Source organism: Spea bombifrons, chromosome 9 (assembly GCF_027358695.1).
Source record: "Spea bombifrons isolate aSpeBom1 chromosome 9, aSpeBom1.2.pri, whole genome shotgun sequence".
NCBI classification, from domain to species: Eukaryota; Metazoa; Chordata; class Amphibia; order Anura; family Pelobatidae; genus Spea; species Spea bombifrons.
Window position 1 is genome coordinate 24,288,742 of NC_071095.1, and position 70,182 is coordinate 24,358,923.

A 70,182-nucleotide genomic window follows, 5' to 3' on the forward strand; every position below is an offset into this window, starting at 1 on the left:
GTGTAAGAGACAGTAGCAGAGTGAAAGAGACAATAACAGAGTGTAAGAGACAGTAGCAGAGTGTAAGATACAGTAACAGAGTGTAAGAGACAGTAGCAGAGTGTAAGAGAGTGTAAGAGACAGTAACAGTGTGTAAGAGGGTGTAACAGCGTGTAAGAGAGTGTAACAGCGTGTAAGAGAGTGTAACAGAGTGTAAGAGAGTGTAAGAGACAGTAACAGAGTGTAAGAGGGTGTAAGAGACAGTAGCAGAGTGTAGGAGAGTGTAAGAGAGTGTAAGAGACAGTAACAGAGTGTAAGAGAGTGTAACAGAGTGTAAGAGACAGTAACAGTGTACGAGAGTGTAGTAGAGTGTAAGAGACAGTAAGAGAGCGTAAGAGACAGAAGCAGAGTGAAACAGAGAGTAGCAGAGTGTAAGAGACAGTAGCAGAGTGTAAGAGAGTGTAAGAGACAGTAACAGAGTGTAAGAGAGTGTAACAGCATGTAAGAGAGTGCAACAGAGTGTAAGAGAGTGTAAGAGACAGTAACAGAGTGTAGGAGAGTGTAAGAGACAGTAACAGAGTGTAAGAGACAGTAACAGAGTGTAAGAGACAGCAGCAGAGTGTAAGAGAGTGTAAGAGACAGCAGCAGAGTGTAAGAGAGTGTAACATAGTGTAAGAGAGTGTAAGAGACAGTAGCAGAGTGTAATAGACAGTAACAGAGTGTAAGAGAGTGTAAGAGACAGTAGCAGAGTGTAATAGACAGTAACAGAGTGTAAGAGAGTGCTATAGACAGTAGCAGAGTTTAAGAGACAGTAACAGAGTGTAAGAGACAGTAACAGAGTGTAAGAGGGTGTAAGAGACAGTAGCAGAGTGTAGGAGAGTGTAAGAGAGTGTAAGAGATTGTAAGAGACAGTAACAGAGTGTAAGAGACAGTAACAGAGTGTAAGAGACAGCAGCAAAGTGTAAGAGAGTGTAAGAGACAGTAACAGAGTGTAAGAGAGTGTAACAGAGTGTAAGAGACAGTAACAGAGTGTACGAGACAGTAACAGAGTGTAAGAGACAGAAACAGAGTGTACGAGAGTGTAGTAGAGTGTAAGAGACAGTAACAGAGCGTAAGAGACAGTAGCAGAGTGTAAGAGACAGAAGCAGAGTGAAACAGAGAGTAGCAGAGTCTATGAGACAGTAGCAGAGTGTAAGAGACAGTAGCAGATTGTAAGAGAGTGTAAGAGACAGTAACAGAGTGTAAGAGAGTGTAACAGCGTGTAAGAGAGTGTAAGAGAGTGTAAGAGACAGTAACAGAGTGTAGGAGAGTGTAAGAGACAGTAACAGAGTGTAAGAGACAGTAACAGAGTGTAAGAGACAGCAGCAGAGTGTAAGAGAGTGTAACATAGTGTAAGAGAGTGTAAGAGACAGTAGCAGAGTGTAATAGACAGTAACAGAGTGTAAGAGAGTGTAAGAGACAGCAGCAGAGTGTAATAGACAGTAACAGAGTTTAAGAGAGTGTTATAGACAGTAGCAGAGTTTAAGAGACAGTAACAGAGTGTAAGAGACAGTAACAGAGTGAAAGAGACAGTAGCAGAGTGAAAGAAACAGTAGTAGAGTGTAGTAGAGTGTAAGAGAGTGTCACATGGCATATACCGTCATCTAGGATCACATAGTCCCGAATGATCTCAGAATACTGTGAACGTCTTTGGGGATCTCTTCGCGTAGACATCGTAAACCTGTGTAAGAGACAGTAGCAGAGAGTAAGAGACGGTAACAGAGTATATGAGACAGTAGCAGAGTGTAAAAGAGTGTAACAGAGTATAGGAGACAGTAACAGAGTATAGGTGTCACGAACTGAGGACACAGGTTGATAAGGAGCCCAGGTGCAGGGGATACGAGGGGCTCTGTCTGTACCCCACGATGCATGATGGCTTGGGGTCGGAAATAAACCACAGACAGAAGATCAGGATCAAGAGTTGTATTGTAGGAAGGAAGCCCACTTGCGGGGCACACGGCTGGAAGCCCACTTGCGGGGCACACGGCTGGAAGCCCAATTGCGGGGCACACGGCAGGAAGCCCAATTGCGGGGCACACGGCAGGAAGCCCAATTGCGGGGCACACGGCAGGAAGCCCAATTGCAGGGCACACGGCAGGAAGCCCAACTGCAGGGCACACGGCAGGAAGCCCAATTGCAGGGCACACGGCAGGAAGCCCAATTGCAGGGCACACGGCAGGAAGCCCAATTGCAGGGCACACGGCACGACTAGAAGCCCTCTTCCAGGGCACACGGCACGGCTAGAAGCCCTCTTCCAGGGCACACGGCAGGTTGCCCACTTGCAGGGCACACGGCAGGTTGCCCACTTGCAGGGCACTCAACCAGGGTAGTCCGCTAGTGGGCAGTCATCCTGGGAGTCGCGATGCAGGGCACTCCTCTTGGGAGTCCACTAGTGGGGCGTTGGCCGCAACTCAGGAATACGGCAGGTTGCCCACTTGCAGGGCACACGGCAGGTTGCCCACTTGCAGGGTACTCTACTTGGGAGTCCACTTAGTGGGACGCAGGCCGCAACTCAGGAACATGGCAGGTTGCCCACTTGCAGGGCACACGGCAGGTTGCCCACTTGCAGGGCACACGGCAGGTTGCCCACTTGCAGGGCACTCAGCTTTGGAGTCCACTTAGTGGGGCGCTGGCCGCAACTCAGGAACACGGCAGGTTTCTGGAACACGGCAGGTTTCTGGAACAAGGCAGGTTCTGGAACCAGGCAGGTTCTGGAACCAGGCAGGAACCAAACAGGTAGTCCTCAAACGTTAATGTCAAGGCCCATGAGATCAACTGCAGCTGGACCTGATAATTAGTCTGAGAGGTTCTGAATGGCAAGGGCGGCCACTAGTGGCTGGAAACATGAAATAAATAAGGCAAAGTATAAACAAGTCCAGCCAGCGCATGGTGAAGCGTTACAATAGGAGACAGTAACAGAGTGTAAGAGAGTGTAAGAGACAGTTACAGAGTGTAAGAGAGTGTAACCGAGTGTAAGAGACAGTAACAGAGTGTAAGAGACAGCAGCAGGGTGTAAGAGAGTGTAAGAGACAGTAGCAGAGTGTAATAGACAGTAACAGAGTGTAAGAGAGTGTTATAGACAGTAGCAGAGTGTAAGAGACAATAGCAGAGTGTAAGAGACAGTAGCAGAGTTTAACATAGTGTAAGAGAGTGTAAGAGACAGTAGCAGAGTGTAATAGACAGTAACAGAGTGTAAGAGAGTGTTATAGACAGTAGCAGAGTTTAAGAGACAGTAACAGAGTGTAAGAGACAGTAAGAGGGTGTAAGAGACAGTAGCAGAGTGTAGGAGAGTGTAAGAGAGTGTAAGAGTGTGTAAGAGACAGTAACAGAGTGTAAGAGACATCAGCAGAGTGTAAGAGAGTGTAAGAGACAGTAGTAGAGTGTAGTGGAGTGTAGTAGAGTGTAAGAGAGTGTCACATGGCATATACGTTCCTCTAGGATCACATAGTCCCGAATGATCTCAGTATACTGTGAAGGCCTTTGGGGATCTCTTCGCGTAGAAATCGTAAACCTGTGTAAGAGACAGTAGCAGAGAGTAAGAGACAGTAACAGAGTATATGAGACAGTAGCAGAGTGTAAGAGAGTGTAACAGAGTATAGGAGACAGTAACAGAGAATAGGAGACAGTAACAGAGTGTAAGAGAGTGTAAGAGACAGTTACAGAGTGTAAGAGAGTGTAACAGAGTGTAAGAGACAGTAACAGAGTGTAAGAGACAGCAGCAGAGTGTAAGAGACAGTAGCAGAGTGTAATAGACAGTAACAGAGTGTAAGAGAGTGTTATAGACAGTAGCAGAGTTTAAGAGACAATAGCAGAGTGTAAGAGACAGTAGCAGAGTGTAAGAGACAGAAGCAGAGTGAAAGAGACAGTAGCAGAGTGTAAGAGAGTGTAAGAGACAGTAACAGAGTGTAAGAGAGTGTAACAGCGTGTAAGAGAGTGTAACAGAGTGTAAGAGAGTGTAAGAGACAATAACAGAGTGTAGCAGAGTTTAAGAGACAGTAACAGAGTGTAAGAGACAGTAACAGAGTGAAAGAAACAGTAGTAGAGTGTAGTAGAGTGTAGTAGAGTGTAAGAGAGTGTCACATGGCATATACCGTCCTCTAGGATCAAATAGTCCCGAATGATCTCAGTATACTGTGAAGGTCGTTGGGGATCTCTTCGCGTAGACTTCGTAAACCTGTGTAAGTGACAGTAGCAGAGTGTAAGAGACAATAGCAGAGTGTAAGAGACAATAGCAGAGTGTAAGAGACAGTAGCAGAGTGTAAGAGACAGAAGCAGAGTGAAAGAGAGAGTAGCAGAGTGTAAGAGACAGTAGCAGAGTGTAAGAGAGAATAGCAGAGTGTAAGAGAGTGTAAGAGACAGTAACAGAGTGTAAGAGAGTGTAACAGCGTGTAAGAGAGTGTAACAGCGTGTAAGAGAGTGTAACAGAGTGTAAGAGAGTGTAAGAGACAGTAAAAGAGTGTAGGAGAGTGTAAGAGACAGTAACAGAGTGTAAGAGACAGCAGCAGAGTGTAAGAGAGTGTAACATAGTGTAAGAGAGTGTAAGAGACAGTAGCAGAGTGTAATAGACAGTAACATAGTGTAAGAGAGTGTTATAGACAGTAGAATAGTGTAAGAGACAGTAGTAGAGTGTAAGAGACAATGGTAGAGTGTAAGATACAGTAGCAGAGTGTAAGAGACAGTAACAGAGTGTAAGAGAGTGTAAGAGACAGTAACAGAGTGTAAGAGACAGCAGCAGAGTGTAAGAGAGTGTAAGAGACAGTAGCGGAGTGTAATAGACATTAACAGAGTGCTACAAGGTGCTGGAAACATTCCTCAGAGATTTGGGTCTGTAAGAGAGTGTTATAGACAGTAGCAGAGTGTAAGAGACAATAGCAGAGTGTAAGAGACAATAGCAGAGTGTAAGATACAGTAGCAGAGTATAAGAGACAGTAACAGAGTGTAAGAGACAGTTACGGAGTGTAAGAGACAGTAGCAGAGTGAAAGAGACAGTAGTAGAGTGTAGTAGAGTGTAAGAGAGTGTCACATGACATATATTGTCCTCTAGGATCACATAGTCCCGAATGATCTCAGTATACTGTGAACGTCTTTGGGGATCTCTTCGCGTAGACATCGTAAACCTGTGTAAGAGACAGTAGCAGAGAGTAAGAGATGGTAACAGAGTATATGAGACAGTAGCAGAGTGTAAGAGAGTGTAACAGAGTATAGGAGACAGTAACAGAGTGTAAGAGAATGTAAGAGACAGTAACAGAGTGTAAGAGAGTGTAACAGAGTGTAAGAGACAGTAACAGAGTGTAAGAGGGTGTAAGAGACAGTAGCAGAGTGTAGGAGAGTGTAAGAGAGTGTAAGAGACAGTAACAGAGTGTACGAGACAGTAACAGAGTATCTGAGACAGCAGCAGAGTGTAAGAGTGTAACAGAGTATAGGAGACAGTAACAGAGTATAGGAGACAGTAACAGAGTGCAAGAGACAGTAACAGAGTGTACGAGACAGTAACAGAGTGCAAGATACAGTAACAGAGTGTGTGACAGTGTAGTAGAGTGTAAGAGACAGTAACAGAGCGTAAGAGATAGTAGCAGAGTGTAAGAGACAGTAGCAGAGTGAAAGAGACAGTAGCAGAGTGAAAGAGACAGTAGCAGAGTGTAAGAGACAGTAACAGAGTGTAAGAGACAGTAGCAGAGTGTAAGAGAGTGTAAGAGACAGTAACAGAGTGTAAGAGGGTGTAAGAGACAGTAGCAGAGTGTAGGAGAGTGTAAGAGAGTGTCAGAGAGTGTAAGAAACAGTAACAGAGTGTAAGAGACAGTAAGAGAGTGTAAGAGACAGTAACAGAGTGTAAGAGAGTGTAACAGAGTGTAAGAGAGTGTAACAGAGTGTAAGAGAGTGTAACAGAGTGTAAGAGACAGTAACAGAGTGTACGAGACAGTAACAGAGTGTACGAGAGTGTAGTAGAGTGTAAGAGACAGTAACAGAGCGTAAGAGACAGTAGCAGAGCGTAAGAGACAGAAGCAGAGTGAAAGAGAGAGTAGCAGAGTGTAAGAGACAGTAGCAGAGTGTAAGAGACAGTAGCATATTGTAAGAGAGTGTAAGAGACAGTAGCAGAGTGTAAGAGAGTGTAACAGCGTGTAACAGAGTGTAAGAGAGTGTAAGAGACAGTAACAGAGTGTAGGAGAGTGTAAGAGACAGTAACAGAGTGTAAGAGACAGTAACAGAGTGTAAGAGACAGCAGCAGAGTGTAAGAGAGTGTAACATAGTGTAAGAGAGTGAAAGAGACAGTAGCAGAGTGTAATAGACAGTAACAGAGTGTAGGAGAGTGTGAGAGACAGTAACAGAGTGTAAGAGACAGCAGGAGAGTGTAAGAGAGTGTAACATCGTGTAAGAGAGTGTAAGAGACAGTAGCAGAGTGTAATAGACAGTAACAGAGTGTAAGAGAGTGTTATAGACAGTAGCAGAGTGTAAGAGACAATAGCAGAGTGTAAGAGACAGTAGCAGAGTGTAATAGACAGTAACAGAGTGTAAGAGAGTGTTATAGACAGTAGCAGAGTTTAAGAGACAGTAACAGAGTGTAAGAGACAGTAACATAGTGTAAGAGGGTGTAAGAGACAGTAGCAGAGTGAAGGAGAGTGTTAGAGAGTGTAAGAGACAGTAACAGAGTGTAAGAGACAGTAACAGAGTGTAAGAGACAGCAGCAGAGTGTAAGAGAGTGTAAGAGACAGTAACAGAGTGTACGAGACAGTAACACAGTGTAAGAGACAGTAACAGAGTGTACGAGAGTGTAGTAGAGTGTAAGAGACAGTAAGAGAGCGTAAGAGACAGAAGCAGAGTGATACAGAAAGTAGCAGAGTGTAAGAGACAGTAGCAGAGTGTAAGAGAGTGTAAGAGACAGTAACAGAGTGTAAGAGAGTGTAACAGCATGTAAGAGAGTGTAACAGAGTGTAAGAGACAGTAACAGAGTGTAGGAGAGTGTAAGAGACAGTAACAGAGTGTAGGAGAGTGTAAGAGACAGTAACAGAGTGTAAGAGAGTGTAAGAGACAGTAGCAGAGTGTAAGAGAGTGTAACAGCGTGTAACAGAGTGTAAGAGAGTGTAAGAGACAGTAACAGAGTGTAGGAGAGTGTAAGAGACAGTAACAGAGTGTAAGAGACAGTAACAGAGTGTAAGAGACAGCAACAGAGTGTAAGAGAGTGTAACATAGTGTAAGAGAGTGAAAGAGACAGTAGCAGAGTGTAATAGACAGTAACAGAGTGTAGGAGAGTGTGAGAGACAGTAACAGAGTGTAAGAGACAGCAGGAGAGTGTAAGAGAGTGTAACATCGTGTAAGAGAGTGTAAGAGACAGTAGCAGAGTGTAATAGACAGTAACAGAGTGTAAGAGAGTGTTATAGACAGTAGCAGAGTGTAAGAGACAATAGCAGAGTGTAAGAGACAGTAGCAGAGTGTAATAGACAGTAACAGAGTGTAAGAGAGTGTTATAGACAGTAGCAGAGTGTAACAGACAGTAGCAGAGTGTAATACACTGTAGCAGAGTGTAAGAGACAGTAGCAGAGTGTAAGAGACAGTAGCAGAGTGTAATAGACAGTAACAGAGTGTAAGAGAGTGTTATAGACAGTAGCAGAGTTTAAGAGACAGTAACAGAGTGTAAGAGACAGTAACATAGTGTAAGAGGGTGTAAGAGACAGTAGCAGAGTGAAGGAGAGTGTTAGAGAGTGTAAGAGACAGTAACAGAGTGTAAGAGACAGTAACAGAGTGTAAGAGACAGCAGCAGAGTGTAAGAGAGTGTAAGAGACAGTAACAGAGTGTACGAGACAGTAACACAGTGTAAGAGACAGTAACAGAGTGTACGAGAGTGTAGTAGAGTGTAAGAGACAGTAAGAGAGCGTAAGAGACAGAAGCAGAGTGATACAGAGAGTAGCAGAGTGTAAGAGACAGTAGCAGAGTGTAAGAGAGTGTAAGAGACAGTAACAGAGTGTAAGAGAGTGTAACAGCATGTTAGAGAGTGTAACAGAGTGTAAGAGACAGTAACAGAGTGTAGGAGAGTGTAAGAGACAGTAACAGAGTGTAAGAGACAGTAACAGAGTGTAAGAGACAGCAACAGAGTGTAAGAGACAGCAGCATAGTGTAAGAGAGTGTAACATAGTGTAAGAGAGTGTAAGAGACAGTAGCAGAGTGTAATAGGCAGTAACAGAGTGTAAGAGAGTGTAAGAGACAGTAGCAGAGTTTAAAAGACAGTAACAGAGTGTAAGAGACAGTAACAGAGTGTAAGAGGGTGTAAGAGACAGTAGCAGAGTGTAGGAGAGTATAAGAGAGTGTAAGAGAGTGTAGAGACAGAAACAGAGTGTAAGAGACAGTAACAGAGTGTAAGAGACAGCAGCAGAGTGTAAGAGAGTGTAAGAGACAGTAACAGAGTGTAAGAGAGTGTAACAGAGTGTAAGAGACAGTAACAGAGTGTACGAGACAGTAACAGAGTGTACGAGAGTGTAGTAGAGTGTAAGATTCAGTAACAGAGCGTAAGAGACAGTAGCAGAGTGTAAGAGACAGAAGCAGAGTGAAACAGAGAGTAGTAGAGTGTAAGAGACAGTAGCAGAGTGTAAGAGACAGTAGCAGAGTGTAAGAGAGTGTAAGAGACAGTAACAGCGTGTAAGAGAGTGTAACAGAGTGTAAGAGTGTAAGAGACAGTAACAGAGTGTAGGAGAGTGTAAGAGACAGTAACAGAGTGTAAGAGACAGTAACAGAGTGTAAGAGACAGTAACAGAGTGTAAGAGACAGCAGCAGAGTGTAAGAGAGTGTAACATAGTGTAAGAGAGTGTAAGAGACAGTAGCAGAGTGTAATAGACAGTAACAGAGTGTAAGAGAGTGTAAGAGACAGTAGCAGAGTGTAATAGACAGTAACAGAGTGTAAGAGAGTGTTATAGACAGTAGCAGAGTTTAAGAGACAGTAACAGAGTGTAAGAGACAGTAACAGAGTGTAAGAGGGTGTAAGAGACAGTAGCAGAGTGTAAGAGAGTGTAAGAGAGTGTAAGAGACAGTAACAGAGTGTAAGAGACAGTATCAGAGTGTAAGAGACAGCAGCAGAGTGTAAGAGAGTGTAAGAGACAGTAACAGAGTGTAAGAGAGTGTAACAGAGTGTAAGAGACAGTAACATAGTGTACGAGAGTGTAGTAGAGTGTAAGAGACAGTAACAGAGCGTAAGAGACAGTAGCAGAGTGTAAGAGACAGAAGCAGAGTGAAACAGAGAGTAGCAGAGTGTAAGAGACAGTAGCAGAGTGTAAGAGACAGTAGCAGAGTGTAAGAGAGTGTAAGAGACAGTAACAGAGTGTAAGAGAGTGTAACAGCGTGTAAGAGACAGTAACAGAGTGTACGAGACAGTAACAGAGTGTAAGAGACAGTAACAGAGTGTACGAGAGTGTAGTAGAGTATAAGAGACAGTAACAGAGCGTAAGAGACAGTAGCAGAGTGTAAGAGACAGAAGCAGAGTGAAACAGAGAGTAGCAGAGTATAAGAGACAGTAGCAGAGTGTAAGAGACAGTAGAAGATTGTAAGAGAGTGTAAGAGACAGTAACAGAGTGTAAGAGAGTGTAACAGCGTGTAAGAGAGTGTAGCAGAGTGTAAGAGAGTGTAAGAGACAGTAACAGTGTAGGAGAGTGTAAGAGACAGTAACAGAGTGTAAGAGACAGTAACAGAGTGTAAGAGACAGCAACAGAGTGTAAGAGAGTGTAAGAGACAGTAGCAGAGTGTAATAGACAGTAACAGAGTGTAAGAGAGTGTTATAGACAGTAGCAGAGTTTAAGAGACAGTAACAGAGTGTAAGAGACAGTAACAGAGTGTAAGAGGGTGTAAGAGACAGTAGCAGAGTGGAGGAGAGTGTAAGAGAGTGTAAGAGACAGTAACAGAGTGTAAGAGACAGTAACAGAGTGTAAGAGACAGCAGCAGAGTGTAAGAGAGTGTAAGAGAGAGTAACAGAGTGTAAGAGTGTAACAGAGTGTAAGAGACAGTAACAGAGTGTACGAGACAGTAACAGAGTGTAAGAGACAGTAACAGAGTGTACGAGAGTGTAGTAGAGTGTAAGAGACAGTAACAGAGCGTAAGAGACAGTAGCAGAGTGTAAGAGACAGTAGCAGAGTGTAAGAGACAGAAGCAGAGTGAAACAGAGAGTAGCAGAGTGTAAGAGACAGTAACAGAGTGTAGGAGAGTGTAAGAGACAGTAACAGAGTGTAAGAGACAGTAACAGAGTGTAAGAGACAGCAGCACAGTGTAAGAGAGTGTAACATAGTGTAAGAGAGTGTAAGAGACAGTAGCAGAGTGTAATAGACAGTAACAGAGTGTAAGAGAGTGTTATAGACAGTAGCAGAGTTTAAGAGACAGTAACAGAGTGTAAGAGACAGTAACAGAGTGTAAGAGGGTGTAAGAGACAGTAGCAGAGTGGAGGAGAGTGTAAGAGAGTGTAAGAGACAGTAACAGAGTGTAAGAGACAGTATCAGAGTGTAAGAGACAGCAGCAGAGTGTAAGAGAGTGTAAGAGACAGTAACAGAGTGTAAGAGAGTGTAACAGAGTGTAAGAGACAGTAACATAGTGTACGAGAGTGTAGTAGAGTGTAAGAGACAGTAACAGAGCGTAAGAGACAGTAGCAGAGTGTAAGAGACAGAAGCAGAGTGAAACAGAGAGTAGCAGAGTGTAAGAGACAGTAGCAGAGTGTAAGAGACAGTAGCAGAGTGTAAGAGAGTGTAAGAGACAGTAACAGAGTGTAAGAGAGTGTAACAGCGTTAAGAGAGTGTAAAAGAGTGTAAGAGAGTGTAAGAGACAGTAACAGAGTGTAAGAGACAGTAACAGAGTGTAAGAGACAGCAGCAGAGTGTAAGAGACAGTAACAGAGTGTAAGAGACAGTAACAGAGTGTAAGAGACAGCAGCAGAGTGTAAGAGAGTGTAAGAGACAGTAACAGAGTGTAAGAGAGTGTAACAGAGTGTAAGAGACAGTAACATAGTGTACGAGAGTGTAGTAGAGTGTAAGAGACAGTAACAGAGCGTAAGAGACAGTAGCAGAGTGTAAGAGACAGAAGCAGAGTGAAACAGAGAGTAGCAGAGTGTAAGAGACAGTAGCAGAGTGTAAGAGACAGTAGCAGATTGTAAGAGAGTGTAAGAGACAGTAACAGAGTGTAAGAGAGTGTAACAGCGTGTAAGAGAGTGTAACAGAGTGTAAGAGAGTGTAAGAGACAGTAACAGAGTGTAGGAGAGTGTAAGAGACAGTAACAGAGTGTAAGAGACAGTAACAGAGTGTAAGAGACAGCAACAGAGTGTAAGAGACAGCAGCAGAGTGTAAGAGAGTGTAACATAGTGTAAGAGAGTGTAAGAGACAGTAGCAGAGTGTAATAGACAGTAACAGAGTGTAAGAGAGTGTTAGAGACAGTAGCAGAGTGTAATAGACAGTAACAGAGTGTAAGAGAGTGTCATAGACAGTAGCAGAGTTTAAGAGACAGTAACAGAGTGTAAGAGACAGTAACAGAGTGTAAGAGACAGTAACAGAGTGAAAGAGACAGTAGCAGAGTGAAAGAAACAGTAGTAGAGTGTAGTAGAGTGTAAGAGAGTGTCACATGGCATATACCGTCCTCTAGGATCACATAGTCCCGAATGATATCAGTATACCGTGAACGTCTTTGGGGATCTCTTCGCGTAGACATCGTAAACCTGTGTAAGAGACAGTAGCAGAGAGTAAGAGACGGTAACAGAGTATATGAGACAGTAGCAGAGTGTAAGAGAGTGTAACAGAGTAGAGGAGACAGTAACAGAGTATAGGAGACAGTAACAGAGTGTAAGAGAATGTAAGAGACAGTAACAGAGTGTAACAGAGTGTAAGAGATAGTAACAGAGTGTAAGAGGGTGTAAGAGACAGTAGCAGAGTGTAGGAGAGTGTAAGAGAGTGTAAGAGACAGTAACAGAGTGTAAGAGACAGTAACAGAGTATATGAGACAGCAGCAGAGTGTAAGAGAGTGTAACAGAGTATAGGAGACAGTAACAGAGTATAGGAGACAGTAACAGAGTGTACGAGACAGTAACAGATTGTAAGATACAGTAACAAAGTGTATGACAGTGTAGTAGAGTGTAAGAGACAGTAACAGAGAGTAAGAGATAGTAGCAGAGTGTAAGAGACAGTAGCAGAGTGAAAGAGACAGTAACAGAGTGTAAGAGACAGTAGCAGAGTGTAAGAGAGTGTAAGAGCCAGTAACAGTGTGTAAGAGGGTGTAACAGCGTGTAAGAGAGTGTAACAGCGTGTAAGAGAGTGTAACAGAGTGTAAGAGAGTGTAAAAGACAGTAACAGAGTGTAAGAGGGTGTAAGAGACAGTAGCAGAGTGTAGGAGAGTGTAAGAGAGTGTAAGAGTGTGTAAGAGACAGTAACAGAGTGTAAGAGACATCAGCAGAGTGTAAGAGAGTGTAAGAGACAGTAGTAGAGTGTAGTGGAGTGTAGTAGAGTGTAAGAGAGTGTCACATGGCATATACGTTCCTCTAGGATCACATAGTCCCGAATGATCTCAGTATACTGGAAGGCCTTTGGGGATCTCTTCGCGTAGAAATCGTAAACCTGTGTAAGAGACAGTAGCAGAGAGTAAGAGACAGTAACAGAGTATATGAGACAGTAGCAGAGTGTAAGAGAGTGTAACAGAGTATAAGAGACAGTAACAGAGAATAGGAGACAGTAACAGAGTGTAAGAGAGTGTAACAGAGTGTAAGAGACAGTAACAGAGTGTAAGAGACAGCAGCAGAGTGTAAGAGACAGTAGCAGAGTGTAATAGACAGTAACAGAGTGGAAGAGAGTGTTATAAACAGTAGCAGAGTTTAAGAGACAATAGCAGAGTGTAAGAGACAGTAGCAGAGTGTAAGAGACAGTAGCAGAGTGTAAGAGAGTGTAAGAGATAGTAACAGAGTGTAAGAGAGTGTAACAGCGTGTAAGAGAGTGTAACAGAGTGTAAGAGAGTGTAAGAGACAGTAGCAGAGTGTAATAGACAGTAACAGAGTGTAAGAGAGTGTAAGAGACAGTAGCAGAGTGTAATAGACAGTAACAGAGTGTAAGAGAGTGTTATAGACAGTAGCAGAGTTTAAGAGACAGTAACAGAGTGTAAGAGACAGTAACAGAGTGTAAGAGACAGTAACAGAGTGAAAGAGACAGTAGCAGAGTGAAAGAAACAGTAGTAGAGTGTAGTAGAGTGTAGTAGAGTGTAAGAGAGTGTCACATGGCACATACCGTCCTCTAGGATCACATAGTCCCGAATGATCTCAGTATACTGTGAACGTCTTTGGGGATCTCTTCGCGTAGACATCGTAAACCTGTGTAAGAGACAGTAGCAGAGAGTAAGAGACGGTAACAGAGTATATGAGACAGTAGCAGAGTGTAAGAGAGTGTAACAGTGTATAGGAGACAGTAACAGAGTATAGGAGACAGTAACAGTGTATAAGACACAATAACAGAGTGTAAGAGAATGTAAGAGACAGTAACAGAGTGTAAGAGAGTGTAACAGAGTGTAAGAGACAGTAACAGAGTGTAAGAGGGTGTAAGAGACAGTAGCAGAGTGTAGGAGAGTGTAAGAGAGTGTAAGAGACAGTAACAGAGTGTAAGAGAGTGTAACAGAGTGTAAGAGACAGTAACAGAGTGTACGAGAGTGTAGTAGAGTGTAAGAGACAGTAAGAGAGCGTAAGAGACGGAAGCAGAGTGAAACATTGAGTAGCAGAGTGTAAGAGACAGTAGCAGAGTGTAAGAGAGTGTAAGAGACAGTAACAGAGTGTAAGAGAGTGTAACAGCATGTAAGAGAGTGTAACAGAGTGTAAGAGAGTGTAAGAGACAGTAACAGAGTGTAGGAGAGTGTAAGAGACAGTAACAGAGTGTAAGAGACAGTAACAGAGTGTAAGAGACAGCAGCAGAGTGTAAGAGAGTGTAACATAGTGTAAGAGAGTGTAAGAGACAGTAGCAGAGTGTAATAGACAGTAACAGAGTGTAAGAGAGTATAAGAGACAGTAGCAGAGTGTAATAGACAGTAACAGAGTGTAAGAGAGTGTTATAGACAGTAGCAGAGTTTAAGAGACAGTAACAGAGTGTAAGAGACAGTAACAGAGTGTAAGAGGGTGTAAGAGACAGTAGCAGAGTGTAGGAGAGTGTAAGAGAGTGTAAGAGACAGTAACAGAGTGTAAGAGACAGTAACAGAGTGTAAGAGACAGCAGCAGAGTGTAAGAGAGTGTAAGAGACAGCAACAGAGTGTAAGAGAGTGTAACAGAGTGTAAGAGACAGTAACAGAGTGTACGAGACAGTAACAGAGTGTAAGAGACAGTAACAGAGTGTACGAGAGTGTAGTAGAGTGTAAGAGACAGTAACAGAGCGTAAGAGACAGTAGCAGAGTGTAAGAGACAGAAGCAGAGTGAAACAGAGAGTAGCAGAGTGTAAGAGACAGTAGCAGAGTGTAAGAGACAGTAGAAGATTGTAAGAGAGTGTAAGAGACAGTAACAGAGTGTAAGAGAGTGTAACAGCGTGTAAGAGAGTGTAACAGCGTGTAAGAGAGTGTAACAGAGTGTAAGAGAGTGTAAGAGACAGTAACAGAGTGTAGGAGAGTGTAAGAGACAGTAACAGAGTGTAAGAGACAGTAACAGAGTGTAAGAGACAGCAGCAGAGTGTAAGAGAGTGTAAGAGACAGTAGCAGAGTGTAATAGACAGTAACAGAGTGTAAGAGAGTGTTATAGACAGTAGCAGAGTTTAAGAGACAGTAACAGAGTGTAAGAGACAGTAACAGAGTGTAAGAGACAGTAACAGAGTGAAAGAGACAGTAGCAGAGTGAAAGAAACAGTAGTAGATTGTAGTAGAGTGTAGTAGAGTGTAAGAGAGTGTCACATGGCATATACCGTCCTCTAGGATCACATAGTCCCGAATGATCTCAGTATACTGTGAACGTCTTTGGGGATCTCTTCGCGTAGACATCGTAAACCTGTGTAAGAGACAGGAGCAGAGAGTAAGAGACGGTAACAGAGTATATGAGACAGTAGCAGAGTGTAAGAGAGTGTAACAGAGTATAGGAGACAGTAACAGAGTATATGAGACAGTAACAGAGTGTAAGAGAATGTAAGAGACAGTAACAGAGTGTAAGAGAGTGTAACGGAGTGTAAGAGACAGTAACAGAGTGTAAGAGGGTGTAAGAGACAGTAGCAGAGTGTAGGAGAGTGTAAGAGAGTGTAAGAGACAGTAACAGAGTGTAAGAGACAGTAACAGAGTGTAAGAGACAGCAGCAGAGTGTAAGAGAGTGTAACAGAGTATAGGAGACAGTAACAGAGTGTAAGAGACAGTAACAGAGTGTACGAGACAGTAACAGAGTGTAAGAGACAGTAACAGAGTGTACGAGAGTGTAGTAGAGTGTAAGAGACAGTAATAGAGCGTAAGAGACAGTAGCAGAGTGTAAGAGACAGAAGCAGAGTGAAAGAGACAGTAACAGAGTGTAAGAGACAGTAGCAGAGTGTAAGATACAGTAACAGAGTGTAAGAGACAGTAGCAGAGTGTAAGAGACAGTAGCAGAGTGTAAGAGACAGAAGCAGAGTGAAACAGAGAGTAGCAGAGTGTAAGAGACAGTAACAGAGTGTAGGAGAGTGTAAGAGACAGTAACAGAGTGTAAGAGACAGTAACAGAGTGTAAGAGACAGCAGCACAGTGTAAGAGAGTGTAACATAGTGTAAGAGAGTGTAAGAGACAGTAGCAGAGTGTAATAGACAGTAACAGAGTGTAAGAGAGTGTAAGAGACAGTAGCAGAGTGTAATAGACATTAACAGAGTGTAAGAGAGTGTTATAGACAGTAGCAGAGTTTAAGAGACAGTAACAGAGTGTAAGAGACAGTAACATAGTGTAAGAGGGTGTAAGAGACAGTAGCAGAGTGTAGGAGAGTGTAAGAGAGTGTAAGAGACAGTAACAGAGTGTAAGAGACAGTAACAGAGTGTAAGAGACAGTAACAGAGTGTAAGAGACAGCAGCAGAGTGTAAGAGAGTGTAAGAGACAGCAACAGAGTGTAAGAGAGTGTAACAGAGTGTAAGAGACAGTAACAGAGTGTACGAGACAGTAACAGAGTGTAAGAGACAGTAACAGAGTGTACGAGAGTGTAGTAGAGTGTAAGAGACAGTAACAGAGCGTAAGAGACAGTAGCAGAGTGTAAGAGACAGAAGCAGAGTGAAACAGAGAGTAGCAGAGTGTAAGAGACAGTAGCAGAGTGTAAGAGACAGTAGAAGATTGTAAGAGAGTGTAAGAGACAGTAACAGAGTGTAAGAGAGTGTAACAGCGTGTAAGAGAGTGTAACAGAGTGTAAGAGAGTGTAAGAGAGTGTAAGAGACAGTAACAGAGTGTAAGAGACAGTAACAGAGTGTAAGAGACAGCAACAGAGTGTAAGAGAGTGTAAGAGACAGTAGCAGAGTGTAATAGACAGTAACAGAGTGTAAGAGAGTGTTATAGACAGTAGCAGAGTTTAAGAGACAGTAACAGAGTGTAAGAGACAGTAACAGAGTGTAAGAGGGTGTAAGAGACAGTAGCAGAGTGGAGGAGAGTGTAAGAGAGTGTAAGAGACAGTAACAGAGTGTAAGAGACAGTAACAGAGTGTAAGAGACAGCAGCAGAGTGTAAGAGAGTGTAAGAGAGAGTAACAGAGTGTAAGAGTGTAACAGAGTGTAAGAGACAGTAACAGAGTGTACGAGACAGTAACAGAGTGTAAGAGACAGTAACAGAGTGTACGAGAGTGTAGTAGAGTGTAAGAGACAGTAACAGAGCGTAAGAGACAGTAGCAGAGTGTAAGAGACAGTAGCAGAGTGTAAGAGACAGAAGCAGAGTGAAACAGAGAGTTGCAGAGTGTAAGAGACAGTAACAGAGTGTAGGAGAGTGTAAGAGACAGTAACAGAGTGTAAGAGACAGTAACAGAGTGTAAGAGACAGCAGCACAGTGTAAGAGAGTGTAACATAGTGTAAGAGAGTGTAAGAGACAGTAGCAGAGTGTAATAGACAGTAACAGAGTGTAAGAGAGTGTAAGAGACAGTAGCAGAGTGTAATAGACAGTAACAGAGTGTAAGAGAGTGTTATAGACAGTAGCAGAGTTTAAGAGACAGTAACAGAGTGTAAGAGACAGTAACAGAGTGTAAGAGGGTGTAAGAGACAGTAGCAGAGTGTAAGAGAGTGTAAGAGAGTGTAAGAGACAGTAACAGAGTGTAAGAGACAGTATCAGAGTGTAAGAGACAGCAGCAGAGTGTAAGAGAGTGTAAGAGACAGTAACAGAGTGTAAGAGAGTGTAACAGAGTGTAAGAGACAGTAACATAGTGTACGAGAGTGTAGTAGAGTGTAAGAGACAGTAACAGAGCGTAAGAGACAGTAGCAGAGTGTAAGAGACAGAAGCAGAGTGAAACAGAGAGTAGCAGAGTGTAAGAGACAGTAGCAGAGTGTAAGAGACAGTAGCAGAGTGTAAGAGAGTGTAAGAGACAGTAACAGAGTGTAAGAGAGTGTAACAGCGTGTAAGAGACAGTAACAGAGTGTACGAGACAGTAACAGAGTGTAAGAGACAGTAACAGAGTGTACGAGAGTGTAGTAGAGTATAAGAGACAGTAACAGAGCGTAAGAGACAGTAGCAGAGTGTAAGAGACAGAAGCAGAGTGAAACAGAGAGTAGCAGAGTGTAAGAGACAGTAGCAGAGTGTAAGAGACAGTAGAAGATTGTAAGAGAGTGTAAGAGACAGTAACAGAGTGTAAGAGAGTGTAACAGCGTGTAAGAGAGTGTAACAGAGTGTAAGAGAGTGTAAGAGACAGTAACAGTGTAGGAGAGTGTAAGAGACAGTAACAGAGTGTAAGAGACAGTAACAGAGTGTAAGAGACAGCAACAGAGTGTAAGAGAGTGTAAGAGACAGTAGCAGAGTGTAATAGACAGTAACAGAGTGTAAGAGAGTGTTATAGACAGTAGCAGAGTTTAAGAGACAGTAACAGAGTGTAAGAGACAGTAACAGAGTGTAAGAGGGTGTAAGAGACAGTAGCAGAGTGGAGGAGAGTGTAAGAGAGTGTAAGAGACAGTAACAGAGTGTAAGAGACAGTAACAGAGTGTAAGAGACAGCAGCAGAGTGTAAGAGAGTGTAAGAGAGAGTAACAGAGTGTAAGAGTGTAACAGAGTGTAAGAGACAGTAACAGAGTGTACGAGACAGTAACAGAGTGTAAGAGACAGTAACAGAGTGTACGAGAGTGTAGTAGAGTGTAAGAGACAGTAACAGAGCGTAAGAGACAGTAGCAGAGTGTAAGAGACAGTAGCAGAGTGTAAGAGACAGAAGCAGAGTGAAACAGAGAGTAGCAGAGTGTAAGAGACAGTAACAGAGTGTAGGAGAGTGTAAGAGACAGTAACAGAGTGTAAGAGACAGTAACAGAGTGTAAGAGACAGCAGCACAGTGTAAGAGAGTGTAACATAGTGTAAGAGAGTGTAAGAGACAGTAGCAGAGTGTAATAGACAGTAACAGAGTGTAAGAGAGTGTTATAGACAGTAGCAGAGTTTAAGAGACAGTAACAGAGTGTAAGAGACAGTAACAGAGTGTAAGAGGGTGTAAGAGACAGTAGCAGAGTGGAGGAGAGTGTAAGAGAGTGTAAGAGACAGTAACAGAGTGTAAGAGACAGTATCAGAGTGTAAGAGACAGCAGCAGAGTGTAAGAGAGTGTAAGAGACAGTAACAGAGTGTAAGAGAGTGTAACAGAGTGTAAGAGACAGTAACATAGTGTACGAGAGTGTAGTAGAGTGTAAGAGACAGTAACAGAGCGTAAGAGACAGTAGCAGAGTGTAAGAGACAGAAGCAGAGTGAAACAGAGAGTAGCAGAGTGTAAGAGACAGTAGCAGAGTGTAAGAGACAGTAGCAGAGTGTAAGAGAGTGTAAGAGACAGTAACAGAGTGTAAGAGAGTGTAACAGCGTTAAGAGAGTGTAAAAGAGTGTAAGAGAGTGTAAGAGACAGTAACAGAGTGTAAGAGACAGTAACAGAGTGTAAGAGACAGCAGCAGAGTGTAAGAGACAGTAACAGAGTGTAAGAGACAGTAACAGAGTGTAAGAGACAGCAGCAGAGTGTAAGAGAGTGTAAGAGACAGTAACAGAGTGTAAGAGAGTGTAACAGAGTGTAAGAGACAGTAACATAGTGTACGAGAGTGTAGTAGAGTGTAAGAGACAGTAACAGAGCGTAAGAGACAGTAGCAGAGTGTAAGAGACAGAAGCAGAGTGAAACAGAGAGTAGCAGAGTGTAAGAGACAGTAGCAGAGTGTAAGAGACAGTAGCAGATTGTAAGAGAGTGTAAGAGACAGTAACAGAGTGTAAGAGAGTGTAACAGCGTGTAAGAGAGTGTAACAGAGTGTAAGAGAGTGTAAGAGACAGTAACAGAGTGTAGGAGAGTGTAAGAGACAGTAACAGAGTGTAAGAGACAGTAACAGAGTGTAAGAGACAGCAACAGAGTGTAAGAGACAGCAGCAGAGTGTAAGAGAGTGTAACATAGTGTAAGAGAGTGTAAGAGACAGTAGCAGAGTGTAATAGACAGTAACAGAGTGTAAGAGAGTGTTAGAGACAGTAGCAGAGTGTAATAGACAGTAACAGAGTGTAAGAGAGTGTCATAGACAGTAGCAGAGTTTAAGAGACAGTAACAGAGTGTAAGAGACAGTAACAGAGTGTAAGAGACAGTAACAGAGTGAAAGAGACAGTAGCAGAGTGAAAGAAACAGTAGTAGAGTGTAGTAGAGTGTAAGAGAGTGTCACATGGCATATACCGTCCTCTAGGATCACATAGTCCCGAATGATATCAGTATACCGTGAACGTCTTTGGGGATCTCTTCGCGTAGACATCGTAAACCTGTGTAAGAGACAGTAGCAGAGAGTAAGAGACGGTAACAGAGTATATGAGACAGTAGCAGAGTGTAAGAGAGTGTAACAGAGTAGAGGAGACAGTAACAGAGTATAGGAGACAGTAACAGAGTGTAAGAGAATGTAAGAGACAGTAACAGAGTGTAACAGAGTGTAAGAGATAGTAACAGAGTGTAAGAGGGTGTAAGAGACAGTAGCAGAGTGTAGGAGAGTGTAAGAGAGTGTAAGAGACAGTAACAGAGTGTAAGAGACAGTAACAGAGTATATGAGACAGCAGCAGAGTGTAAGAGAGTGTAACAGAGTATAGGAGACAGTAACAGAGTATAGGAGACAGTAACAGAGTGTACGAGACAGTAACAGATTGTAAGATACAGTAACAAAGTGTATGACAGTGTAGTAGAGTGTAAGAGACAGTAACAGAGAGTAAGAGATAGTAGCAGAGTGTAAGAGACAGTAGCAGAGTGAAAGAGACAGTAACAGAGTGTAAGAGACAGTAGCAGAGTGTAAGAGAGTGTAAGAGCCAGTAACAGTGTGTAAGAGGGTGTAACAGCGTGTAAGAGAGTGTAACAGCGTGTAAGAGAGTGTAACAGAGTGTAAGAGAGTGTAAAAGACAGTAACAGAGTGTAAGAGGGTGTAAGAGACAGTAGCAGAGTGTAGGAGAGTGTAAGAGAGTGTAAGAGTGTGTAAGAGACAGTAACAGAGTGTAAGAGACATCAGCAGAGTGTAAGAGAGTGTAAGAGACAGTAGTAGAGTGTAGTGGAGTGTAGTAGAGTGTAAGAGAGTGTCACATGGCATATACGTTCCTCTAGGATCACATAGTCCCGAATGATCTCAGTATACTGGAAGGCCTTTGGGGATCTCTTCGCGTAGAAATCGTAAACCTGTGTAAGAGACAGTAGCAGAGAGTAAGAGACAGTAACAGAGTATATGAGACAGTAGCAGAGTGTAAGAGAGTGTAACAGAGTATAAGAGACAGTAACAGAGAATAGGAGACAGTAACAGAGTGTAAGAGAGTGTAACAGAGTGTAAGAGACAGTAACAGAGTGTAAGAGACAGCAGCAGAGTGTAAGAGACAGTAGCAGAGTGTAATAGACAGTAACAGAGTGGAAGAGAGTGTTATAAACAGTAGCAGAGTTTAAGAGACAATAGCAGAGTGTAAGAGACAGTAGCAGAGTGTAAGAGACAGTAGCAGAGTGTAAGAGAGTGTAAGAGATAGTAACAGAGTGTAAGAGAGTGTAACAGCGTGTAAGAGAGTGTAACAGAGTGTAAGAGAGTGTAAGAGACAGTAGCAGAGTGTAATAGACAGTAACAGAGTGTAAGAGAGTGTAAGAGACAGTAGCAGAGTGTAATAGACAGTAACAGAGTGTAAGAGAGTGTTATAGACAGTAGCAGAGTTTAAGAGACAGTAACAGAGTGTAAGAGACAGTAACAGAGTGTAAGAGACAGTAACAGAGTGAAAGAGACAGTAGCAGAGTGAAAGAAACAGTAGTAGAGTGTAGTAGAGTGTAGTAGAGTGTAAGAGAGTGTCACATGGCACATACCGTCCTCTAGGATCACATAGTCCCGAATGATCTCAGTATACTGTGAACGTCTTTGGGGATCTCTTCGCGTAGACATCGTAAACCTGTGTAAGAGACAGTAGCAGAGAGTAAGAGACGGTAACAGAGTATATGAGACAGTAGCAGAGTGTAAGAGAGTGTAACAGTGTATAGGAGACAGTAACAGAGTATAGGAGACAGTAACAGTGTATAAGACACAATAACAGAGTGTAAGAGAATGTAAGAGACAGAAACAGAGTGTAAGAGAGTGTAACAGAGTGTAAGAGACAGTAACAGAGTGTAAGAGGGTGTAAGAGACAGTAGCAGAGTGTAGGAGAGTGTAAGAGAGTGTAAGAGACAGTAACAGAGTGTAAGAGACAGTAACAGAGTATATGAGACAGCAGCAGAGTGTAGGAGAGTGTAACAGAGTATAGGAGACAGTAACACAGTATAGGAGACAGTAACAGAGTGTAAGAGAATGTAAGAGACAGTAACAGAGTGTAAGAGACAGTAACAGAGTGTAAGAGGGTGTAAGAGACAGTAGCAGAGTGTAAGAGAGTGTAAGAGACAGTAACGGAGTGTAAGAGACAGTAACAGAGTATATGAGACAGCAGCAGAGTGTAAGAGAGTGTAACAGAGTATAGGAGACAGTAACAGAGTATAGGAGACAGTAACAGAGTATAGGAGACAGTAACAGAGTGTAAGAGACAGTAACAGAGTGTAAGAGACAGTAACAGAGTGTAAGAGACAGTAACAGAGTGTAAGAGACAGTAACAGAGTGTATGACAGTGTAGTAGAGTGTAAGAGACAGTAACAGAGAGTAAGAGATAGTAGCAGAGTGTAAGAGACAGTAGCAGAGTGAAAGAGACAGTAACAGAGTGTAAGAGACAGTAGCAGAGTGTAAGATACAGTAACAGAGTGTAAGAGACAGTAGCAGAGTGTAAGAGAGTGTAAGAGACAGTAACAGTGTGTAAGAGGGTGTAACAGCGTTAAAGAGAGTGTAACAGCGTGTAAGAGAGTGTAACAGAGTGTAAGAGAGTGTAAGAGACAGTAACAGAGTGTAAGAGGGTGTAAGAGACAGTAGCAGAGTGTAGGAGAGTGTAAGAGAGTGTAAGAGACAGTAACATAGTGTAAGAGAGTGTAACAGAGTGTAAGAGACAGTAACAGAGTGTACGAGAGTGTAGTAGAGTGTAAGAGACAGTAATAGAGCGTAAGAGACAGAAGCAGAGTGAAACAGAGAGTAGCAGAGTGTAAGAGACAGTAGCAGAGTGTAAGAGAGTGTAACAGCATGTAAGAGAGTGTAACAGAGTGTAAGAGAGTGTAAGAGACAGTAACAGAGTGTAGGAGAGTGTAAGAGACAGTAACAGAGTGTAAGAGACAGTAACAGAGTGTAAGAGACAGCAGCAGAGTGCAAGAGAGTGTAACATAGTGTAAGAGAGTGTAAGAGACAGTAGCAGAGTGTAATAGACAGTAACAGCGTGTAAGAGAGTGTAACAGAGTGTAAGAGAGTGTAAGAGACAGTAACAGAGTGTAGGAGAGTGTAAGAGACAGTAACAGAGTGTAAGAGACAGTAACAGAGTGTTAGAGACAGCAGCAGAGTGTAAGCGAGTGTAAGAGACAGTAGCAGAGTGTAATAGACAGTAACAGAGTGTAAGAGAGTGTAAGAGACAGTAGCAGAGTGTAAGAGACAGTAGCAGAGTGTAAGAGACAGTATCAGAGTGTAAGAGAGTGTAAGAGACAGTAACAGAGTGTAAGAGAGTGTAACAGCATGTAAGAGAGTGTAAGAGACAGTAACAGAGTGTAAGAGACAGTGACAGAGTGTAAGAGACAGCAGCAGAGTGTAAGAGAGTGTAACATAGTGTAAGAGAGTGTAAGAGACAGTAGCAGAGTGTAATAGACAGTGACAGAGTGTAAGAGAATGTAAGAGACAGTAGCAGTGTGTAATAGACAGTAACAGAGTGTAAGAGAGTGTTATAGACAGTAGCAGAGTTTAAGAGACAGTAACAGAGTGTAAGAGACAGTAACAGAGTGTAAGAGGGTGTAAGAGACAGTAGCAGAGTGTAGGAGAGTGTAAGAGAGTGTAAGAGAGTGTAAGAGACAGTAACAGAGTGTAAGAGACAGTAACAGAGTGTAAGAGACAGCAGCAGAGTGCAAGAGAGTGTAACATAGTGTAAGAGAGTGTAAGAGACAGTAGCAGAGTGTAATAGACAGTAACAGAGTGTAAGAGAGTGTAAGAGACAGTAGCAGAGTGTAATAGACAGTAACAGAGTGTAAGAGAGTGTTATAGACAGTAGCAGAGTTTAAGAGACAGTAAAAGAGTGTAAGAGACAGTAACAGAGTGTACGAGAGTGTAGTAGAGTGTAAGAGACAGTAGCAGAGTGTAGGAGAGTGTAAGAGAGTGTAAGAGACAGTAACAGAGTGTAAGAGACAGTAACAGAGTGTAAGAGGGTGTAAGAGACAGTAGCAGAGTGTAGGAGAGTGTAAGAGAGTGTAAGAGACAGTAACAGAGTGTAAGAGACAGTAACAGAGTATACGAGACAGCAGCAGAGTGTAAGAGAGTGTAACAGAGTATAGGAGACAGTAACAGAGTATAGGAGACAGTAACAGAGTGTAAGAGACAGTAACAGAGTGTACGAGACAGTAACAGAGTGTAAGATACAGTAACAGAGTGTATGACAGTGTAGTAGAGTGTAAGAGACAGTAACAGAGCGTAAGAGATAGTAGCAGAGTGTAAGAGACAGTAGCAGAGTGAAAGAGACAGTAACAGAGTGTAAGAGACAGTAGTAGAGTGTAAGATACAGTAACAGAGTGTAAGAGACAGTAGCAGAGTGTAAGAGAGTGTAAGAGACAGTAACAGTGTGTAAGAGGGTGTAACAGCGTGTAAGAGAGTGTAACAGCGTGCAAGAGAGTGTAACAGAGTGTAAGAGACAGTAACAGAGTTTAACAGGGTGTAAGAGACAGTAGCAGAGTGTAGGAGAGTGTAAGAGAGTGTAAGAGACAGTAACAGAGTGTAAGAGTGTAACACAGTGTAAGAGACAGTAACAGAGTGTACGAGAGTGTAGTAGAGTGTAAGAGACAGTAAGAGAGCATAAGAGACAGAAGCAGAGTGAAACAGAGAGTAGCAGAGTGTAAGAGACAGTAGCAGAGTGTAAGAGACAGTAGCATAGTGTAAGAGAGTGTAAGAGACAGTAACAGAGTGTAGGAGAGTGTAAGAGACAGTAACAGAGTGTAAGAGACAGTAACAGAGTGTAAGAGACAGCAGCAGAGTGTAAGAGAGTGTAACATAGTGTAAGAGAGTGTAAGAGACAGTAGCAGAGTGTAATAGACAGTAACATAGTGTAAGAGAGTGTAAGAGACAGTAGCAGAGTGTAATAGACAGTAACAGAGTGTAAGAGAGTGTAAGAGACAGTAGCAGAGTGTAATAGACAGTAACAGAGTCTAAGAGAGTGTTATAGACAGTAGCAGAGTTTAAGAGACAGTAACAGAGTGTAAGAGACAGTAACAGAGTGTAAGAGACAGTAACAGAGTGAAAGAGACAGTAGCAGAGTGAAAGAAACAGTAGTAGAGTGTAGTAGAGTGTAAGAGAGTGTCACATGGCATATACCGTCCTCTAGGATCACATAGTCCCGAATGATCTCAGTATACTGTGAACGTCTTTGGGGATCTCTTCGCGTAGACATCGTAAACCTGTGTAAGAGACAGTAGCAGAGAGTAAGAGACGGTAACAGAGTATATGAGACAGTAGCAGAGTGTAAGAGAGTGTAACAGAGTATAGGAGACAGTAACAGAGTGTAGGAGACAGTAACAGAGTGTAAGAGAATGTAAGAGACAGAAACAGAGTGTAAGAGAGTGTAACAGAGTGTAAGAGGAAGTAACAGAGTGTAAGAGGGTGTAAGAGACAGTAGCAGAGTGTAGGAGAGTGTAAGAGAGTGTAAGAGACAGTAACAGAGTGTAAGAGACAGTAACAGAGTATATGAGACAGCAGCAGAGTGTAAGAGAGTGTAACAGAGTATAGGAGGCAGTAACAGAGTATAGGAGACAGTAACAGAGTATAGGAGACAGTAACAGAGTGTAAGAGACAGTAACAGAGTGTACGAGACAGTAACAGAGTGTAAGATACAGTAACAGAGTGTATGACAGTGTAGTGGAGTGTAAGAGACAGTAACAGAGCGTAAGAGATAGTAGCAGAGTGTAAGAGACAGTAACAGAGTGTAAGAGACAGTAGCAGAGTGTAAGATACAGTAACAGAGTGTAAGAGACTGTAAGAGACAGTAACAGTGTGTAAGAGGGTGTAACAGCGTGTAAGAGAGTGTAACAGCGTGTAAGAGAGTGTAAGAGAGTGTAAGAGACAGTAACAGAGTGTAAGAGGGTGTGAGAGACAGTAGCAGAGTGTAGGAGAGTGTAAGAGAGTGTAAGAGACAGTAAGAGTGTAACAGAGTGTAAGAGACAGTAACAGAGTGTACGAGAGTGTAGTAGAGTGTAAGAGACAGTAAGAGAGCGTAAGAGACAGAATCAGAGTGAAACAGAGAGTAGCAGAGTGTAAGAGACAGTAGCATAGTGTAAGAGACAGTAGCAGAGTGTAAGAGACAGTAGCAGAGTGTAAGAGAGTGTAAGATACAGTAACAGAGTGTAAGAGAGTGTAACAGCATGTAAGAGAGTGTAAGAGAGTGTAAGAGACAGTAACAGAGTGTAGGAGAGTGTAAGAGACAATAACAGAGTGTAAGAGACAGTAACAGAGTGTAAGAGACAGCAGCAGAGTGTAAGAGAGTGTAACATAGTGTAAGAGAGTGTAAGAGACAGTAGCAGAGTGTAATAGAAAGTAACAGAGTGTAAGAGAGTGTAAGAGACAGTAGCAGACTGTGATAGACAGTAACAGAGTGTAAGAGAGTGCTATAGACAGTAGCAGAGTTTAAGAGACAGTAACATAGTGTAAGAGACAGTAACAGAGTGTAAGAGGGTGTAAGAGACAGTAGCAGAGTGTAGGAGAGTGTAAGAGAGTGTAAGAGAGTGTAAGAGACAGTAACAGAGTGTAAGAGACAGTAACAGAGTGTAAGAGACAGCAGCAAACTGTAAGAGAGTGTAAGAGACAGTAACAGAGTGTAAGAGAGTGTAACAGAGTGTAAGAGACAGTAACAGAGTGTACGAGACAGTAACAGAGTGTACGAGAGTGTAGTAGAGTGTAAGAGACAGTAACAGAGCGTAAGAGACAGTAGCAGAGTGTAAGAGACAGAAGCAGAGTGAAACAGAGAGTAGCAGATTCTATGAGACAGTAGCAGAGTGTAAGAGACAGTAGCAGATTGTAAGAGAGTGTAAGAGACAGTAACAGAGTGTAAGAGAGTGTAAGAGACAGTAACAGAGTGTAGGAGAGTGTAAGAGACAGTAACAGAGTGTAAGAGACAGTAACAGAGTGTAAGAGACAGCAGCAGAGTGTAAGAGAGTGTAACATAGTGTAAGAGAGTGTAAGAGACAGTAGCAGAGTGTAATAGACAGTAACAGAGTGTAAGAGAGTGGTATAGACAGTAGCAGAGTGTAAGAGACAGTAACAGAGTGTAAGAGACAGTAACAGAGTGAAAGAGACAGTAGCAGAGTGAAAGAAACAGTAGTAGAGTGTAGTAGAGTGTAGTAGAGTGTAAGAGAGTGTCACATGGCATATACCGTCCTCTAGGATCACATAGTCCCGAATGAACTCAGTATACTGTGAACGTCTTTGGGGATCTCTTCGTATAGACATCGTAAACCTGTATAAGAGACAGGAGCAGAGAGTAAGAGACGGTAACAGAGTATATGAGACGGTAACAGAGTATATGAGACAGTAGCAGAGTGTAAGAGAGTCTAACAGAGTATAGGAGACAGTAACAGAGTGGAAGAGAATGTAAGAGACAGTAACAGAGTGTAAGAGAGTGTAACGGAGTGTAATAGACAGTAACAGAGTGTAAGAGGGTGTAAGAGACAGTAGCAGAGTGTAGGAGAGTGTAAGAGAGTGTAAGAGACGGTAACAGGGTGTAAGAGACAGTAACAGAGTATATGAGACAGCAGCAGAGTGTAAGAGAGTGTAACAGAGTATAGGAGACAGTAACAGAGTATAGGAGACAGTAACAGAGTGTAAGAGACAGTAACAGAGTGTACGAGACAGTAACAGAGTGTAAGATACAGTAACAGAGTGTATGACAGTGTAGTAGAGTGTAAGAGACAGTAACAGAGTGTAAGAGATAGTAGCAGAGTGTAAGAGACAGTAGCAGAGTGAAAGAGACAGTAACAGAGTGTAAGAGACAGTAGCAGAGTGTAAGAGAGTGTAAGAGACAGTAACAGTGTGTAAGAGGGTGTAACAGCGTGTAAGAGAGTGTAACAGCGTGTAAGAGAGTGTAACAGAGTGTAAGAGAGTGTAAGAGACAGAAACAGAGTGTAAGAGGGTGTAAGAGACAGTAGCAGAGTGTAGGAGAGTGTAAGAGAGTGTAAGAGACAGTAACAGAGTGTAAGAGAGTGTAACAGAGTGTAAGAGACAGTAACAGAGTGTACGAGAGAGTAGCAGAGTGTAAGAGACAGTAGCAAAGTGTAAGAGACAGTAGCAGAGTGTAAGAGTGTGTAAGAGACAGTAACAGAGTGTAAGAGAGTGTAACATAGTGTAAGAGAGTGTAAGAGACAGTAGCAGAGTGTAATAGACAGTAACAGAGTGTAAGAGAGTGTAAGAGACAGTAGCAGAGTGTAATAGACAGTAACAGAGTGTAAGAGAGTGTTATAGACAGTAGCAGAGTTTAAGAGACAGTAACAGAGTGTAAGAGACAGTAACAGAGTGTAACAGGGTGTAAGAGACAGTAGCAGAGTGTAGGAGAGTGTAAGAGACAGTAACAGTGTGTAAGAGGGTGTAACAGCGTGTAAGAGAGTGTAACAGCGTGTAAGAGAGTGTAAGAGAGTGTAAGAGACAGTAACAGAGTGTAAGAGGGTGTAAGAGACAGTAGCAGAGTGTAGGAGAGTGTAAGAGAGTGTAAGAAACAGTAACAGAGTGTAAGAGACAGCAGCAGAGTGTAAGAGAGTGTAAGAGACAGTAACAGAGTGTAAGAGAGTGTAACAGAGTGTAAGAGACAGTAACAGAGTGTAAGAGACAGTAACAGAGTGTAAGAAACAGTAACAGAGTGTACGAGAGTGTAGTAGAGTGTAAGAGACAGTAACAGAGCGTAAGAGACAGTAGCAGAGTGTAAGAGACAGAAGCAGAGTGAAACAGAGAGTAGCAGAGTGTAAGAGACAGTAGCAGATTGTAAGAGAGTGTAAGAGACAGTAACAGAGTGTAAGAGAGTGTAACAGAGTGTAAGAGACAGTAACAGAGTGTAGGAGAGTGTAAGAGATAGTAACAGAGTGTAAGAGACAGTAACAGAGTGTATGAGACAGCAGCAGAGTGTAAGAGAGTGTAACATAGTTTAAGAGAGTGTAAGAGAGTGTAAGAGACAGTAGCAGAGTGTAATAGACAGTAAGAGAGTGTAAGAGACAGTAGCAGAGTGTAATACACAGTAACAGAGTGTAAGAGAGTGTTATAGACAGTAGCAGAGATTAAGAGACAGTAACAGAGTGTAAGAGACAGTAACAGAGTGTAAGAGACAGTAACAGAGTGAAAGAGACAGTAGCAGAGTGAAAGAAACAGTAGTAGAGTGTAGTAGAGTGTAGTAGAGTGTAAGAGAGTGTCACATGGCATATACCGTCCTCTAGGATCACATAGTCCCGAATGATCTCAGTATACTGTGAACGTCTTTGGGGATCTCTTCGCGCAGACATCGTAAACCTGTGTAAGAGACAGTAGCAGAGAGTAAGAGACGGTAACAGAGTATATGAGATAGTAGCAGAGTGTAAGAGTATAGGAGACAGTAACAGAGTATAGGAGACAGTAACAGAGTGTAAGAGAATGTAAGAGACAGTAACAGAGTGTAAGAGAGTGTAACAGAGTGTAAGAGACAGTAACAGAGTGTAAGAGGGTGTAAGAGACAGTAGCAGAGTGTAGGAGAGTGTAAGAGAGTGTAAGAGACAGTAACAGAGTGTAAGAGACAGTAATAGAGTATATGAGACAGCAGCAGAGTGTAAGAGAGTGTAACAGAGTATAGGAGACAGTAACAGAGTATAGGAGACAGTAACAGAGTGTAAGAGACAGTAACAGAGTGTACGAGACAGTAACAGAGTGTAAGATACAGTAACAGAGTGTAAGAGACAGTAACAGAGCGTAAGAGATAGTAGCAGAGTGTAAGAGACAGTAGCAGAGTGGAAGATACAGTAACAGAGTGTAAGAGACAGTAGCAGAGTGTAAGAGACAGTAACAGTGTGTAAGAGGGTGTAACAGCGTGTAAGAGAGTGTAACAGCGTGTAAGAGAGTGTAATAGAGTGTAAGAGAGTGTAAGAGACAGTAACAGAGTGTAAGAGGGTGTAAGAGACAGTAGCAGAGTGTAGGAGAGTGTAAGAGAGTGTAAGAGACAGTAACAGAGTGTAAGAGAGTGTAACAGAATGTAAGAGACAGTAACAGAGTGTACGAGAGTGTAGTAGAGTGTAAGAGACCGTAAGAGAGCGGAAGAGACAGAAGCAGAGTGAAACAGAGAGTAGCAGAGTGTAAGAGACAGTAGCAGAGTGTAAAAGACAGTAGCAGAGTGTAAGAGAGTGTAAGAGACAGTAACAGAGTGTAAGAGAGTGTGACAGCATGTAAGAGAGTGTAACAGAGTGTAAGAGAGTGTAAGAGACAGTAACAGAGTGTAGGAGAGTGTAAGAGACAGTAACAGAGTGTAAGAGACAGTAACAGAGTGTAAGAGACAGCAGCAGAGTGTAAGAGAGTGTAACATAGTTTAAGAGAGTGTAAGAGACAGTAGCAGAGTGTAATAGACAGTAACAGAGTGTAAGAGACAGTAGCAGAGTGTAATAGACAGTAACAGAGTGTAAGAGAGTGTTATAGACAGTAGCAGATTTTAAGAGACAGTAACAGAGTGTAAGAGACAGTAACAGAGTGTAAGAGGGTGTAAGAGACAGTAGCAGAGTGTAGGAGAGAGTAAGAGAGTGTAAGAGAGTGTAAGAGACAGTAACAGACTGTAAAAAAGTGTAACAGAGGGTAAGAGACAGTAACAGAGTGTACGAGACAGTAACAGAGTGTAAGAGACAGTAACAGAGTGTACGAGAGTGTAGTAGAGTGTAAGAGACAGTAACAGAGCGTAAGAGACAATAGCAGAGTGTAGGAGACAGAAGCAGAGTGAAACAGAGAGTAGCAGAGTGTAAGAGACAGTAGCAGAGTGTAAGAGACAGTAGCAGATTGTAAGAGAGTGTAAGAGACAGTAACAGAGTGTAAGAGAGTGTAACAGCGTGTAAGAGAGTGTAAGAGAGTGTAAGAGAGTGTAAGAGACAGTAACAGAGTGTAGGAGAGTGTAAGAGACAGTAACAGAGTGTAAGAGACAGTAACAGAGTGTAAGAGACAGCAGCAGAGTGTAAGAGAGTGTAACATAGTGTAAGAGAGTGTAAGAGACAGTAGCAGAGTGTAATAGACAGTAACAGAGTGTAAGAGAGTGTAAGAGACAGTAGCAGAGTGTAATAGACAGTAACAGAGTGTAAGAGAGTGTTATAGACAGTAGCAGAGTTTAAGAGACAGTAACAGAGTGTAAGAGACAGTAACAGAGTGAAAGAGACAGTAGCAGAGTGAAAGAGACAGTAGCAGAGTGAAAGAAACAGTAGTAGAGTGTAGTAGAGTGTAGTAGAGTGTAAGAGAGTGTCACATGGCATATACCGTCCTCTAGGATCACATAGTCCCGAATGATCTCAGTATACTGTGAACGTCTTTGGGGATCTCTTCGCGTAGACATCGTAAACCTGTGTAAGAGACAGTAGCAGAGAGTAAGAGACGGTAACAGAGTATATGAGACAGTAGCAGAGTGTAAGAGAGTGTAACAGAGTATAGGAGACAGTAACAGAGTATAGGAGACAGTAACAAAGTGTAAGAGAATGTAAGAGACAGTAACAGAGTGTAAGAGAGTGTAACAGAGTGTAAGAGACAGTAACAGAGTGTAAGAGGATGTAAGAGACAGTAGCAGAGTGTAGGAGAGTGTAAGAGAGTGTAAGAGACAGTAACAGAGTGTAAGAGACAGTAACAGAGTATATGAGACAGCAGCAGAGTGTAAGAGAGTGTAACAGAGTATAGGAGACAGTAACAGAGTATAGGAGACAGTAACAGAGTGTACGAGACATTAACAGAGTGTACGAGACAGTAACAGAGTGTATGACAATGTAGTAGAGTGTAAGAGACAGTAACAGAGAGTAAGAGATAGTAGCAGAGTGTAAGAGACAGTAGCAGAGTGAAAGAGACAGTAACATAGTGTTAGAGACAGTAGCAGAGTGTAAGATACAGTAACAGAGTGTAAGAGACAGTAGCAGAGTGTAAGAGAGTGTAAGAGACAGTAACAGCGTGTAAGAGAGTGTAACAGCGTGTAAGAGAGTGTAAGAGAGTTTAAAAGACAGTAACAGAGTGTAAGAGGGTGTAAGAGGGTGTGAGAGACAGTAGCAGAGTGTAGGAGAGTGTAAGAGAGTGTAAGAGACAGTAACAGAGTGTAAGAGAGTGTAACAGAGTGTAAGAGACAGTAACAGAGTGTACGAGAGTGTAGTAGAGTGTAAGAGACAGTAAGAGAGCGTAAGAGACAGAAGCAGAGTGAAACAGAGAGTAGCAGAGTGTAAGATACAGTAGCAGAGTGTAAGAGAGTGTAAGAGACAGTAACAGAGTGTAAGAGAGTGTAACAGCATGTAAGAGAGTGTAACAGAGTGTAAGAGAGTGTAAGAGACAGTAACAGAGTGTAGGAGAGTGTAAGAGACAGTAACAGAGTGTAAGAGACAGCAGCAGAGTGTAAGAGAGTGTAACATAGTTTAAGAGAGTGTAAGAGACAGTAGCAGAGTGTAATAGACAGTAACAGAGTGTAAGAGAGTGTAAGAGACAGTAGCAGAGTGTAATAGACAGTAACAGAGTGTAAGAGAGTGTTATAGACAGTAGCAGAGTTTAAGAGACAGTAACAGAGTGTAAGAGACAGTAACAGAGTGTAAGAGGGTGTAAGAGACAGTAGCAGAGTGTAGGAGAGTATAAGAGAGTGTAAGAGACAGTAACAGAGTGTAAGAGACAGTAACAGAGTATAAGAGACAGCAGCAGAGTGTAAGAGAGTGTAAGAGACAGCAACAGAGTGTAAGAGAGTGTAACAGAGTGTAAGAGACAGTAACAGAGTGTACGAGACAGTAACAGAGTGTAAGAGACAGTAACAGAGTGTACGAGACAGTAACAGAGTGTAAGAGACAGTAACAGAGCGTAAGAGACAGTAGCAGAGTGTAAGAGACAGAAGCAGAGTGAAACAGAGAGTAGCAGAGTGTAAGAGACAGTAGCAGAGTGTAAGAGACAGTAGAAGATTGTAAGAGAGTGTAAGAGACAGTAACAGAGTGTAAGAGAGTGTAACAGCGTGTAAGAGAGTGGAACAGAGTGTAAGAGAGTGTAAGAGACAGTAACAGAGTGTAGGAGAGTGTAAGAGACAGTAACAGAGTGTAAGAGACAGTAACAGAGTGTAAGAGACAGCAGCAGAGTGTAAGAGAGTGTAAGAGACAGTAGCAGAGTGTAATAGACAGTAACAGAGTGTAAGAGAGTGTTATAGACAGTAGCAGAGTTTAAGAGACAGTAACAGAGTGTAAGAGACAGTAGCAGAGTGTAAGAGGGTGTAAGAGACAGTAGCAGAGTGTAGGAGAGTGTAAGAGAGTGTAAGAGACAGTAACAGAGTGTAAGAGAGTGTAACAGAGTGTAAGAGACAGTTACAGAGTGTACGAGAGTGTAGTAGAGTGTAAGAGACAGTAAGAGAGCGTAAGAGACAGAAGCAGAGTGAAACAGAGAGTAGCAGAGTGTAAGAGACAGTAGCAGAGTGTAAGAGACAGTAGCAGAGTGTAAGAGAGTGTAAGAGACAGTAACAAAGTGTAAGAGAGTGTAAGAGACAGTAACAGAGTGTAGGAGAGTGTAAGAGACAGTAACAGAGTGTAAGAGACAGCAGCAGAGTGTAAGAGAGTGTAACATAGTGTAAGAGAGTGTAAGAGACAGTAGCAGAGTGTAAGAGACAGCAGCAGAGTGTAAGAGAGTGTAAGAGACAGTAACAGAGTGTAAGAGAGTGTAACAGAGTGTAAGAGACAGTAACAGAGTGTACGAGACAGTAACAGAGTGTAAGAGACAGTAACAGAGTGTACGAGAGTGTAGTAGAGTGTAAGAGACAGTAACAGAGCGTAAGAGACAGTAGCAGAGTGTAAGAGACAAAAGCAGAGTGAAACAGAGAGTAGCAGAGTGTAAGAGACAGTAGCAGAGTGTAAGAGACAGTAGCAGAGTGTAAGAGACAGTAACAGAGTGTAAGAGAGTGTAACAGAGTGTAAGAGAGTGTAACAGAGTGTAAGAGAGTGTAAGAGACAGTAACAGAGTGTAGGAGAGTGTAAGAGACAGTAACAGAGTGTAAGAGACAGCAGCAGAGTGTAAGAGAGTGTAACATAGTGTAAGACAGTGTAAGAGACAGTAGCAGAGTGTAATAGACAGTAACAGAGTGTAAGAGAGTGTAAGAGACAGTAGCAGAGTGTAACAGACAGTAACAGAGTGTAAGAGAGTGTTATAGACAGTAGCAGAGTTTAAGAGACAGTAACAGAGTGTAAGAGACAGTAACAGAGTGTAAGAGACAGTAACAGAGTGAAAGAGACAGTAGCAGAGTGAAAGAAACAGTAGTAGAGGGTAGTAGAGTGTAGTAGAGTGTAGTAGAGTGTAAGAGAGTGTCACATGGCATATACCGTCCTCTAGGATCACATAGTCCCGAATGATCTCAGTATACTGTGAACGTCTTTGGGGATCTCTTCGCGTAGACATCGTAAACCTGTGTAAGAGACAGTAGCAGAGAGTAAGAGACGGTAACAGAGTATATGAGACAGTAGCAGAGTGTAAGAGAGTGTAACAGAGCATATGAGACAGCAGCAGAGTGTAAGAGAGTGTAACAGGGTGTAAGAGACAGTAACAGAGTGTAAGAGGGTGTAAGAGACAGTAGCAGAGTGTAGGAGAGTGTAAGAGAGTGTAAGAGACAGTAACAGAGTGTAAGAGAGTGTAACAGAGTGTAAGAGACAGTAACAGAGTGTAAGAGAGTGTAAGAGACAGTAGCAGAGTGTAGGAGAGTGTAAGAGAGTGTAAGAGACAGTAACAGAGTGTAAGAGACAGTAACAGAGTATATGAGACAGCAGCAGAGTGTAAGAGAGTGTAACAGAGTATAGGAGACAGTAACAGAGTATAGGAGACAGTAACAGAGTGTAAGAGACAGTAACAGAGTGTACGAGACAGTAACAGAGTGTAAGATGCAGTAACAGAGTGTGTGACAGTGTAGTAGAGTGTAAGAGACAGTAACAGAGCGTAAGAGATAGTAGCAGAGTGTAAGAGACAGTAGCAGAGTGTAAGATACAGTAACAGAGTGTAAGAGACAGTAGCAGAGTGTAAGAGAGTGTAAGTGACAGTAACAGTGTGTAAGAGGGTGTAACAGCGTGTAAGAGAGTGTAACAGCGTGTAAGATAGTGTAACAGAGTGTAAGAGAGTGTAAGAGACAGTAACAAAGTGTAAGAGGGTGTAAGAGACAGTAGCAGAGTGTAGGAGAGTGTAAGAGAGTGTAAGAGACAGTAACAGAGTGTAAGAGAGTGTAACAGAGTGTAAGAGACAGTAACAGAGTGTACGAGAGTGTAGTAGAGTGTAAGAGACAGTAAGAGAGCGTAAGAGACAGAAGCAGAGTGAAACAGAGAGTAGCAGAGTGTAAGAGACAGTAGCAGAGTGTAATAGACAGTAACAGAGTGTAAGAGAGTGTAAGAGACAGTAGCAGAGTGTAATAGACAGTAACAGAGTGTAAGAGAGTGTTATAGACAGTAGCAGAGTTTAAGAGACAGTAACAGAGTGTAAGAGACAGTAACAGAGTATAAGAGACAGCAGCAGAGTGTAAGAGAGTGTAAGAGACAGCAACAGAGTGTAAGAGAGTGTAACAGAGTATAAGAGACAGTAACAGAGTGTACGAGAAAGTAACAGAGTGTAAGAGACAGTAACAGAGTGTACGAGACAGTAACAGAGTGTAAGAGACAGTAACAGAGCGTAAGAGACAGTAGCAGAGTGTAAGAGACAGAAGCAGAGTGAAACAGAGAGTAGCAGAGTGTAAGAGACAGTAGCAGAGTGTAAGAGACAGTAGAAGATTGTAAGAGAGTGTAAGAGACAGTAACAGAGTGTAAGAGAGTGTAACAGCGTGTAAGAGAGTGTAACAGAGTGTAAGAGAGTGTAAGAGACAGTAACAGAGTGTAGGAGAGTGTAAGAGACAGTAACAGAGTGTAAGAGACAGTAACAGAGTGTAAGAGACAGCAGCAGAGTGTAAGACAGTGTAAGAGACAGTAGCAGAGTGTAATAGACAGTAACAGAGTGTAAGAGAGTGTTATAGACAGTAGCAGAGTTTAAGAGACAGTAACAGAGTGTAAGAGACAGTAACAGAGTGTAAGAGGGTGTAAGAGACAGTAGCAGAGTGTAGGAGAGTGTAAGAGAGTGTAAGAGAGTGTAAGAGACAGTAACAGAGTGTAAGAGACAGTAACAGAGTGTAAGAGACAGCAGCAGAGTGTAAGAGAGTGTAAGAGACAGCAACAGAGTGTAAGAGAGTGTAACAGAGTGTAAGAGACAGTAACAGAGTGTACGAGACAGTAACAGAGTGTAAGAGACAGTAACAGAGTGTACAAGACAGTAACAGAGTGTAAGAGACAGTAACATAGCGTAAGAGACAGTAGCAGAGTGTAAGAGAGTGTAAGAGACAGTAGCAGAGTTTAAGAGACAGTAACAGAGTGTAAGAGACAGTAACAGAGTGTAGGAGGGTGTAAGAGACAGTAGCAGAGTGTAGGAGAGTGTAAGAGAGTGTAAGAGAGTGTAAGAGACAGTAACAGAGTGTAAGAGACAGTAACAGAGTGTAAGAGACAGCAGCAGAGTGTAAGAGAGTGTAAGAGACAGTAACAGAGTGTAAGAGAGTGTAACAGAGCGTAAGAGACAGTAACAGAGTGTACGAGACAGTAACAGAGTGTAAGAGACAGTAACAGAGTGTACGAGAGTGTAGTAGAGTGTAAGAGACAGTAACAGAGCGTAAGAGACAGTAGCAGAGTGTAAGAGACAGAAGCAGAGTGAAACAGAGAGTAGCAGAGTGTAAGAGACAGTAGCAGAGTGTAAGAGACAGTAGCAGATTGTAAGAGAGTGTAAGAGACAGTAACAGAGTGTAAGAGAGTGTAACAGCGTGTAAGAGAGTGTAACAGAGTGTAAGAGAGTGTAAGAGACAGTAACAGAGTGTAGGAGAGTGTAAGAGACAGTAACAGAGTGTAAGAGACAGTAACAGAGCGTAAGAGACAGCAACAGAGTGTAAGAGACAGCAGCAGAGTGTAAGAGAGTGTAAGAGACAGTAGCAGAGTGTAATAGACAGTAACAGAGTGTAAGAGAGTGTTAGAGACAGTAGCAGAGTGTAATAGACAGTAACAGAGTGTAAGAGAGTGTCATAGACAGTAGCAGAGTTTAAGAGACAGTAACAGAGTGTAAGAGACAGTAACAGAGTGTAAGAGACAGTAACAGAGTGAAAGAGACAGTAGCAGAGTGAAAGAAACAGTAGTAGAGTGTAGTAGAGTGTAAGAGAGTGTCACATGGCATATACCGTCCTCTAGGATCACATAGTCCCGAATGATATCAGTATACCGTGAACGTCTTTGGGGATCTCTTCGCGTAGACATCGTAAACCTGTGTAAGAGACAGTAGCAGAGAGTAAGAGACGGTAACAGAGTATATGAGACAGTAGCAGAGTGTAAGAGAGTGTAACAGAGTAGAGGAGACAGTAACAGAGTATAGGAGACAGTAACAGAGTGTAAGAGAATGTAAGAGACAGTAACAGAGTGTAAGAGAGTGTAACAGAGTGTAAGAGACAGTAACAGAGTGTAAGAGGGTGTAAGAGACAGTAGCAGAGTGTAGGAGAGTGTAAGAGAGTGTAAGAGACAGTAACAGAGTGTAAGAGACAGTAACAGATTATATGAGACAGCAGCAGAGTGTAAGAGAGTGTAACAGAGTATAGGAGACAGTAACAGAGTATAGGAGACAGTAACAGAGTATAGGAGACAGTAACAGAGTATAGGAGACAGTAACAGAGTGTAAGAGACAGTAACAGAGTGTACGAGACAGTAACAGATTGTAAGATACAGTAACAAAGTGTATGACAGTGTAGTAGAGTGTAAGAGACAGTAACAGAGAGTAAGAGATAGTAGCAGAGTGTAAGAGACAGTAGCAGAGTGAAAGAGACAGTAACAGAGTGTAAGAGACAGTAGCAGAGTGTAAGAGAGTGTAAGAGACAGTAACAGTGTGTAAGAGGGTGTAACAGCGTGTAAGAGAGTGTAACAGCGTGTAAGAGAGTGTAAAAGACAGTAACAGAGTGTAAGAGGGTGTAAGAGACAGTAGCAGAGTGTAGGAGAGTGTAAGAGAGTGTAAGAGACAGTAACAGAGTGTACGAGAGTGTAGTAGAGTGTAAGAGACAGTAACAGAGCGTAAGAGACAGTAGCAGAGTGTAAGAGACAGAAGCAGAGTGAAACAGAGAGTAGCAGAGTGTAAGAGACAGTAGCAGAGTGTAAGAGACAGTAGCAGATTGTAAGAGAGTGTAAGAGACAGTAACAGAGTGTAAGAGAGTGTAACAGAGTGTAAGAGAGTGTAAGAGACAGTAACAGAGTGTAGGAGAGTGTAAGAGACAGTAACAGAGCGCCAGAGACAGTAACAGAGTGTAAGAGACAGCAGCAGAGTGTAAGAGAGTGTAACATAGTGTAAGAGAGTGTAAGAGACAGTAGCAGAGTGTAATAGACAGTAAGAGAGTGTAAGAGACAGTAGCAGAGTGTAATAGACAGAAACAGAGTGTAAGAGAGTGTTATAGACAGTAGCAGAGTTTAAGAGACAGTAACAGAGTGTAAGAGACAGTAACAGAGTGTAAGAGACAGTAACAGAGTGAAAGAGACAGTAGCAGAGTGAAAGAAACAGTAGTAGAGTGTAGTAGAGTGTAAGAGAGTGTCACATGGCATATACCGTCCTCTAGGATCACATAGTCCCGAATGATCTCAGTATACTGTGAACGTCTTTGGGGATCTCTTCGCGTATACATCGTAAACCTGTGTAAGAGACAGCAGCAGAGAGTAAGAGACGGTAACAGAGTATATGAGACAGTAGCAGAGTGTAAGAGAGTGTAACAGTGTATAGGAGACAGTAACAGAGTATAGGAGACAGTAACAGAGTATAGGAGACAGTAACAGAGTGTAAGAGAATGTAAGAGACAGTAACAGAGTGTAAGAGAGTGTAACAGAGTGTAAGAGACAGTAACAGAGTGTAAGAGGGTGTAAGAGACAGTAGCAGAGTGTAGGAGAGTGTAAGAGAGTGTAAGAGACAGTAACAGAGTGTAAGAGACAGTAACAGAGTATATGAGACAGCAGCAGAGTGTAAGAGAGTGTAACAGAGCGTAAGAGATAGTAGCAGAGTGTAAGAGACAGTAGCAGAGTGAAAGAGACAGTAACAGAGTGTAAGAGACAGTAGCAGAGTGTAAGATACAGTAACAGAGTGTAAGAGACAGTAGCAGAGTGTAAGAGAGTGTAAGAGACAGTAACAGTGTGTAAGAGGGTGTAACAGCGTGTAAGAGAGTGTAACAACGTGTAAGAGAGTGTAACAGAGTGTAAGAGAGTGTAAGAGACAGTAACAGAGTGTAAGAGGGTGTAAGAGACAGTAGTAGAGTGTAGGAGAGTGTAAGAGAGTGTAAGAGACAGTAACAGAGTGTAAGAGAGTGTAACAGAGTGTAAGAGACAGTAACAGTGTACGAGAGTGTAGTAGAGTGTAAGAGACAGTAAGAGAGCGTAAGAGACAGAAGCAGAGTGAAACAGAGAGTAGCAGAGTGTAAGAGACAGTAGCAGAGTGTAAGAGACAGTAGCAGAGTGTAAGAGAGTGTAAGAGACAGTAACAGAGTGTAAGAGAGTGTAACAGCATGTAAGAGAGTGCAACAGAGTGTAAGAGAGTGTAAGATCCAGTAACAGAGTGTAGGAGAGTGTAAGAGACAGTAACAGAGTGTAAGAGACAGTAACAGAGTGTAAGAGACAGCAGCAGAGTGTAAGAGAGTGTAAGAGACAGCAGCAGAGTGTAAGAGAGTGTAACATAGTGTAAGAGAGTGTAAGAGACAGTAGCAGAGTGTAATAGACAGTAACAGAGTGTAAGAGAGTGTAAGAGACAGTAGCAGAGTGTAATAGACAGTAACAGAGTGTAAGAGAGTGCTATAGACAGTAGCAGAGTTTAAGAGACAGTAACAGAGTGTAAGAGACAGTAACAGAGTGTAAGAGGGTGTAAGAGACAGTAGCAGAGTGTAGGAGAGTGTAAGAGAGTGTAAGAGAGTGTAAGAGACAGTAACAGAGTGTAAGAGACAGTAACAGAGTGTAAGAGACAGCAGCAAAGTGTAAGAGAGTGTAAGAGACAGTAACAGAGTGTAAGAGAGTGTAACAGAGTGTAAGAGACAGTAACAGAGTGTACGAGACAGTAACAGAGTGTAAGAGACAGAAACAGAGTGTACGAGAGTGTAGTAGAGTGTAAGAGACAGTAACAGAGCGTAAGAGACAGTAGCAGAGTGTAAGAGACAGAAGCAGAGTGAAACAGAGAGTAGCAGAGTCTATGAGGCAGTAGCAGAGTGTAAGAGACAGTAGCAGATTGTAAGAGACAGTAACAGAGTGTAAGAGAGTGTAAGAGAGTGTAAGAGAGTGTAAGAGAGTGTAAGAGACAGTAACAGAGTGTAGGAGAGTGTAAGAGACAGTAACAGAGTGTAAGAGACAGTAACAGAGTGTAAGAGACAGCAACAGAGTGTAAGAGAGTGTAACATAGTGTAAGAGAGTGTAAGAGACAGTAGCAGAGTGTAATAGACAGTAACAGAGTGTAAGAGAGTGTAAGAGACAGTAGCAGAGTGTAATAGACAGTAACAGAGTGTAAGAGAGTGTTATAGACAGTAGCAGAGTTTAAGAGACAGTAACAGAGTGTAAGAGACAGTAACAGAGTGCAAGAGGGTGTAAGAGACAGTAGCAGAGTGTAGGAGAGTGTAAGAGAGTGTAAAAGAGTGTAAGAGACAATAACAGTGTGTAAGAGACAGTAACAGAGTGTAAGAGACAGCAGCAGAGTGTAAGAGAGTGTAAGAGACAGTAACAGAGTGTAAGAGAGTGTAACAGAGTGTAAGAGACAGTAACAGAGTGTACGAGACAGTAACAGAGTGTAAGAGACAGTAACAGAGTGTACGAGAGTGTAGTAGAGTCTAAGAGACAGTAACAGAGCGTAAGAGACAGTAGCAGAGTGTAAGAGACAGAAGCAGAGTGAAACAGAGAGTAGCAGAGTGTAAGAGACAGTAGCAGAGTGTAAGAGAGTGTAAGAGACAGTAACAGAGTGTAAGAGAGTGTAACAGAGTGTAAGAGACAGTAACAGAGTGTATGAGACAGCAGCTGAGTGTAAGAGAGTGTAACATAGTGTAAGAGAGTGTAAGAGACAGTAGCAGAGTGTAATAGACAGTAACAGAGTGTAAGATAGTGTAAGAGACAGTAGCAGAGTGTAATAGACAGTAACAGAGTGTAGTTTAAGAGACAGTAACAGAGTGTAAGAGACAGTAACAGAGTGTAAGAGACAGTAACAGAGTGAAAGAGACAGTAGCAGAGTGAAAGAAACAGTAGTAGAGTGTAGTAGAGTGTAGGAGAGTGTAAGAGACAGTAACAGAGTGTAAGAGACAGTAACAGAGTGTATGAGACAGCAGCTGAGTGTAAGAGAGTGTAACATAGTGTAAGAGAGTGTAAGAGACAGTAGCAGAGTGTAATAGACAGTAACAGAGTGTAAGATAGTGTAAGAGACAGTAGCAGAGTGTAATAGACAGTAACAGAGTGTAGTTTAAGAGACAGTAACAGAGTGTAAGAGACAGTAACAGAGTGTAAGAGACAGTAACAGAGTGAAAGAGACAGTAGCAGAGTGAAAGAAACAGTAGTAGAGTGTAGTAGAGTGTAGTAGAGTGTAGTAGAGTGTAAGAGAGTGTAAAAGACAGTAACAGAGTGTAAGAGACAGCAGCAGAGTGTAAGAGAGTGTAAGAGACAGTAACAGAGTGTAAGAGAGTGTAACAGAGTGTATGAGACAGTAACAGAGTGTACGAGAGTGTAGTAGAGTGTAAGAGACAGTAACAGAACGTAAGAGACAGTAGCAGAGTGTAAGAGACAGAAGCAGAGTGAAACAGAGAGTAGCAGAGTGTAAGAGACAGTAGCAGAGTGTAAGAGACAGTAGCAGATTGTAAGAGAGTGTAAGAGACAGTAACAGAGTGTAAGAGAGTGTAACAGCGTGTAAGAGAGTGTAAGAGACAGTAACAGAGTGTAGAAGAGTGTAAGAGACAGTAACAGAGTGTAAGAGACAGTAACAGAGTGTAAGAGACAGCAGCAGAGTGTAAGAGAGTGTAAGAGAGTGTAAGAGACAGTGGCAGAGTGTAATAGACAGTAACAGAGTGTAAGAGAGTGTGGGAGACAGTAGCAGAGTGTAATAGACAGTAACAGAGTGTAAGAGAGTGTTATAGACAGTAGCAGAGTTTAAGAGACAGTAACAGAGTGTAAGAGACAGTAACAGAGTGTAAGAGACAGTAACAGAGTGAAAGAGACAGTAGCAGAGTGAAAGAAACAGTAGTAGAGTGTAGTAGAGTGTAAGAGAGTGTCACATGGCATATACCGTCCTCTAGGATCACATAGTCCCTAATGATCTCAGTATACTGTGAACGTCTTTGGGGATCTCTTCGCGTAGACATCGTAAACCTGTGTAAGAGACAGTAGCAGAGAGTAAGAGACGGTAACAGAGTATATGAGACAGTAGCAGAGTGTAAGAGAGTGTAACAGAGTATAGGAGACAGTAACAGAGTGTAAGAGAATGTAAGAGACAGTAACAGAGTGTAAGAGAGTGTAACAGAGTGTAAGAGACAGTAACAGAGTGTAAGAGGGTGTAAGCGACAGTAGCAGAGTGTAGGAGAGTGTAAGAGAGTGTAAGAGACAGTAACATAGTGTAAGAGACAGTAACAGAGTATATGAGACAGCAGCAGAGTGTAAGAGAGTGTAACAGAGCGTAAGAGATAGTAGCAGAGTGTAAGAGACAGTAGCAGAGTGAAAGAGACAGTAACAGAGTGTAAGAGACAGTAGCAGAGTGTAAGATACAGTAACAGAGTGTAAGAGACAGTAGCAGAGTCTAAGAGAGTGTAAGAGACAGTAACAGTGTGTAAGAGGGTGTAACAGCGTGTAAGAGAGTTTAACAGCGTGTAAGAGAGTGTAACAGAGTGTAAGAGAGTGTAAGATACAGTAACAGAGTGTATGAGGGTGTAAGAGACAGTAGCAGAGTGTAGGAGAGTGTAAGAGACAGTAACAGAGTGTAAGAGAGTGTAACAGAGTGTAAGAGACAGTAACAGAGTGTACGAGAGTGTAGTAGAGTGTTAGAGACAGTAAGAGAGCGTAAGAGATGGAAGCAGAGTGAAACAGAGAGTAGCAGAGTGTAAGAGACAGTAGCAGAGTGTAAGAGACAGTAGCAGAGTGTAAGAGAGTGTAAGAGACAGTTACAGAGTGTAAGAGAGTGTAACAGCATGTAAGAGAGTGTAACAGAGTGTAAGAGACAGTAACAGAGTGTAGGAGAGTGTAAGAGACAGTAACAGAGTGTAAGAGACAGTAACAGAGTGTAAGAGACAGCAGCAGAGTGTAAGAGAGTGTAACATAGTGTAAGAGAGTGTAAGAGACAGTAGCAGAGCGTAACAGACAGTAACAGAGTGTAAGAGACAGTAGCAGAGTGTAAGAGACAGTAGCAGAGTGTAAGAGACAGTAGCAGAGTGTAAGAGGCAGCAGCAGAGTGTAATAGGCAGTAACAGAGTGTAAGAGAGTGTAAGAGACAGTAGCAGAGTGTAATAGGCAGTAACAGAGTGTAAGAGAGTGTAAGAGACAGTAGCAGAGTGTAATAGACAGTAACAGAGTGTAAGAGACTGTTATAGACAGTAGCAGAGTTTAAAAGACAGTAACAGAGTGTAAGAGACAGTAACAGAGTGTAAGAGGGTGTAAGAGACAGTAGCAGAGTGTAGGAGAGTATAAGAGACAGTAACAGAGTGTAAGAGACAGCAGCAGAGTGTAAGAGAGTGTAAGAGACAGTAACAGAGTGTAAGAGAGTGTAACAGAGTGTAAGAGACTGTAACAGAGTGTACGAGAGTGTAGTAGAGTGTAAGATTCAGTATCAGAGCGTAAGAGACAGTAGCAGAGTGTAAGAGACAGAAGCAGAGTGAAACAGAGAGTAGCAGAGTGTAAGAGACAGTAGCAGAGTGTAAGAGACAGTAGCAGAGTGTAAGAGAGTGTAAGAGACAGTAACAGCGTGTAAGAGAGTGTAACAGAGTGTAAGAGAGTGTAAGAGACAGTAACAGAGTGTAGGAGAGTGTAAGAGACAGTAACAGAGTGTAAGAGACAGTAACAGAGTGTAAGAGACAGCAGCAGAGTGTAAGAGAGTGTAACATAGTGTAAGAGAGTGTAAGAGACAGTAGCAGAGTGTAATAGACAGTAACAGAGTGTAAGAGAGTGTAAGAGACAGTAGCAGAGTGTAATAGACAGTAACAGAGTGTACGAGAGTGTTATAGACAGTAGCAGAGTTTAAGAGACAGTAACAGAGTGTAAGAGACAGTAACAGAGTGAAAGAGACAGTAGCAGAGTGAAAGAAACAGTAGTAGAGTGTAGTAGAGTGTAGTAGAGTGTAAGAGAGTGTCACATGGCATATACCGTCCTCTAGGATCACATAGTCCCGAATGATCTCAGTATACTGTGAACGTCTTTGGGGATCTCTTCGCGTAGACATCGTAAACCTGTGTAAGAGACAGTAGCAGAGAGTAAGAGACGGTAACAGAGTATATGAGATAGTAGCAGAGTGTAAGAGTATAGGAGACAGTAACAGAGTATAGGAGACAGTAACAGAGTGTAAGAGAATGTAAGAGACAGTAACAGAGTGTAAGAGAGTGTAACAGAGTGTAAGAGACAGTAACAGAGTGTAAGAGGGTGTAAGAGACAGTAGCAGAGTGTAGGAGAGTGTAAGAGAGTGTAAGAGAGTGTAAGAGACAGTAACAGACTGTAAAAAAGTGTAACAGAGGGTAAGAGACAGTAACAGAGTGTACGAGACAGTAACAGAGTGTAAGAGACAGTAACAGAGTGTACGAGAGTGTAGTAGAGTGTAAGAGACAGTAACAGAGCGTAAGAGACAGTAGCAGAGTGTAGGAGACAGAAGCAGAGTGAAACAGAGAGTAGCAGAGTGTAAGAGACAGTAGCAGAGTGTAAGAGACAGTAGCAGATTGTAAGAGAGTGTAAGAGACAGTAACAGAGTGTAAGAGAGTGTAACAGCGTGTAAGAGAGTGTAAGAGAGTGTAAGAGAGTGTAAGAGACAGTAACAGAGTGTAGGGGAGTGTAAGAGACAGTAACAGAGTGTAAGAGACAGTAACAGAGTGTAAGAGACAGTAACAGAGTGTAAGAGACAGCAGCAGAGTGTAAGAGAGTGTAACATAGTGTAAGAGAGTGTAAGAGACAGTAGCAGAGTGTAATAGACAGTAACAGAATGTAAGAGAGTGTAAGAGACAGTAGCAGAGTGTAATAGACAGTAAAAGAGTGTAAGAGAGTGTTATAGACAGTAGCAGAGTTTAAGAGACAGTAACAGAGTGTAAGAGACAGTAACAGAGTGTAAGAGACAGTAACAGAGTGAAAGAGACAGTAGCAGAGTGAAAGAAACAGTAGTAGAGGGTAGTAGAGTGTAGTAGAGTGTAGTAGAGTGTAAGAGAGTGTCACATGGCATATACCGTCCTCTAGGATCACATAGTCCCGAATGATCTCAGTATACTGTGAACGTCTTTGGGGATCTCTTCGTGTAGACATTGTAAACCTGTGTAAGAGACAGGAGCAGAGAGTAAGAGACGGTAACAGAGTATATGAGACAGTAGCAAAGTGTAAGAGAGTGTAACAGAGTATAGGAGACAGTAACAGAGTATAGGAGACAGTAACAGAGTGGAAGAGAATGTAAGAGACAGTAACAGAGTGTAAGAGAGTGTAACGGAGTGTAAGAGACAGTAACAGAGTGTAAGAGGGTGTAAGAGACAGTAGCAGAGTGTAGGAGAGTGTAAGAGAGTGTAAGAGACAGTAACAGAGTGTAAGAGACAATAACAGAGTATATGAGTCAGCAGCAGAGTGTAAGAGAGTGTAACAGAGTATAGGAGACAGTAACAGAGTATAGGAGACAGTAACAGAGTGTAAGAGACAGTAACAGAGTGTACGAGATAGTAGCAGAGTGGAAGAGACAGTAGCAGAGTGTAAGAGACAGTAGCAGAGTGTAAGAGACAGTAGCAGAGTCTAAGATACAGTAACAGAGTGTAAGAGACAGTAGCAGAGTGTAAGAGAGTGAAAGAGACAGTAACAGTGTGTAAGAGGGTGTAACAGCGTGTAAGAGAGTGTAACAGCGTGTAAGAGAGTGTAACAGAGTGTAAGAGAGTGTAAGAGACAGTAACAGAGTGTAAGAGGGTGTAAGAGACAGTAGCAGAGTGTAGGAGAGTGTAAGAGAGTGTAAGAGACAGTAACAGAGTGTAAGAGAGTGTAACAGAGTGTAAGAGACAGTAACAGAGTGTACGAGAGTGTAGTAGAGTATAAGAGACAGTAAGAGAGCGTAAGAGACAGAAGCAGAGTGAAACAGAGAGTAGCAGAGTGTAAGAGACAGTAGCAGAGTGTAAGAGAGTGTAAGAGACAGTAACAGAGTGTAAGAGAGTGTAACAGCATGTAAGAGAGTATAACAGCGTGCAAGAGAGTGTAATAGAGTGTAAGAGAGTGTAAGAGACAGTAACAGAGTGTAAGAGGGTGTAAGAGACAGAAGCAGAGTGTAGGAGAGTGTAAGAGAGTGTAAGAAACAGTAACAGAGTGTAAGAGACAGTAACAGAGTGTAAGAGAGTGTAAGAGACAGTAACAGAGTGTAAGAGAGTGTAACAGAGTGTAAGAGAGTGTAACAGAGTGTAAGAGACAGTAACAGAGTGTACGAGACAGTAACAGAGTGTAAGAGACAGTAACAGAGTGTACGAGAGTGTAGTAGAGTGTAAGAGACAGTAACAGAGCGTAAGAGACAGTAGCAGAGCGTAAGAGACAGAAGCAGAGTGAAAGAGAGAGTAGCAGAGTGTAAGAGACAGTAGCAGAGTGTAAGAGACAGTAGCATATTGTAAGAGAGTGTAAGAGACAGTAGCAGAGTGTAAGAGAGTGTAACAGCGTGTAACAGAGTGTAAGAGAGTGTAAGAGACAGTAACAGAGTGTAGGAGAGTGTAAGAGACAGTAACAGAGTGTAAGAGACAGTAACAGAGTGTAAGAGACAGCAGCAGAGTGTAAGAGAGTGTAACATAGTGTAAGAGAGTGAAAGAGACAGTAGCAGAGTGTAATAGACAGTAACAGAGTGTAGGAGAGTGTCAGAGACAGTAACAGAGTGTAAGAGACAGCAGGAGAGTGTAAGAGAGTGTAACATCGTGTAAGAGAGTGTAAGAGACAGTAGCAGAGTGTAATAGACAGTAACAGAGTGTAAGAGAGTGTTATAGACAGTAGCAGAGTGTAAGAGACAATAGCAGAGTGTAAGATACAGTAGCAGAGTGTAAGAGACAGTAACAGAGTGTAAGAGACAGTAACAGAGTGGAAGAGACAGTAGCAGAGTGAAAGAGACAGTAGTAGAGTGTAGTAGAGTGTAACAGAGTGTCACATGGCATATACCATCCTCTAGGATCACATAGTCCTAAATGATCTCAGTATACTGTGAACGTCTTTGGGGATCTCTTCCCGTAGACCTCGTAAACCTGTGTAAGAGACAGTAAAAGAGTATATGAGACAGTAGCGGAGTGTAAGAGAGTGTAACAGAGTATAGGAGATAGTAACATAGTAGAGGAAACAGTAACAGAGTGTAAGAGAGTGTAAGAGACAGTTACAGAGTGTAAGAGAGTGTAACAGAGTGTAAGAGACAGTAACAGAGTGTAAGAGACAGCAGCAGAGTGTAAGAGAGTGCAAGAGACAGTCGCAGAGTGTAATAGACAGTAACAGAGTGTAAGAGAGTGTTATAGACAGTAGCAGAGTGTAAGAGACAGTAGCAGAGTGTAATAGACTGTAGCAGAGTGTAACATAGTGTAAGAGAGTCTAAGAGACAGTAGCAGAGTGTAATAGACAGTAACAGAGTGAACGAGAGTGTAGTAGAGTGTAAGAGACAGTAACAGAGCGTAAGAGACAGTAGCAGAGTGTAAGAGACAGAAGCAGAGTGAAAGAGAGAGTAGCAGAGTGTAAGAGACAGTAGCAGAGTGTGAGAGACAATAGCAGAGTGTAAGAGAGCGTAAGAGACAGTAACAGAGTGTAAGAGAGTGTAACAGCGTGTAAGAGAGTGTAACAGAGTGTAAGAGAGTGTAAGAGACAGTAGGAGAGTGTAGGGGAGTGTAAGAGACAGTAACAGAGTGTAAGAGACAGTAACAGAGTGTAAGAGACAGTAACAGAGTGTAAGAGACAGCAGCAGAGTGTAAGAGAGTGTAACATAGTGTAAGAGAGTGAAAGAGGCAGTAGCAGAGTGTAATAGACAGTAACAGAGTGTAGGAGAGTGTCAGAGACAGTAACAGAGTGTAAGAGACAGCAGCAGAGTGTAAGAGAGTGTAACATAGTGTAAGAGAGTGTAAGAGACAGTAGCAGAGTGTAATAGACAGTAACAGAGTGTAAGAGAGTGTTATAGACAGTAGCAGAGTGTAAGAGACAATAGCAGAGTGTAAGATACAGTAGCAGATTGTAAGAGACAGTAACAGAGTGTAAGAGACAGTAGCAGAGTGAAAGAGACAGTAGTAGAGTGTAGTAGAGTGTGACAGAGTGTCACATGGCATATACCGTCCTCTAGGATCACATAGTCCTGAATGATCTCAGTATACTGTGAACGTCTTTGGGGATCTCTTTGCGTAGACATCGTAAACCTGTGTAAGAGACAGTAGCAGAGAGTAAGAGACAGTAACAGAGTATAGGAGACAGTAACATAGTATAGGAGACAGTAACAGAGTGTAATAGACAGTAGCAGAATGTAAGAGACAGAAGCAGAGTGAAAGAGAGAGTAGCAGAGTGTAAGAGACAGTAGCAGAGTGTAAGAGATAGTAACATAGTGTAGGAGAGTGTAAGAGACAGTAACAGAGTGTAGGAGAGTGTAAGAGACAGTAACAGAGTGTAAGAGACAGTAACAGAGTGTAAGAGACAGCAGCAGAGTGTAAGAGAGTGTAACATAGTGTAAGAGAGTGAAAGAGACAGTAGCAGCGTGTAATAGACAGTAACAGAGTGTAGGAGAGTGTCAGAGATAGTAACAGAGTGTAAGAGACAGCAGGAGAGTGTAAGAGAGTGTAACATCGTGTAAGAGAGTGTAAGAGACAATAGCAGAGTGTAATAGACAGTAACAGAGTGTAAGAGAGTGTTATAGACAGTAGCAGAGTGTAAGAGACAATAGCAGAGTGTAAGAGACAGAAGCAGAGTGTAAGAGACAGTAACAGAGTGGAAGAGACAGTAGCAGAGTGAAAGAGACAGTAGTAGAGTGTAGTAGAGTGTAACAGAGTGTCACATTGCATATACCGTCCTCTAGGATCACATAGTCCTAAATGATCTCAGTATACTGTGAACGTCTTTGGGGATCTCTTCCCGTAGACCTCGTAAACCTGTGTAAGAGACAGTAAAAGAGTATATGAGACAGTAGCGGAGTGTAAGAGAGTGTAACAGAGTATAGGAGACAGTAACATAGTATAGGAGACAGTAACAGAGTGTAAGAGAGTGTAAGAGACAGTTACAGAGTGTAAGAGAGTGTAACAGAGTGTAAGAGACAGTAACAGAGTGTAAGAGACAGCAGCAGAGTGTAAGAGAGTTCAAGAGACAGTCGCAGAGTGTAATAGACAGTAACAAAGTGTAAGAGAGTGTTATAGACGGTAGCAGAGTGTAAGAGACAATAGCAGAGTGTAAGAGACAGTAGCAGAGTGTAATAGACTGTAGCAGAGTGTAACATAGTGTAAGAGTGTAACATAGTGTAAGAGAGTGTAAGAGACAGTAGCAGAGTGTAATAGACAGTAACAGAGTGTAAGAGAGTGTAACAGAGTGTAAGAGACAGTAACAGAGTGTACGAGACAGTAACAGAGTGTAAAAGTCAGTAACAGAGTGTGCGAGAGTGTAGTAGAGTGTAAGAGACAGTAACAGAGCGTAAGAGACAGTAGCAGAGTGTAAGAGACAGAAGCAGAGTGAAACAGAGAGTAGCAGAGTGTAAGAGACAGTAGCAGAGTGTAAGAGACAGTAGCAGAGTGTAAGAGAGTGTAAGAGACAGTAACAGAGTGTAAGAGAGTGTAACAGCGTGTAAGAGAGTGTAACAGAGTGTAAGAGAGTGTAAGAGACAGTAACAGAGTGTAGGAGAGTGTAAGAGGCAGTAACAGAGTGTAAGAGACAGCAGCAGAGTGTAAGAGAGTGTAACATAGTGTAAGACAGTGTAAGAGACAGTAGCAGAGTGTAATAGACAGTAACAGAGTGTAAGAGAGTGTAAGAGACAGTAGCAGAGTGTAATAGACAGTAACAGAGTGTAAGAGAGTGTTATAGACAGTAGCAGAGTTTAAGAGACAGTAACAGAGTGTAAGAGACAGTAACAGAGTGTAAGAGACAGTAACAGAGTGTAAGAGACAGTAACAGAGTGAAGGAGACAGTAGCAGAGTGAAAGAAACAGTAGTAGAGTGTAGTAGAGTGTAAGAGAGTGTCACATGGCATATACCGTCCTCTAGGATCACATAGTCCCGAATGAACTCAGTATACTGTGAACGTCTTTGGGGATCTCTTCGTGTAGACATCGTAAACCTGTGTAAGAGACAGGAGCAGAGAGTAAGAGACGGTAACAGAGTATATGAGACGGTAACAGAGTATATGAGACAGTAGCAGAGTGTAAGAGAGTCTAACGGAGTATAGGAGACAGTAACAGAGTGGAAGAGAATGTAAGAGACAGTAACAGAGTGTAAGAGAGTGTAACGGAGTGTTATAGACAGTAACAGAGTGTAAGAGGGTGTAAAAGACAGTAGCAGAGTGTAGGAGAGTGTAAGAGAGTGTAAGAGACGGTAACAGAGTGTAAGAGACAGTAACAGAGTATATGAGACAGCAGCAGAGTGTAAGAGACAGTAGCAGAGTGTAAGAGACAGTAGCAGAGTGTAAGAGAGTGTAAGAGACAGTAACAGAGTGTAAGAGAGTGTAACAGCGTGTAAGAGAGTGTAACAGAGTGTAAGAGAGTGTAAGAGACAGTAACAGAGTGTAAGAGACAGTAACAGAGTGTAAGAGACAGCAGCAGAGTGTAAGAGAGTGTAACATAGTGTAAGACAGTGTAAGAGACAGTAGCAGAGTGTAATAGACAGTAACAGAGTGTAAGAGAGTGTAAGAGACAGTAGCAGAGTGTAATAGACAGTAACAGCGTGTAAGAGAGTGTAACAGAGTGTAAGAGAGTGTAAGAGACAGTAACAGAGTGTAGGAGAGTGTAAGAGACAGTAACAGAGTGTAAGAGACAGTAACAGAGTGTAAGAGACAGCAGCAGAGTGTAAGAGAGTGTAACATAGTTTAAGAGAGTGTAAGAGACAGTAGCAGAGTGTAATAGACAGTAACAGAGTGTAAGAGACAGTAGCAGAGTGTAATAGACAGTAACAGAGTGTAAGAGAGTGTTATAGACAGTAGCAGAGTTTAAGAGACAGTAACAGAGTGTAAGAGACAGTAACAGAGTGTAAGAGGGTGTAAGAGACAGTAGCAGAGTGTAGGAGAGTGTAAGAGAGTGTAAGAGAGTGTAAGAGACAGTAACAGACTGTAAAAAAGTGTAACAGAGGGTAAGAGACAGTAACAGAGCGTAAGAGACAGTAGCAGAGTGTAAGAGACAGAAGCAGAGTGAAACAGAGAGTAGCAGAGTGTAATAGACAGTAGCAGAGTGTAAGAGACAGTAGCAGATTGTAAGAGAGTGTAAGAGACAGTAACAGAGTGTAAGAGAGTGTAACAGCGTGTAAGAGAGTGTAAGAGAGTGTAAGAGAGTGTAAGAGACAGTAACAGAGTGTAGGGGAGTTTAAGAGACAGTAACAGAGTGTAAGAGACAGTAACAGAGTGTAACAGACAGCAGCAGAGTGTAAGAGAGTGTAACATAGTGTAAGAGAGTGTAAGAGACAGTAGCAGAGTGTAATAGACAGTAACAGAGTGTAAGAGAGTGTAAGAGACAGTAGCAGAGTGTAATAGACAGTAACAGAGTGTAAGAGAGTGTTATAGACAGTAGCAGAGTTTAAGAGACAGTAACAGAGTGTAAGAGACAGTAACAGAGTGTAAGAGACAGTAACTGAGTTAAAGAGACAGTAGCAGAGTGAAAGAAACAGTGGTAGAGGGTAGTAGAGTGTAGTAGAGTGTAAGAGAGTGTCACATGGCATATACCGTCCTCTAGGATCACATAGTCCCGAATGATCTCAGTATACTGTGAACGTCTTTGGGGATCTCTTCGTGTAGACATCGTAAACCTGTGTAAGAGACAGGAGCAGAGAGTAAGAGACGGTAACAAAGTATATGAGACAGTAGCAAAGTGTAAGAGAGTGTAACAGAGTATAGGAGACAGTAACAGAGTATAGGAGACAGTAACAGAGTGGAAGAGAATGTAAGAGACAGTAACAGAGTGTAAGAGAGTGTAACGGAGTGTAAGAGACAGTAACAGAGTGTAAGAGGGTGTAAGAGACAGTAGCAGAGTGTAGGAGAGTGTAAGAGAGTGTAAGAGACAGTAACAGAGTGTAAGAGACAATAACAGAGTATATGAGTCAGCAGCAGAGTGTAAGAGAGTGTAACAGAGTATAGGAGACAGTAACAGAGTATAGGAGACAGTAACAGAGTGTAAGAGACAGTAACAGAGTGTACGAGATAGTAGCAGAGTGTAAGAGACAGTAGCAGAGTGTAAGAGACAGTAGCAGAGTGTAAGAGACAGTAGCAGAGTCTCAGATACAGTAACATAGTGTAAGAGACAGTAGCAGAGTGTAAGAGAGTGTAAGAGACAGTAACAGTGTGTAAGAGGGTGTAACAGCGTGTAAGAGAGTGTAACAGCGTGTAAGAGAGTGTAAGAGACAGTAACTGAGTTTAAGAGGGTGTAAGAGACAGTAGCAGAGTGTAGGAGAGTGTAAGAGAGTGTAAGAGACAGTAACAGAGTGTACGAGAGTGTAGTAGAGTGTAAGAGACAGTAAGAGAGCGTAAGAGACAGAAGCAGAGTGAAACAGAGAGTAGCAGTGTAAGAGACAGTAGCAGAGTGTAAGAAACAGTAGCAGAGTGTAAGAGAGTGTAAGAGACAGTAACAGAGTGTAAGAGAGTGTAAGAGACAGTAACAGAGTGTAGGAGAGTGTAAGAGACAGTAACAGAGTGTAAGAGAGTATTATAGACAGTAGCAGAGTTTAAGAGACAGTAACAGAGTGTAAGAGACAGTAACAGAGTGTAAGAGGGTGTAAGAGACAGTAGCAGAGTGTAGGAGAGTGTAAGGGAGTGTAAGAGAGTGTAAGAGACAGTAACAGAGTGTAAGAGACAGTAACAGAGTGTAAGAGACAGCAGCAGAGTGTAAGAGAGTGTAAGATACAGTAACAGAGTGTACGAGACAGTAACAGAGTGTACGAGACAATAACAGAGTGTAAGAGACAGTAACAGAGTGTACGAGAGTGTAGTAGAGTGTAAGAGACAGTAACAGAGCGTAAGAGACAGTAGCAGAGTGTAAGAGACAGTAGCAGATTGTAAGAGAGTGTAAGAGACAGTAACAGAGTGTAACAGCATGTAAGAGAGTGTAAGAGACAGTAACAGAGTGTATGACAGTGTAGTAGAGTGTAAGAGACAGTAACAGAGCGTAAGAGATAGTAGCAGAGTGTAAGAGACAGTAGCAGAGTGAAAGAGACAGTAACAGAGTGTAAGAGACAGTAGCAGAGTGTAAGATACAGTAACAGAGTGTAAGAGACAGTAGCAGAGTGTAAGAGAGTGGAAGAGACAGTAACAGTGTGTAAGAGAGTGTAACAGAGTGTAAGAGAGTGTAAGAGACAGTAACAGAGTGTAAGAGGGTGTAAGAGACAGTAGCAGAGTGTAGGAGAGTGTAAGAGAGTGTAAGAGACAGTAACAGAGTGTACGAGAGTGTAGTAGAGTGTAAGAGACAGTAAGAGAGCGTAAGAGACAGAAGCAGAGTGAAACAGAGAGTAGCAGAGTGTAAGAGACAGTAGCAGAGTGTAATAGACAGTAGCAGAGTGTAAGAGAGTGTAAGAGACAGTAACAGAGTGAAAGAGAGTGTAACAGCATGTAAGAGAGTGTAAGAGAGTGTAAGAGACAGTAACAGAGTGTAGGAGAGTGTAAGAGACAGTAACAGAGTGTAAGAGACAGTAACAGAGTGTAAGACACAGCAGCATAGTGTAAGAGAGTGTAACATAGTGTAAGAGAGCGTAAGAGACAGTAACAGAGTGTAAGAGACAGTAACAGAGTGTAAGAGACAGTAACAGAGTGTAAGAGACAGTAACAGAGTGTAAGAGAGTGTAAGAGACAGTAGCAGAGTGTAATAGACAGTAACAGAGTGTAAGAGAGTGTTATAGACAGTAGCAGAGTTTAAGAGACAGTAACAGAGTGTAAAAGACAGTAACAGAGTGTAAGAGGGTGTAAGAGACAGTAGCAGAGTGTAGGAGTGTGTAAGAGAGTGTAAGAGACAGTAACAGAGTGTAAGCGACAGTAACAGAGTGTAAGACACAGCAGCAGAGTGTAAGAGTGTAAGAGACAGTAACAGAGTGTAAGAGAGTGTAACAGAGTGTAAGAGACAGTAACAGAGTGTACGAGACAGTAACAGAGTGTAAGAGACAGTAACAGAGTGTACGAGAGTGTAGTAGAGTGTAAGAGACAGTAACAGAGCGTAAGAGACAGTAGCAGAGTGTAAGAGACAGAAGCAGAGTGAAAAAGAGAGTAGCAGAGTGTAAGAGACAGTAGCAGAGTGTAAGAGACAGTAGCAGATTGTAAGAGAGTGTAAGAGACAGTAACAGAGTGTAAGAGAGTGTAAGAGAGTGTAACAGAGTGTAAGAGAGTGTAAGAGACAGTAACAGAGTGTAAGAGACAGCAGCAGAGTGTAAGAGAGTGTAACATAGTGTAAGAGAGTGTAAGAGACAGTAGCAGAGTGTAATAGACAGTAACAGAGTGTAAGAGAGTGTAAGAGACAGTAGCAGAGTGTAATAGACAGTAACAGAGTGTAAGAGAGTGTTATAGACAGTAGCAGAGTTTAAGAAACAGTAACAGAGTATAAGAGACAGTAACAGAGTGTAAGAGACAGTAACAGAGTGAAAGAGACAGTAGCAGAGTGAAAGAAACAGTAGTAGAGTGTAGTAGAGTGTAGTAGAGTGTCACATGGCATATACCGTCCTCTAGGATCACATAGTCCCGAATGATCTCAGTATACTGTGAACGTCTTTGGGGATCTCTTCGCATAGACATCGTAAACCTGTGTAAGAGACAGTAGCAGAGAGTAAGAGACGGTAACAGAGTATATGAGACAGTAGCAGAGTGTAGGAGAGTGTAAGAGAGTGTAAGAGACAGTAACAGAGTGTAAGAGACAGTAACAGAGTATATGAGACAGCAGCAGAGTGTAAGAGAGTGTAACAGAGTATAGGAGACAGTAACAGAGTATAGGAGACAGTAACAGAGTATAGGAGACAGTAACAGAGTGTAAGAGACTGTAACAGAGTGTACGAGACAGTAACAGAGTGTATGACAGTGTAGTAGAGTGTAAGAGACAGTAACAGAGCGTAAGAGATAGTAGCAGCGTGTAAGAGACAGTAGCAGAGTGAAAGAGACAGTAACAGAGTGTAAGAGACAGTAGCAGAGTGTAAGAGAGTGTAAGAGACATTAACAGTGTGTAAGAGGGTGTAACAGCGTGTAAGAGAGTGTAACAGCGTGTAAGAGAGTGTAACAGAGTGTAAGAGAGTGTAAGAGACAGTAACAGAGTGTAAGAGGGTGTAAGAGACAGTAGCAGAGTGTAGGAGAGTGTAAGAGAGTGTAAGAGACAGTAACAGAGTGTAAGAGAGTGTAACAGAGTGTAAGAGACAGTAACAGAGTGTACGAGAGTGTAGTAGAGTGTAAGAGACAGTAAGAGAGCGTAAGAGACAGAAGCAGAGTGAAACAGAGAGTAGCAGACTGTAAGAGACAGTAGCAGAGTGTAAGAGTGTAAGAGACAGTAACAGAGTGTAAGAGAGTGTAACAGCATGTAAGAGAGTGTAAGAGAGTGTAAGAGACAGTAACAGAGTGTAGGAGAGTGTAAGAGACAGTAACAGAGTGTAAGAGACAGCAGCAGAGTGTAAGAGAGTGTAACATAGTGTAAGAGAGTGTAAGAGACAGTAGCAGAGTGTAATAGACAGTAACAGAGTATAAGAGAATGTAAGAGACAGTAGCAGAGTGTAATAGACAGTAACAGAGTGTAAGAGAGTGTTATAGACAGTAGCAGAGTTTAAGAGACAGTAACAGAGTGTAACAGACAGTAACAGAGTGTAAGAGGGTGTAAGAGACAGTAGCAGAGTGTAGGAGAGTGTAAGAGAGTGTAAGAGAGTGTATGAGACAGTAACAGAGTGTAAGAGACAGTAACAGAGTGTAAGAGACAGCAGCAGAGTGTAAGAGAGTGTAAGAGACAGTAACAGAGTGTAAGAGAGAGTAACAGAGTGTAAGAGACAGTAACAGAGTGTACGAGACAGTAACAGAGTGTAAGAGACAGTAACAGAGTGTACGAGAGTGTTGTAGAGTGTAAGAGACAGTAACAGAGCGTACGAGACAGAAGCAGAGTGAAACAGAGAGTAGCAGAGTGTAAGAGACAGTAGCAGAGTGTTAGAGACAGTAGCAGATTGTAAGAGAGTGTAAGAGACAGTAACAGAGTGTAAGAGAGTGTAACAGAGTCTAAGAGAGTGTAAGAGACAGTAACAGAGTGTAGGAGAGTGTAAGAGACAGTAACAGAGTGTAAGAGACAGTAACAGAGTGTAAGAGACAGCAGCAGAGTGTAAGAGAGTGTAACATAGTGTAAGAGAGTGTAAGAGACAGTAGCAGAGTGTAATAGACAGTAACAGAGTGTAAGAGAGTGTAAGAGACAGTAGCAGAGTGTAATAGACAGTAACAGAGTGTAAGAGAGTGTTATAGACAGTAGTAGAGTTTAAGAGACAGTAACAGAGTGCAAGAGAAGTAACAGAGTGTAAGAGACAGTAACAGAATGAAAGAGACAGTAGCAGAGTGAAAGAAACAGTAGTAGAGTGTAGTAGAGTGTAAGAGAGTGTCACATGGCATATACCGTCCTCTAGGATCACATAGTCCCGAATGATCTCAGTATACTGTGAACGTCTTTGGGGATCTCTTCGCGTAGACATCGTAAACCTGTGTAAGAGACAGTAAAAGAGTATATGAGACAGTAGCGGAGTGTAAGAGAGTGTAACAGAGTATAGGAGACAGTAACATAGTAGATGAAACAGTAACAGAGTGTAAGAGAGTGTAAGAGACAGTTACAGAGTGTAAGAGAGTGTAACAGAGTGTAAGAGACAGTAACAGAGTGTAAGAGACAGCAGCAGAGTGTAAGAGAGTGCAAGAGACAGTCGCAGAGTGTAATAGACAGTAACAGAGTGTAAGAGAGTGTTATAGACAGTAGCAGAGTGTAAGAGACAGTAGCAGAGTGTAATAGACTGTAGCAGAGTGTAACATAGTGTAAGAGAGTCTAAGAGACAGTAGCAGAGTGTAATAGACAGTAACAGAGTGAACGAGAGTGTAGTAGAGTGTAAGAGACAGTAACAGAGCGTAAGAGACAGTAGCAGAGTGTAAGCGACAGAAGCAGAGTGAAAGAGAGAGTAGCAGAGTGTAAGAGACAGTAGCAGAGTGTAAGAGAGTGTAAGAGACAGTATCAGAGTGTAAGAGAGTGTAACAGCGTGTAAGAGAGTGTAACAGAGTGTAAGAGAGTGTAAGAGACAGTAGGAGAGTGTAGGGGAGTGTAAGAGACAGTAACAGAGTGTAAGAGACAGTAACAGAGTGTAAGAGACAGTAACAGAGTGTAAGAGACAGCAGCAGAGTGTAAGAGAGTGTAACATAGTGTAAGAGAGTGAAAGAGGCAGTAGCAGAGTGTAATAGACAGTAACAGAGTGTAGGAGAGTGTCAGAGACAGTAACAGAGTGTAAGAGACAGCAGCAGAGTGTAAGAGAGTGTAACATAGTGTAAGAGAGTGTAAGAGACAGTAGCAGAGTGTAATAGACAGTAACAGAGTGTAAGAGAGTGTTATAGACAGTAGCAGAGTGTAAGAGACAATAGCAGAGTGTAAGATACAGTAGCAGATTGTAAGAGACAGTAACAGAGTGTAAGAGACAGTAGCAGAGTGAAAGAGACAGTAGTAGAGTGTAGTAGAGTGTGACAGAGTGTCACATGGCATATACCGTCCTCTAGGATCACATAGTCCTGAATGATCTCAGTATACTGTGAACGTCTTTGGGGATCTCTTTGCGTAGACATCGTAAACCTGTGTAAGAGACAGTAGCAGAGAGTAAGAGACAGTAACAGAGTATATGAGACAGTAGCGGAGTGTAAGAGAATGTAACAGAGTATAGGAGACAGTAACATAGTATAGGAGACAGTAACAGAGTGTAATAGACAGTAGCAGAATGTAAGAGACAGAAGCAGAGTGAAAGAGAGAGTAGCAGAGTGTAAGAGACAGTAGCAGAGTGTAAGAGACAGTAACATAGTGTAGGAGAGTGTAAGAGACAGTAACAGAGTGTAGGAGAGTGTAAGAGACAGTAACAGAGTGTAAGAGACAGTAACAGAGTGTAAGAGACAGCAGCAGAGTGTAAGAGAGTGTAACATAGTGTAAGAGAGTGAAAGAGACAGTAGCAGCGTGTAATAGACAGTAACAGAGTGTAGGAGAGTGTCAGAGACAGTAACAGAGTGTAAGAGACAGCAGGAGAGTGTAAGAGTGTAACATCGTGTAAGAGAGTGTAAGAGACAGTAGCAGAGTGTAATAGACAGTAACAGAGTGTAAGAGAGTGTTATAGACAGTAGCAGAGTGTAAGAGACAATAGCAGAGTGTAAGAGACAGTAGCAGAGTGTAAGAGACAGTAACAGAGTGGAAGAGACAGTAGCAGAGTGAAAGAGACAGTAGTAGAGTGTAGTAGAGTGTAGTAGAGTGTAACAGAGTGTCACATTGCATATACCGTCCTCTAGGATCACATAGTCCTAAATGATCTCAGTATACTGTGAACGTCTTTGGGGATCTCTTCCCGTAGACCTCGTAAACCTGTGTAAGAGACAGTAAAAGAGTATATGAGACAGTAGCGGAGTGTAACAGAGTATAGGAGACAGTAACATAGTATAGGAGACAGTAACAGAGTGTAAGAGAGTGTAAGAGACAGTTACAGAGTGTAAGAGAGTGTAACAGAGTGTAAGAGACAGTAGCAGAGTGTAAGAGAGTGCAAGAGACAGTCGCAGAGTGTAATAGACAGTAACAGAGTGTAAGAGAGTGTAATAGACGGTAGCAGAGTGTAAGAGACAATAGCAGAGTGTAAGAGACAGTAGCAGAGTGTAATAGACTGTAGCAGAGTGTAACAAAGTGTAAGAGTGTAACATAGTGTAAGAGAGTGTAAGAGACAGTAGCAGAGTGTAATAGACAGTAACAGAGTGTAAGAGAGTGTTATAGACAGTAGCAGAGTTTAAGAGACAGTAACAGAGTGTGAGAGACAGTAACAGAGTGTAAGAGACAGTAACAGAGTGAAAGAGACAGTAGCAGAGTGAAAGAGACAGTAGTAGAGTGTAGTAGAGTGTAGTAGAGTGTAAGAGAGTGTCACATGGCATATACCGTCCTCTAGGATCACATAGTCCGGAATGATCTCAGTATACTGTGAACGTCTTTGGGGATCTCTTCGCGTAGACATCGTAAACCTGTGTAAGAGACAGTAGCAGAGAGTAAGAGATGGTAACAGAGTATATGAGACAGTAGCAGAGTGTAAGAGAGTGTAACAGAGTATAGGAGACAGTAACAGAGTATAGGAGACAGTAACAGAGTGTAAGAGAATGTAAGAGACAGTAACAGAGTGTAAGAGAGTGTAACAGAGTGTAAGAGACAGTAACAGAGTGTAAGAGGGTGTAAGAGACAGTAGCAGAGTGTAGGAGAGTGTAAGAGAGTGTAAGAGACAGTAACAGAGTGTAAGAGACAGTAACAGAGTATATGAGACAGCAGCAGAGTGTAAGAGAGTGTAACAGAGTATAGGAGACAGTAACAGAGTATAGGAGACAGTAACAGAGTGTAAGAGACAGTAACAGAGTGTACGAGACAGTAACAGATTGTAAGATACAGTAACAGAGTGTATGAAGTGTTGTAGAGTGTAAGAGACAGTAACAGAGAGTAAGAGATAGTAGCAGAGTGTAAGAGACAGTAGCAGAGAGAAAGAGACAGTAACAGAGTGTAAGAGACAGTAGCAGAGTGTAAGATACAGTAACAGAGTGTAAGAGACAGTAGCAGAGTGTAAGAGAGTGTAAGAGACAGTAACAGTGTGTAAGAGGGTGTAACAGCGTGAAAGAGAGTGTAACAGCGTGTAAGAGAGTGTAGGAGAGTGTAAGAGAGTGTAAGAGACAGTAACATAGTGTAAGAGAGTGCAACAGAGTGTAAGAGACAGTAAGAGAGCGTAAGAGACAGAAGCAGAGTGAAACAGAGAGTAGCAGAGTGTAAGAGACAGTAGCAGAGTGTAAGAGAGTGTAACAGCATGTAAGAGAGTGTAACAGAGTGTAAGAGAGTGTAAGAGACAGTAACAGAGTGTAGGAGAGTGTAAGAGACAGTAACAGAGTGTAAGAGACAGTAACAGAGTGTAAGAGACAGCAGCAGAGTGCAAGAGAGTGTAACATAGTGTAAGAGAGTGTAAGAGACAGTAGCAGAGTGTAATAGACAGTAACAGCGTGTAAGAGAGTGTAACAGAGTGTAAGAGAGTGTAAGAGACAGTAACAGAGTGTAGGAGAGTGTAAGAGACAGTAACAGAGTGTAAGAGACAGTAACAGAGTGTAAGAGACAGCAGCAGAGTGTAAGAGAGTGTAAGAGACAGTAGCAGAGTGTAATAGACAGTAACAGAGTGTAAGAGAGTATAAGAGACAGTAGCAGAGTGTAAGAGACAGTAGCAGAGTGTAAGAGAGTGTAAGAGACAGTAACAGAGTGTAAGAGAGTGTAACAGCATGTAAGAGACAGTAACAGAGTGTAAGAGAGTGTAACAGCATGTAAGAGAGTGTAACAGAGTGTAAGAGAGTGTAAGAGACAGTAACAGAGTGTAGGAGAGTGTAAGAGACAGTAACAGAGTGTAAGAGACAGTAACAGAGTGTAAGAGACAGCAGCAGAGTGTAAGAGAGTGTAACATAGTGTAAGAGAGTGTAAGAGACAGTAGCAGAGTGTAATAGACAGTAACAGAGTGTAAGAGAGTGTTATAGACAGTAGCAGAGTTTAAGAGACAGTAACAGAGTGTAAGAGACAGTAACAGAGTGTAAGAGGGTGTAAGAGACAGTAGCAGAGTGTAGGAGAGTGTAAGAGAGTGTAAGAGACAGTAACAGAGTGTAAGAGACAGTAACAGAGTGTAAGAGACAGTAACAGAGTGTAAGAGACAGCAGCAGAGTGCAAGAGAGTGTAACATAGTGTAAGAGAGTGTAAGAGACAGTAGCAGAGTGTAATAGACAGTAACAGAGTGTAAGAGAGTGTTATAGACAGTAGCAGAGTTTAAGAGACAGTAACAGAGTGTAAGAGACAGTAACAGAGTGTAAGAGGGTGTAATAGACAGTAACAGAGTGTAAGAGAGTGTTATAGACAGTAGCAGAGTTTAAGAGACAGTAACAGAGTGTAAGAGACAGTAACAGAGTGTACGAGACAGTAACAGAGTGTAAGATGCAGTAACAGAGTGTGTGACAGTGTAGTAGAGTGTAAGAGACAGTAACAGAGCGTAAGAGATAGTAGCAGAGTGTAAGAGACAGTAGCAGAGTGTAAGATACAGTAACAGAGTGTAAGAGACAGTAGCAGAGTGTAAGAGAGTGTAAGTGACAGTAACAGTGTGTAAGAGGGTGTAACAGCGTGTAAGAGAGTGTAACAGCGTGTAAGATAGTGTAACAGAGTGTAAGAGAGTGTAAGAGACAGTAACAAAGTGTAAGAGGGTGTAAGAGACAGTAGAAGAGTGTAGGAGAGTGTAAGAGAGTGTAAGAGACAGTAACAGAGTGTAAGAGAGTGTAACAGAGTGTAAGAGACAGTAACAGAGTGTACGAGAGTGTAGTAGAGTGTAAGAGACAGTAAGAGAGCGTAAGAGACAGAAGCAGAGTGAAACAGAGAGTAGCAGAGTGTAAGAGACAGTAGCAGAGTGTAATAGACAGTAACAGAGTGTAAGAGAGTGTAAGAGACAGTAGCAGAGTGTAATAGACAGTAACAGAGTGTAAGAGAGTGTTATAGACAGTAGCAGAGTTTAAGAGACAGTAACAGAGTGTAAGAGACAGTAACAGAGTATAAGAGACAGCAGCAGAGTGTAAGAGAGTGTAAGAGACAGCAACAGAGTGTAAGAGAGTGTAACAGAGTGTAAGAGACAGTAACAGAGTGTACGAGAAAGTAACAGAGTGTAAGAGACAGTAACAGAGTGTACGAGACAGTAACAGAGTGTAAGAGACAGTAACAGAGCGTAAGAGACAGTAGCAGAGTGTAAGAGACAGAAGCAGAGTGAAACAGAGAGTAGCAGAGTGTAAGAGACAGTAGCAGAGTGTAAGAGACAGTAGAAGATTGTAAGAGAGTGTAAGAGACAGTAACAGAGTGTAAGAGAGTGTAACAGCGTGTAAGAGAGTGTAACAGAGTGTAAGAGAGTGTAAGAGACAGTAACAGAGTGTAGGAGAGTGTAAGAGACAGTAACAGAGTGTAAGAGACAGTAACAGAGTGTAAGAGACAGCAGCAGAGTGTAAGACAGTGTAAGAGACAGTAGCAGAGTGTAATAGACAGTAACAGAGTGTAAGAGAGTGTTATAGACAGTAGCAGAGTTTAAGAGACAGTAACAGAGTGTAAGAGACAGTAACAGAGTGTAAGAGGGTGTAAGAGACAGTAGCAGAGTGTAGGAGAGTGTAAGAGAGTGTAAGAGAGTGTAAGAGACAGTAACAGAGTGTAAGAGACAGTAACAGAGTGTAAGAGACAGCAGCAGAGTGTAAGAGAGTGTAAGAGACAGCAACAGAGTGTAAGAGAGTGTAACAGAGTGTAAGAGACAGTAACAGAGTGTACGAGACAGTAACAGAGTGTAAGAGACAGTAACAGAGTGTACAAGACAGTAACAGAGTGTAAGAGACAGTAACATAGCGTAAGAGACAGTAGCAGAGTGTAAGAGAGTGTAAGAGACAGTAGCAGAGTTTAAGAGACAGTAACAGAGTGTAAGAGACAGTAACAGAGTGTAGGAGGGTGTAAGAGACAGTAGCAGAGTGTAGGAGAGTGTAAGAGAGTGTAAGAGAGTGTAAGAGACAGTAACAGAGTGTAAGAGACAGTAACAGAGTGTAAGAGACAGCAGCAGAGTGTAAGAGAGTGTAAGAGACAGTAACAGAGTGTAAGAGAGTGTAACAGAGCGTAAGAGACAGTAACAGAGTGTACGAGACAGTAACAGAGTGTAAGAGACAGTAACAGAGTGTACGAGAGTGTAGTAGAGTGTAAGAGACAGTAACAGAGCGTAAGAGACAGTAGCAGAGTGTAAGAGACAGAAGCAGAGTGAAACAGAGAGTAGCAGAGTGTAAGAGACAGTAGCAGAGTGTAAGAGACAGTAGCAGATTGTAAGAGAGTGTAAGAGACAGTAACAGAGTGTAAGAGAGTGTAACAGCGTGTAAGAGAGTGTAACAGAGTGTAAGAGAGTGTAAGAGACAGTAACAGAGTGTAGGAGAGTGTAAGAGACAGTAACAGAGTGTAAGAGACAGTAACAGAGCGTAAGAGACAGCAACAGAGTGTAAGAGACAGCAGCAGAGTGTAAGAGAGTGTAAGAGACAGTAGCAGAGTGTAATAGACAGTAACAGAGTGTAAGAGAGTGTTAGAGACAGTAGCAGAGTGTAATAGACAGTAACAGAGTGTAAGAGAGTGTCATAGACAGTAGCAGAGTTTAAGAGACAGTAACAGAGTGTAAGAGACAGTAACAGAGTGTAAGAGACAGTAACAGAGTGAAAGAGACAGTAGCAGAGTGAAAGAAACAGTAGTAGAGTGTAGTAGAGTGTAAGAGAGTGTCACATGGCATATACCGTCCTCTAGGATCACATAGTCCCGAATGATATCAGTATACCGTGAACGTCTTTGGGGATCTCTTCGCGTAGACATCGTAAACCTGTGTAAGAGACAGTAGCAGAGAGTAAGAGACGGTAACAGAGTATATGAGACAGTAGCAGAGTGTAAGAGAGTGTAACAGAGTAGAGGAGACAGTAACAGAGTATAGGAGACAGTAACAGAGTGTAAGAGAATGTAAGAGACAGTAACAGAGTGTAAGAGAGTGTAACAGAGTGTAAGAGACAGTAACAGAGTGTAAGAGGGTGTAAGAGACAGTAGCAGAGTGTAGGAGAGTGTAAGAGAGTGTAAGAGACAGTAACAGAGTGTAAGAGACAGTAACAGATTATATGAGACAGCAGCAGAGTGTAAGAGAGTGTAACAGAGTATAGGAGACAGTAACAGAGTATAGGAGACAGTAACAGAGTATAGGAGACAGTAACAGAGTATAGGAGACAGTAACAGAGTGTAAGAGACAGTAACAGAGTGTACGAGACAGTAACAGATTGTAAGATACAGTAACAAAGTGTATGACAGTGTAGTAGAGTGTAAGAGACAGTAACAGAGAGTAAGAGATAGTAGCAGAGTGTAAGAGACAGTAGCAGAGTGAAAGAGACAGTAACAGAGTGTAAGAGACAGTAGCAGAGTGTAAGAGAGTGTAAGAGACAGTAACAGTGTGTAAGAGGGTGTAACAGCGTGTAAGAGAGTGTAACAGCGTGTAAGAGAGTGTAAAAGACAGTAACAGAGTGTAAGAGGGTGTAAGAGACAGTAGCAGAGTGTAGGAGAGTGTAAGAGAGTGTAAGAGACAGTAACAGAGTGTACGAGAGTGTAGTAGAGTGTAAGAGACAGTAACAGAGCGTAAGAGACAGTAGCAGAGTGTAAGAGACAGAAGCAGAGTGAAACAGAGAGTAGCAGAGTGTAAGAGACAGTAGCAGAGTGTAAGAGACAGTAGCAGATTGTAAGAGAGTGTAAGAGACAGTAACAGAGTGTAAGAGAGTGTAACAGAGTGTAAGAGAGTGTAAGAGACAGTAACAGAGTGTAGGAGAGTGTAAGAGACAGTAACAGAGCGCCAGAGACAGTAACAGAGTGTAAGAGACAGCAGCAGAGTGTAAGAGAGTGTAACATAGTGTAAGAGAGTGTAAGAGACAGTAGCAGAGTGTAATAGACAGTAAGAGAGTGTAAGAGACAGTAGCAGAGTGTAATAGACAGAAACAGAGTGTAAGAGAGTGTTATAGACAGTAGCAGAGTTTAAGAGACAGTAACAGAGTGTAAGAGACAGTAACAGAGTGTAAGAGACAGTAACAGAGTGAAAGAGACAGTAGCAGAGTGAAAGAAACAGTAGTAGAGTGTAGTAGAGTGTAAGAGAGTGTCACATGGCATATACCGTCCTCTAGGATCACATAGTCCCGAATGATCTCAGTATACTGTGAACGTCTTTGGGGATCTCTTCGCGTATACATCGTAAACCTGTGTAAGAGACAGCAGCAGAGAGTAAGAGACGGTAACAGAGTATATGAGACAGTAGCAGAGTGTAAGAGAGTGTAACAGTGTATAGGAGACAGTAACAGAGTATAGGAGACAGTAACAGAGTATAGGAGACAGTAACAGAGTGTAAGAGAATGTAAGAGACAGTAACAGAGTGTAAGAGAGTGTAACAGAGTGTAAGAGACAGTAACAGAGTGTAAGAGGGTGTAAGAGACAGTAGCAGAGTGTAGGAGAGTGTAAGAGAGTGTAAGAGACAGTAACAGAGTGTAAGAGACAGTAACAGAGTATATGAGACAGCAGCAGAGTGTAAGAGAGTGTAACAGAGCGTAAGAGATAGTAGCAGAGTGTAAGAGACAGTAGCAGAGTGAAAGAGACAGTAACAGAGTGTAAGAGACAGTAGCAGAGTGTAAGATACAGTAACAGAGTGTAAGAGACAGTAGCAGAGTGTAAGAGAGTGTAAGAGACAGTAACAGTGTGTAAGAGGGTGTAACAGCGTGTAAGAGAGTGTAACAACGTGTAAGAGAGTGTAACAGAGTGTAAGAGAGTGTAAGAGACAGTAACAGAGTGTAAGAGGGTGTAAGAGACAGTAGTAGAGTGTAGGAGAGTGTAAGAGAGTGTAAGAGACAGTAACAGAGTGTAAGAGAGTGTAACAGAGTGTAAGAGACAGTAACAGTGTACGAGAGTGTAGTAGAGTGTAAGAGACAGTAAGAGAGCGTAAGAGACAGAAGCAGAGTGAAACAGAGAGTAGCAGAGTGTAAGAGACAGTAGCAGAGTGTAAGAGACAGTAGCAGAGTGTAAGAGAGTGTAAGAGACAGTAACAGAGTGTAAGAGAGTGTAACAGCATGTAAGAGAGTGCAACAGAGTGTAAGAGAGTGTAAGATCCAGTAACAGAGTGTAGGAGAGTGTAAGAGACAGTAACAGAGTGTAAGAGACAGTAACAGAGTGTAAGAGACAGCAGCAGAGTGTAAGAGAGTGTAAGAGACAGCAGCAGAGTGTAAGAGAGTGTAACATAGTGTAAGAGAGTGTAAGAGACAGTAGCAGAGTGTAATAGACAGTAACAGAGTGTAAGAGAGTGTAAGAGACAGTAGCAGAGTGTAATAGACAGTAACAGAGTGTAAGAGAGTGCTATAGACAGTAGCAGAGTTTAAGAGACAGTAACAGAGTGTAAGAGACAGTAACAGAGTGTAAGAGGGTGTAAGAGACAGTAGCAGAGTGTAGGAGAGTGTAAGAGAGTGTAAGAGAGTGTAAGAGACAGTAACAGAGTGTAAGAGACAGTAACAGAGTGTAAGAGACAGCAGCAAAGTGTAAGAGAGTGTAAGAGACAGTAACAGAGTGTAAGAGAGTGTAACAGAGTGTAAGAGACAGTAACAGAGTGTACGAGACAGTAACAGAGTGTAAGAGACAGAAACAGAGTGTACGAGAGTGTAGTAGAGTGTAAGAGACAGTAACAGAGCGTAAGAGACAGTAGCAGAGTGTAAGAGACAGAAGCAGAGTGAAACAGAGAGTAGCAGAGTCTATGAGGCAGTAGCAGAGTGTAAGAGACAGTAGCAGATTGTAAGAGACAGTAACAGAGTGTAAGAGAGTGTAAGAGAGTGTAAGAGAGTGTAAGAGAGTGTAAGAGAGTGTAAGAGACAGTAACAGAGTGTAGGAGAGTGTAAGAGACAGTAACAGAGTGTAAGAGACAGTAACAGAGTGTAAGAGACAGCAACAGAGTGTAAGAGAGTGTAACATAGTGTAAGAGAGTGTAAGAGACAGTAGCAGAGTGTAATAGACAGTAACAGAGTGTAAGAGAGTGTAAGAGACAGTAGCAGAGTGTAATAGACAGTAACAGAGTGTAAGAGAGTGTTATAGACAGTAGCAGAGTTTAAGAGACAGTAACAGAGTGTAAGAGACAGTAACAGAGTGCAAGAGGGTGTAAGAGACAGTAGCAGAGTGTAGGAGAGTGTAAGAGAGTGTAAAAGAGTGTAAGAGACAATAACAGTGTGTAAGAGACAGTAACAGAGTGTAAGAGACAGCAGCAGAGTGTAAGAGAGTGTAAGAGACAGTAACAGAGTGTAAGAGAGTGTAACAGAGTGTAAGAGACAGTAACAGAGTGTACGAGACAGTAACAGAGTGTAAGAGACAGTAACAGAGTGTACGAGAGTGTAGTAGAGTCTAAGAGACAGTAACAGAGCGTAAGAGACAGTAGCAGAGTGTAAGAGACAGAAGCAGAGTGAAACAGAGAGTAGCAGAGTGTAAGAGACAGTAGCAGAGTGTAAGAGAGTGTAAGAGACAGTAACAGAGTGTAAGAGAGTGTAACAGAGTGTAAGAGACAGTAACAGAGTGTATGAGACAGCAGCTGAGTGTAAGAGAGTGTAACATAGTGTAAGAGAGTGTAAGAGACAGTAGCAGAGTGTAATAGACAGTAACAGAGTGTAAGATAGTGTAAGAGACAGTAGCAGAGTGTAATAGACAGTAACAGAGTGTAGTTTAAGAGACAGTAACAGAGTGTAAGAGACAGTAACAGAGTGTAAGAGACAGTAACAGAGTGAAAGAGACAGTAGCAGAGTGAAAGAAACAGTAGTAGAGTGTAGTAGAGTGTAGTAGAGTGTAGGAGAGTGTAAGAGACAGTAACAGAGTGTAAGAGACAGTAACAGAGTGTATGAGACAGCAGCTGAGTGTAAGAGAGTGTAACATAGTGTAAGAGAGTGTAAGAGACAGTAGCAGAGTGTAATAGACAGTAACAGAGTGTAAGATAGTGTAAGAGACAGTAGCAGAGTGTAATAGACAGTAACAGAGTGTAGTTTAAGAGACAGTAACAGAGTGTAAGAGACAGTAACAGAGTGTAAGAGACAGTAACAGAGTGAAAGAGACAGTAGCAGAGTGAAAGAAACAGTAGTAGAGTGTAGTAGAGTGTAGTAGAGTGTAGTAGAGTGTAAGAGAGTGTAAAAGACAGTAACAGAGTGTAAGAGACAGCAGCAGAGTGTAAGAGAGTGTAAGAGACAGTAACAGAGTGTAAGAGAGTGTAACAGAGTGTATGAGACAGTAACAGAGTGTACGAGAGTGTAGTAGAGTGTAAGAGACAGTAACAGAACGTAAGAGACAGTAGCAGAGTGTAAGAGACAGAAGCAGAGTGAAACAGAGAGTAGCAGAGTGTAAGAGACAGTAGCAGAGTGTAAGAGACAGTAGCAGATTGTAAGAGAGTGTAAGAGACAGTAACAGAGTGTAAGAGAGTGTAACAGCGTGTAAGAGAGTGTAAGAGACAGTAACAGAGTGTAGAAGAGTGTAAGAGACAGTAACAGAGTGTAAGAGACAGTAACAGAGTGTAAGAGACAGCAGCAGAGTGTAAGAGAGTGTAAGAGAGTGTAAGAGACAGTGGCAGAGTGTAATAGACAGTAACAGAGTGTAAGAGAGTGTGGGAGACAGTAGCAGAGTGTAATAGACAGTAACAGAGTGTAAGAGAGTGTTATAGACAGTAGCAGAGTTTAAGAGACAGTAACAGAGTGTAAGAGACAGTAACAGAGTGTAAGAGACAGTAACAGAGTGAAAGAGACAGTAGCAGAGTGAAAGAAACAGTAGTAGAGTGTAGTAGAGTGTAAGAGAGTGTCACATGGCATATACCGTCCTCTAGGATCACATAGTCCCTAATGATCTCAGTATACTGTGAACGTCTTTGGGGATCTCTTCGCGTAGACATCGTAAACCTGTGTAAGAGACAGTAGCAGAGAGTAAGAGACGGTAACAGAGTATATGAGACAGTAGCAGAGTGTAAGAGAGTGTAACAGAGTATAGGAGACAGTAACAGAGTGTAAGAGAATGTAAGAGACAGTAACAGAGTGTAAGAGAGTGTAACAGAGTGTAAGAGACAGTAACAGAGTGTAAGAGGGTGTAAGCGACAGTAGCAGAGTGTAGGAGAGTGTAAGAGAGTGTAAGAGACAGTAACATAGTGTAAGAGACAGTAACAGAGTATATGAGACAGCAGCAGAGTGTAAGAGAGTGTAACAGAGCGTAAGAGATAGTAGCAGAGTGTAAGAGACAGTAGCAGAGTGAAAGAGACAGTAACAGAGTGTAAGAGACAGTAGCAGAGTGTAAGATACAGTAACAGAGTGTAAGAGACAGTAGCAGAGTCTAAGAGAGTGTAAGAGACAGTAACAGTGTGTAAGAGGGTGTAACAGCGTGTAAGAGAGTTTAACAGCGTGTAAGAGAGTGTAACAGAGTGTAAGAGAGTGTAAGATACAGTAACAGAGTGTATGAGGGTGTAAGAGACAGTAGCAGAGTGTAGGAGAGTGTAAGAGACAGTAACAGAGTGTAAGAGAGTGTAACAGAGTGTAAGAGACAGTAACAGAGTGTACGAGAGTGTAGTAGAGTGTTAGAGACAGTAAGAGAGCGTAAGAGATGGAAGCAGAGTGAAACAGAGAGTAGCAGAGTGTAAGAGACAGTAGCAGAGTGTAAGAGACAGTAGCAGAGTGTAAGAGAGTGTAAGAGACAGTTACAGAGTGTAAGAGAGTGTAACAGCATGTAAGAGAGTGTAACAGAGTGTAAGAGACAGTAACAGAGTGTAGGAGAGTGTAAGAGACAGTAACAGAGTGTAAGAGACAGTAACAGAGTGTAAGAGACAGCAGCAGAGTGTAAGAGAGTGTAACATAGTGTAAGAGAGTGTAAGAGACAGTAGCAGAGCGTAACAGACAGTAACAGAATGTAAGAGACAGTAGCAGAGTGTAAGAGACAGTAGCAGAGTGTAAGAGACAGTAGCAGAGTGTAAGAGGCAGCAGCAGAGTGTAATAGGCAGTAACAGAGTGTAAGAGAGTGTAAGAGACAGTAGCAGAGTGTAATAGGCAGTAACAGAGTGTAAGAGAGTGTAAGAGACAGTAGCAGAGTGTAATAGACAGTAACAGAGTGTAAGAGACTGTTATAGACAGTAGCAGA